The following is a 72,089-nucleotide window of genomic DNA, read 5'->3' as shown; positions in this document are numbered from 1 at the left end:
ATCCCCAATAATAGAACTCGGTAGAAGATCGACTCTTCCCAACTGGAGTTCCAACAAACTCAACAAATCAATCAGAACCTTATAGAAAATGACTAAAAAGATCTAGACATGACTACATTAGAGCAAGAAAATCATCCCTCCAAAAGGCCCTAACAATCTTTTAGCCAAAATAGCAATAGAAAATACCTCGCAAAATGAAGAAGCCCCCACACAAAAACCACCCTACAACCTTCTTCTTTTGACATGGATCTAAATTCCCAAATGCATCATTAACCATGACACGTATGGGATCATGACCTGAAACTTTATGCTCATTTGATTGGAAAATTGAAAGTGTTTCAATCGTATTTTGTACAAAAATTGTCTTGTCATGTAGAGGCCAAAATGTATAACCTTTTGGAAAATGATGAAGAATGAAGTGCTCAAATGTTGCTTCTCGAGTTTGCCATTTTTTGAGATTGAATTTCGGATATGGACAATTTATCTTACCCTCAACGCTCTTATTAGTAAATGCAAGGTCCAAAAATTTATTCAATCCTGATATGTATTTCGAGACATGTTATAATCCAAGACTTATCCATATCTAAATGGAATTGTTTGATAAAAATAAAGCAAACTTATCACGAAAGTTTAAAAAAAAAAACATGTGTCAACAAGAGCATTAGAATGCGTAGAAGAATAAGAGTAGAGAAAGTGTATAAAGAAGTTGTACAAATTTAGTGTATGAAGAAGATATGAAAGTGGTAAAAAAAGTAACCTTCACTATTAGTACGTAGTTGAAGGAGAAATAGTATATGACGGAATATGGTACCAAGAACCTATGAAGTGCCTATCATTAATTAACAACAAAAATTACAACAAAAAATTTACGTACCTGTGACTTTTTTAAGTGACTAGAAATAACTTCAATAACTGCACGCTATTGACGGATGTGGGCATAAAAGATCCACCAGCTGAGGAAGTCTGTAGGAGGTTGGCTGGCGGTGGAACAGAGGAAAGAAAAGGGGAGTAGCTGTTGGTGAACATTCACGGCACGCTATTGGCGGATGTGGGCATAAAAGAAGGTTGGTGCAGGAGCAGGGTCTGGTCAAACTCGTGTGTGCAGTTTGGCATGATCCCGATGATACTGGTGGTTCCTTGGTGACTGTTGCTAGCAGCAGGAACTAAGGTCTTGCGGAAGGTGCTTCTAACGGGCCGGGGTTGCACGACTCTGTATCAGCCCTTTACAGACGCTATGTTACTTTGATCATGGGTGTGTTTATGTTGGAGTTGTGAGGAACCACCTCTTGAAAAGGTCCAATTAATTTGTAATTAGGTCGATGTTTATTCTTGATAAGCTATATACTTCTATGCTTTTGACTCAGGTAGGTTTTGTAGTGGTTAGTTTTACAACCTGGCTAAACTTCTGCTTTGGTGTTGCTCCTTGTTGGGCTTGGGTTGACTGGTGAGGCAGGTTGTTTGGAGTCTTGAGTGATGAAGGTCAAGTGAACTGGCTGGGGTTGTGCATGGAGTGTTGAGTGGAAGGATGTATGGTGTGGTGCTTAAATAGCTGAGTGAGGAGTTCTTTGGAACCTCCGGATGGGGTCTTAAGATTGTAACCATTGTCCTTTTGGAGTTGTTGTCGACAATGAAGAAGTGCTCCTATGGATGGACTGGTATGGATGTTGTTGCACTTATCTAGCTGTAAGTGGTGCCTAGGTTATTACCTCTGCTGTCTGATTGCCTTTAGCAATTGATTGGGGTGATAGGGGCCTCTGGTTCTGGATGACACATTTGATGTGGCTGGGTGTTGGGTTGGGTTGGTGGCCTTTGTAGTTGGTTCTTGGTTTTATGTGTTGTTGGAAGGTATCTGAATGTCACAGAATGTTGTGGTTCGGTTGTTGGTCTCATTATGTGCATTATGACGTGGCTATTGTGAAGTAGTGTGGATGGGACATGATGGCTAGTTGGATTTTTGTGATTTTTTGGTTGGGAGTGATGAAAGGTGGCATGAAGTAGAAGTGGACCACGCTTGGTGTGTGTGCAGGTTTTTGGGCTCGTTAACAACAACAATTTCTCCTTATCCATTTAATTAAGAAGATTCAAATGTGAACATGGAGGTACCTTTGGTCAGAAGGTATTGAGAAGCAATCTGAGGCTGTGTTTTATGGTTGAACATAGCTGCTATGCTGGAGATCTCCCTATCAGTAAACGTTAAGTGGTCATTTTTGTTTTATGCTTTTATGCTAATTCTATGTAATTCATTTGATGTGGGGTAAGGGGTTCTAAATAGCTTAAGTTACTTATTTTATGTTTTTGCTCTGTTTATCTATTTGCTTAAGTTATGTGTGCTCTTGTATACGGATTGGGACACCCCTTAAGTGTCTCTTTTTTATTTTATTTATTCTTTGCTGATAAAAAAAAAACTTCAATAACTGTAAATCTATATTTGTTTTCACCAGCAAACAAAGTATTTGGAAGGTAAAGAAGAATAATGTGTTACTTAAACTCAAACTACTTCTGATAGGAGTAATCTTAGCACAAAAAGTCAAAAGGAATAGACACAATCAAAAAAGTCCAACAAAGAATATATGTATATTCTATCTTGAATTTTGGATAAGATGCATCAACATCTACTTCTAAAAAAACAAAAAGTTATTATCAACAAAGAAACCGCTTAAAAAAAAACAAAAAGTTATTATCAATAAATAAAGTTGCAACTTGCATAAATACTAAATCAAAACATAAATGATAAAAATTGAGAATATGATAAATTTTAAATAAAAGAAATATTACATACTATCTATGCAATCGCAAAATTTATTACATACTATAAATTATATGGCTTAACCAAAAACTGTAAATATAAAACCACATATTACATCTATTACTATTGTAACACAACTACAATGAATCCACGCATATCATCAACATCTAATTATTAACTAATCTATATACTATACCAATTCTCCAATAAGTTATAATAGATGTCAGTATTTAATGGAGGTTATTTAGTGGAGGTTAATATAACTCTAGGAACTGATTTAATTAATGGAGGTTTTTTCTAAAACCTCAAGAAAATAACGGAGGTTTTTTAACCTTAGGTAAATTCCAAAGGTTTATTCTAAAACCTCAGCAAAATAACAGAGGTTTTTTTAACCTTCGTTAATTTTCAAAGGTTTATTCTAAAACCTCAACAAAATAATGGAGATTTTTTTAACCTTCGTTAATTTAAAAAGGTTTATTTTAAAACCTCTGCAAAATAACATAGGTTTTTTAAACCTTCGTTTATTTCCAAAGGTTTATTTTAAAACTTCCGCAAAATAACGGAGGTTTTTTTAACCTTAGTTAATTTCTAAAGGTTTATTTTAAAATCTCTGCCAAATAACGAAGGTTTTTTTTAACCTTCTTTAAATTCAAATGGTTTATTCTAAAACCTCATTAAAATAATGGAGATTTTTTAAATTTTCGTTAAGTTTAAAAGATTTATTGTAAAAATAAATAAAATATTTGAGATTATCTCAAATCTCAATAAATAAATATAATTAAAAAAATGTATAAACAAATAATTAAAAATAATTTTAATTTATTTAATAACTAAATTCTTTAAAGTTTTTGATAATTATAGCATAATTTTCATATAATAACTTTATATTATATTAAAATAAATTTATTTATCAATGCTTAATATAACTTTCAGAATAAATTTAATCAAGGGAAGTTTTTTTAAACTCCATTAAATATCAAAGGTCTATTTAATGAGGTTTATTTGAAAACCTCTGGTAAATGACAGAGGTTTATTTGAAAACCCTAGTAAACTGTTATAATTTTATTTCAAATTCTTTTTGTTTTTGATTTTTTCCTTTCCTCTTCACTTCCGGTAGACCCTAAACCCGCCTTTCATTTCCATCTTCTCTTTTCTTCACTCTCATCACCTCACTCCCATTGCACATCACTGGACCTTTGCTTCTACTGCTCCACAATGAAATGTGCTTCTGCTATTCCAGCATGGAAAATGGTTCTTCTACTCCACCATGGAACTTGCTTCAACCTTCGCTCCACCACGTAACCGCTTGTCTACAAAGCGCAGGTATGTTCCGCGATTGGTGATGTGGTGTTTCTTATTTATTTGACGATCTTGGAACCCTAATTTTTCTGATCAGTTTGTTTTTCGTCGTTAGTGCGTCGTTCTCGTCATTCTTTGTGGCTATGGTTTATGATTGAGGTTGTGGTCCATGTTTCGTGCTTCGTCTTGTACCTTTTTCTCATCGGTTTTTGATTCATTGTTCGTACTCAAGGTCATGGTTCGTTCGTTGTGGCAGTGGTTGGGGTTTGTGTTGATGTTTTCCTCTTGTTTGAAATATTTTGAAGCATTAAATTTGAATTATTTAAACACTTAAATAAATGCCTAAGATGCTAATTCTGAAGCATTTCAGTATTGAATATTTAAAATTAGTGCTTTAAATGTGAATCTGGTGATGTTCTGTCTTTGAATGCAAGTGCATCTTCTGTTTGTCCATGTGATGTTCTAAAAAAGGGAAGGAATGGAAGTGGAAATGAATATAGTTTGGTGCACACAGATGAAATTTCCCTTCCTTGCTGCTGGTTGTATTCGAAAGGGCTTTTCCACAAGGTTACATGTACAAGGCTATAGTATAAGTAGAAATCACAGTTTTAAGCTCTTGTATATCCAAAGCATAGTTTTGTCCAAAATTCTATTTGCATAAGGTCTTAGTTCTTAGTCTCTGAATATGATCATTTAATTGGTTTCTAAACATGGTGTTTGCTTTCTTCCAAATTCCTACTTTATTTTAGGAGAGTTTGATTCATTTTCCTCCAATATATAACATATATAAATATTGGGTCCATTATTTCACTTGCTATAAACAGTTTGGTACAAATGTCATTTGAATGCTAAGCATGCAATTATTCATCCGACTCTTGTTTTAAATCTGGAGCTTGTATTGTTAAGTATCTATGAGTAATTCCTTTCAAGGAGTAGTATATATAATGGAAGTCATTTTCCTTGGATGCACATTACTAACATCTGGATCTCGATCAGGTTTTGTATGATACAAATGGCTTTTTAGAAAAGAACAGAGACACGATGTCTTCTGACTGCATTCAGTTACTGTCATCATGTAATTGTGATCTGCTGCAGCTGTTCTCCAAAATGTTTAACCAGTCTAAAAAGCAGAGTGTTGCAAGAAAGTTCAAGGTAATTTTGTAGCATTTCTTGTGCTTAATAAAGATTCAAAAGAAATGACTAAGGCTTGTTAAAGTAGATTTACACATGGTAATATAAACCTACTCTCCTGAAAATCAAATTATTGAATAACAAAGTACATAGAGTATAAAGAGAAATAGTTAAGGGCAAAAATCTAAATAGTTTCATTCTTTTAGGTTCAATTGTTCAAGTTGATGCATTAGTTGGAGAGCACCATGCCTCACTTTATTCGCTGCATAGCACCAAATATTCACTGCATGAAACAACCGACAATGTTCTTTCTATCGTTTTCATCTTGCGCTAGCTTCTCTTTAGGTTGTTATAATCTTCTTGGGTTGTTATTAATTTTTGGAGTTTTGTGGGAGTGGGAAAGAGTTAAGTGTGTGAAGAAAGTTAAGAAACTAAGATGGGGCACCACTCTTGCTGAACCAACAGAAGGTTAAGAGAGGTCTTTTGATGGAAAATTTCATGAAGGTCTTCTTGAATCATGTAAGAAAATGGTGCGGAAGCTATGGAGATGTGTGTGCAAGATCCTCCTAAGAGTGATGTTGATCTTGAAGGTGCATGATAGGTATGAACATAGGGAGGTTCGGCCAGCCCAAGGAAAGGTGAAGGATGTGAAGTTTAGAGCCTAGAGTTCTAGGGAGAAGCAAAGCTTGGCACAAAATGGCAGCATAACTTTACTCACAATAAACTTGAAAATACAAGGTGTAGGCTCCTCTTTTTATAGGCTAAAGTGGACCATAATGCAACCCTAATGCTAATCAAAATGAAATGCAAATTTACATCACATGGAGCACATGGCCATGTGGAGAATCCTTCTAGAAAGTGACCAAATCTTTAGCAAATCTAGGTCAAGTCTCATGGAATCAAGTTTATGCTATTTACACCACAACTAATACTAAGCTACCCCTAATGGGCCTTCATGTAGCATAAACAAATGTGCATGGATTCGCTTGGCCATGGGCTTAGCAATTTGGTCCTAGACGCTCCTTTCATTGGCCTAGACGCTCTCCACCTTGAGCTAGACGCTCCTCCCCTTTGGCCTAGACGCTCCTCCCTTAGCCCTAGACGCTCTTGGTTTGCCTTTGGATGCTCATGTCTTGGCTTTTGTCTTTCTTGTGAAGTTGTGCTTGGCCCTCTTCCATCATCCCCTCCCTCTTGAAAAGGATTTGTCCTCAAATCCAAAGCTTTTTCTTCAACTAGGGGGATGAGTGTGGCTGGATGGTGTCCATCATCTCCTCCTTCTTGAGAAGATCTATCCTCAGATCTACAGACTTGATCTCGGATAGCAGCCTCTTGCTTCGCCAAAGCTTGTCCTCCTGGATCAAACGTCCACCTATAGAAAGAATCAAACAAGGCATAGGTGTTAGTTTACAAATTAATTTTACTAGGTTGCCATTTTTGTTTTTCTTTTGGTTTTGGCAACCTTGGACAAAGTTTCTCTTTTAATGGTTGTGTGTGTTCTTTAATCATCTTATGCATTTTAAAATTTTCATGTGTGGTTACTTTCTCTTTAGACGTAAATCCTATAGGAGATGGTAACAACTTAAAAGGAGAAAGATGATTTAGCCCATACATAACCTTAAAAGTAGAAATATAAGTAGTTTTGTGAACTACTTTATGGTATGTATGCTCACCTCTAAAGTTGTGTGTGCACTTCATGATTATTCTAGGCATAGTAGAAAGAGCTAGATTTTCAAATGTATTTTGACCATGCGTTTGAGGATGATAAGAATTTAAAGTGTGTAACTTAGTTGCAAGTTTTCCAAAGAAAATCCTCAAATCATGGTTTGCGAAATTTGGAGCTCTATTCAACACTATGCTTGAGGATAAACCATGAAGATGTATCACTTATCTAGAGAAGAGTTTATCCATAACCATGAAGATTGAATCAAAACCTTTTGTTGTCCTAGGGAGTTTTAATATGAAATTTGTATCTTCCCAAGGATCATTTGCAAAAGGTGAAGGAGTATAGAGTTCATGAGACATTGCCTTGGGTGTAGTTTGAAAACAAGAATTGTACCTAAGGTAATGTCTTTGAACTTCTTTTCTCATGGGGGACAAAAGTTTTCCTTTTAAAAGCTCTAGAGTTTTATCAACTCTAATTTGTCCCATGAGTTCTCCTTCATGAAGACTTTCTCTCTTATGTGTAAGGATAGTCTCGTTGTGACTACCATTGTTTATAAGGATTTGTACACTTTGCAATGGTTGTCTCAATAAGACATGACAAGTTTCTTTAGGCCCTACTTCACATAAAAATTTGTTTTTGTAGATGCTTATAAAAAACTTGACATTCACTTGGTGATATCCTAGCACATATGAGAAATAATCTATTTCATTTTTATCTATGCAAGCTTCTTTTAAAGACTCTTCTTTTTCACTTAGGCTTGCAAGTGTTCCTTTACAAAAGGTAAGGCTTTGAGATTGTTCAACAAGACCCATATTTTCAAAGGTATTTTTAAATCTTTGGTCTTGTTGAATGACCTTGTGGGAAGGAACACTCTTCTCCCACGCCTTTTGTTCTTGAAGGGTCTTCTCATGCTTTTCTTTTTCTTTTTTTTCTTTAGCTTCCCTTTCGACTTCCCCTCTTTTCTTTTGTATTTTTCTTTCCTTTCTTTCTTTATGGGAAGCAAACAATTTTCTACCCTCATTTCCCAATCTAGGCAAGCTTCTATATTTTCTTTTCCATGGAAATGGGGTTCGTCTACCCTAACCTCTCTTGTGTTTTCTTGTTCTTTTCTATCTCTTCTAGGGGGTGCTTGATAATAATCATTTACTCTAATGCTTCCCTCCCCAAAAGAATCATGATCTTTAGAGATATATGCATGAGAAGGTAATTTTTTTAGAATGTGAGACTTCTCATCCTTTGCTTTAGTCAAAACATTAAGTTTAGTCTCACTCTCCAATTGTCTATATGCAATTGATTGCACAGTTTGTGAAACTTCTTTCAAAAGAGTTTTTAAAGATTTTAATTCACTTCCAATAGACTTTGTAGAATGAGAAGATGAAGACATGGCTAAAGCTTTGTGTATACAAGTATTTTTCCTTGAGAAAACTTAGGAAAGTCAACGAAGGTAGTTTTCCAGGTAAGGGAGGTGAGTCACAAAGGACTACTTAAATACCAAGCCTTTGCCTTAGCCAAAAACTATCCCTCAATGTCTTCACACAAAACTTCCTCTTAGTAAACTACTTAGAACACAATTAAGTTGAGAAATCAAAACTTTTTTCTTTTTTTTTTCAATGCAAGAAAACAATGTATGCTAACTAATTAACAAAGCTAGACGGTTTTAACAAAGCTTAAAACAACCACACATACAAAGCCTTACTAATTAAGCAATATAGAAACAACTAAAAACAATTAATAATTGCTAATTAAAGAGTTCTATACTAGTCGGCCCTAGGTGAGGCTTCTTGGACACTTTGAGCCCTTGAAGACACACTCACCGTCTAAATCGTAATTAAGAGGTAATTAACACAAATTAAGTTGCAAGGAAATTAAGAAAACTCCCTTTGTTGATCCTCTTTTTGCTAAATGCACTTCCTTGTTGTCTTTGCTTGTTAGCCCTCTAAGTGTTTGTAGTGTTTTTCAAGAAAGCTTGTTTCGGCCTTGGCTTTGTTTCCCCTTAGAATGAAGGTTTTAATTCTCCAATTCTAGCACCTATCAAAAGACTAGACCTTACCCAAGTCAAGTTTCCATTCAATTAAGCACCAAAGGAGAAATAAATTCCAACACCAAATTAGAGGTCAAAGAACAAAAGCAATAAATAATTTAATTGAATAAAACAGTACCACCAAAAGGAGTTAGATTATGAAAACTAGAAAGAGGTCCAAGAAATATTAAGCAAGCAAATAAAAGGTACCAAAATAAAGGTAGGCACACAAAAGAATCCTAAGAATAACACTAGAATTAGATGACCAAATAAAAAAAAACAGCACCACTGGAAAATTTTGTGGGCCAGAAACGTGTTTTTCCCCAATTTATGCTGAGCTGTGTTTTTAAGATATGATTCTGAAATTTGATATGCAAGATATTCAAGATCTTAGCTAAAATCTGGCTTTGGAGTCACTCAAAACTCATGCACCAATTTTTTTTAATAAATTTTGCAATTTTGGTGTTCAGTTACGCCAGCTATAGCGCCTCAGATTTGCACACTGATTTTAAAAGATTTATCATTTTTTTTCTGTTGATTCTTTTGGACTAATTCTTTTTTTGTCCTTTCTATAACACTTCAAACTTGCATATTCCAGAGAATCAACATTTTCCTATGAGTGAAAATATTTTTCTGGAACAAAACAGCCAGCACAGAAAATTTGAAACAGGGGATTCTGGAAACTGGAAACAAAAACAGCAAGATACCAAAATTTAAACACAATAGAATTTGTGAAACAGAATTTGTGTAGGATCTAAACACAAATAGAAACTCAGACTAAAATTAAAAAGGCACCAAAAGATCAAAGAACAGCAGATTCAAAGCAATTAAAGATACCCAAAATCAAGAAACAATCAAGCCAAATAAAGGACTACTAAGAATTGTTGACATTGTGGATGAACATGACTTGACAAAACATATATGGATTCAGAAATTAAAGACTCAAAAGCATAATATGAACCAAATAAGAAGCAATAAAGACTCAAATTCCTAAAAGAAAACAGCAACTCAAGGTGTATGGAATCCTATTACAATTTGCACAAGAAATTGTTCAAGATCAATTGAACAAAAGTGCTTCGGTTGGATCTTCCAAATAGCACACCAAAACAAATTAAAATGTAAAAAACAGCAAGAAAATTATGGAAAATAAGATGAACAACATGAAAGTAAAGAAGAACTAAAATTGAAAAGACCAAAAGCAACTCATCTTGAAGAACCCAAGCTCATGATACCAAATGATGGCAAATTTCATGAAGGTCTTCTTGAATCATGTAAGAAAATGGTGCGGAAACTATGGAGATGTGTGTGCAAGATCCTCCTAAGAGTGATGTTGATCTTGAAGGTGCATGATAGGTATGAACATAGGGAGGTTCGGCCAGCCCAAGGAAAGGTGAAGGATGTGAAGTTTAGAGCCTAGAGTTCTAGGGAGAAGCAAAGCTTGGCACAAAATGGCAGCATAACTTTACTCACAATAAACTTGAAAATACAAGGTGTAGGCTCCTCTTTTTATAGGCTAAAGTGGACCATAATGCAACCCTAATGCTAATCAAAATGAAATGCAAATTTACATCACATGGAGCACATGGCCATGTGGAGAATCCTTCTAGAAAGTGACCAAATCTTTAGCAAATCTAGGTCAAGTCTCATGGAATCAAGTTTATGCTATTTACACCACAACTAATACTAAGCTACCCCTAATGGGCCTTCATGTAGCATAAACAAATGTGCATGGATTCGCTTGGCCATGGGCTTAGCAATTTGTTCCTAGACGCTCCTTTCATTGGCCTAGACGCTCTCCACCTTGAGCTAGACGCTCCTCCCCTTTGACCTAGACGCTCCTCCCTTAGCCCTAGACGCTCTTGGTTTGGCTTTGGATGCTCATGTCTTAGATTTTTTCTTTCTTGTGAAGTTGTGCTTGGCCCTCTTCCATCATCTTTGGTCTCTTGAGGAAGATGAGAAGCTCATCAGATACATTACCACTCACGACTATTAATCATACATAGTATGTTGCTAATTTTCTATAGAACGAGGAAAGTAAGCAATTAGAAATAGATTTGAGACCTGTAGCACTAGTTATGTAACTCATTATAAAAGCAAACCAAAAGATTAATTCCTTTTCTGGTTTAGATAATTACATTTTTTTTAAGTTTTTATACATAAAAACATCATTATAGATTTTACATATAACTTTTTTAGTCTTTACATTATTTAAATTTCTTTTTAAGGTGTATAACTATAATAAAATATATGTAAATATTAAAATCATATGTATTAAAATATTAGCACCAAAAAAGAAAAAAACGTTTTGAAGCTATTAAGATTTGAAAGGAAGTGTATGTTAGCTCATCCTTACATTAGGTATTCGGAGCTCTACACTAGTTATATATAAGTACATGTAGTTACCATATTAGAATCCGTAAATTTTTTTAAAATATGACTTTTTCCTTTGGCAATTGCTAATGTATCTTTCAAATGCTGAAACATATTTTTATTTTTTGTTACTTAATTGATAATTAGTACATTTTTCAGTGAAGGAAAGATTTGTTTTTACTATAATTGACATAATGATTGTATTTATAATATTATATTAATTTAGAGTATTATAAAAAAAAATTTAAATAGCTTGTTTTATTTTTCAAATTACATTTCTAATTGTGATACATGTTTATATTGTAGGTTTTTTTATCAAGGAAGTGTGTCAACAAATTTTGGACATCAAGAGGAGCATATGTGATTGTTGAAGAATTTAGTATATTATGAAATGATTTTTGACTTATTTTATGCTTTGTGAGCAATATGTTATGTTTTCATTTGTAGCACCTATTTGTCTTATATTTCTTCCTTGTAATTTTTTAACTCATATTTTGTGTTTAATTTGAATTTCAATGTGTTTACTTGATATATTTTGGTATATTTTTATAAATATTTGATATATCTTGTCAATTGATGAATGTTATAGCTATTTATTTGTTTTATTTATTGAAAAATTACTTTAACAAACATAGATAAATAAATACAATAAACGTAAATAATTGTGGTTTAAAAAACACATGAATGCCTAATTGATAAATGAATAAAATATATAAGTTTTTATAGTTTTGAAACCTATGGTATTTTTCGAAGGTTTTGAAACCCATGATATTTTACGGAGGTTCTAAGAACTATGGTATTTTACGAAGGTTTTGAAACCCATGGTATTTTACGGGGGTTTTGAAACCCATGGTATTTTACAGGGGTTTTGAAACCCATGGTATTTTACGGAGGTTCTTAAACTCATGGTATTTAACAGGGGTTCTGAAAGACTTTTCCTGAGGTTTAAAAAAACACGTTCCCCAGGGATGGTTTAGCGGGGGAAATTGCAACCCTGGGTAAATGACTTAATGGAGGTTTTAACCCTAGGTAATGTAAAAATAAACTCCCGTTAAAACCATTTTTTCTTGCAGTGTGTGAATAATTGATTTTAATGTAATATGTAAAAGAAAACATTTTCATTTTCCTATTTTTATCATTTTTTTCTCTAAAATTTTAATATATCTATAGCTCTCTTTACACATCTTTTTGTTCTCTAATACTTTTTTTTTCTCACATTCTTCTTTTTTAGTATCTTCTTTCTCTGATATTTTCTTTTCTTTCATTCTTACTATCCTTGTTTTTCCATATAGTCACTAGACATTTTCCATTCTCCCTAGTGATTATATTGCAAACCCTGGGGACCAAGGGTTTAAGGTGTCAGAGGTTTGAAGTGGAAAATTTCGACAATGGGGAAGAAGTCGTGAAGAAAGAAAAGAATCACATTCTACGTTAATTATATTCAATCTAATATTATATTACTTGCTTTAACTATTGATGTTATCACTCTCTACTTTCTATCATTATATATATATATATATTATTTTTTTTTATAATCATTTCCCTCCAATTTAACGATGATGGGTGATATCCAACTGTCTAGTCATGCAGTGTGAGCGACTTCTGACTTGAGTTTTCCGGTGAGGGAGGGGTGCGAAATCTGAATATGGCGAATACTTCTTTTTTCTTTACTAACTTTCCCGAACATTTTCGGGAGAGAGATCTATGGAGGGTTTTTCAAAGGTGGGGAAGAGTCTTGGATGCTTTCGTCTCAAGAAACCTCAACGCAAGGAATCGAAAGTTCGGGTTTGTAAGGTTTCAGGGAGTGAATGACGTTATCTCTCTGGAAAGAGAGTTGGATGCAATTTGGATTGGTACTTGGAAGCTGTAGGTGAACCTTCCAAAGTATCAGAGGAAGGAGGATCCAAGGACATAGAGAAACGAGGGTCTTAGGTTCAGTTGGAATTCTAAGAAGAGTGCGACGCAGCCAAGGGGAGTCTGGAATCCGAAGGGGGACCAGACGGAGCAACTCTCATTTGCTCAAGTGGTTTCGGGTGAAGTAGCCTAGAGCGGGACTGGTGGGAACGTAGGTGGTTCACAGGGGGATGAGGTTACCCAACTTACAGTGGATCCCGAGCAGTTTTCCTGGCTAGAAGGGAGCTATGTTGGTTGCCTTAAGGAGGCTCCAAGCATGCAGTCGATTAAGGAGAGCTTTATTATGGGAGGTTTCAGCCTAGTTAGACTAAGGTACCTTGGGGAAAGGTATGTTTTCCTCTCATGTGATGAAGGAGAAGGGTTGAATAAGATCATCGTCGATAATAAAGCCTGGTTCGACGAAGTGTTCGTGTCGATCATTCCATGGGATGATTCTTTCGCAGTGAAAGAAGACTAGTTTGGATACGTTGTAGAGGCATCCCTCTTCAGTTGTGGTGCAATCAGTGCTTTACCAGAGTTGGGGCTTCGGTGAAGGTGCTGGTGGCGATTGACGAAGCAACAGAGAAGAGAGAAACACTGGAGTTTGCGCATTTTCGGTTTAAATTCCCGGTTACCAGTGTAGTCAGTAGGGTGAAGGATTTTCGTATCAATGGCGTATTGTTTAAGGTGTCTTTTGTAGAAGAGGGGTGCCTCCCGGACATAGCTTTCAAAAATCTGTTTGGCAAGTGGGATGGAGGAGGTTCAGAAGTAGATACTGAAGCAAGTTTAGAGGAAGGAAGCTTAGGAGCAAGTCTCTGTGACTCAGTGGATTCAGAGTTCGAGGTGGCCGGAAGAGGAAGAGTAGGCGTCGTTGGTGGAGGAAGAGCGGACGTCGCAGGAGAAGGAAGAGTGGGGAACGAAGAGTTGGTCCAGGGTAGGCTGGAATCAATTCCCTTCGGTTTGGTTGGGACCAATTCTCAAGAACAATTAAATGGATCATTGAATGTGAACGGCTCTTTAGGCTATTCAAAGGTGGAGAACGTGAAACCAACTTTTAATGCTGAACTGCCTATTCCCAATAAGACTAAGTCAACAAATGAAAGGGCAGGGAGGAGTATCGAAGTAGTGAACGTGTGCATTGATGAACGCGAGATTAGGAGCAAAGATGTTGAATTAAATGGAAGTTTTTCCGAAAGGGCTGGAATGGGGTTCCATGTGGAGGGGGATAACGCTAGGGAACATGCAGGCCATGGGCCCTCTTCTTATTCTAAGGGTATTATGGATTGGTATCCATTTATTGGATGTATGGAAAGAATTGAAGTGAGTGGGAAAGTAGTTGGCGGGGCAGTTAACGAGGTGCAAAGTTCACAACAGAAAGTAATTAAAGAGGTAGATGGGAAGGCATCGGTATTATGCCACCAGAGTGATGCGGTTTACGAGGCTTTTTCAGATGGGTTAATGTTGGACCATGTGGGATGTAAGAGTTGGGTAGGAGATTCTTTAAGGTCTGGACCGTTAATGGAGGAATTGGAACAGGCTGGAGTTAGGAAGGATGAAGAGGGAGCGGTAGCGCATCCAATCTCAGGCACAATATCAGTTATCAATGGATCGGTAGATAGTGGGCCTTCAGATGGTGACAAGTTAGAAGAAGCGGCGGAAGCACAAAGGATTGAGGAGTCACTTATGAGGGTGAGCGGGAGGTCGTCCTCAACACAAGGGGAGATGTCGGGACTGGGGGAGGATTTGGACGGTTGTGAGGAAGTTGGAGGTGAAGGAGGCTCTCTGAAGGGTAGGATGTCGACTTTAGTCGGAGACAATGCTAGAAAGCAACTTACGGTGGACCAACTTTTTTTGGTTCATCAAGCAGGTAGTGAGTCGAATTCATTATTCATTTCTGACAGTGCAATTGAGAACTGTTGTTCCGTCCGGTTGACCGGGACGTCTTCGTGCGCGACCTCAACCGTCAGCTAGGGACTCCTTCCCACTGGTTGCCTTAGGATTCCTGCAAAAAAGAGGACAAAGAGGCGCCCTAACGGCCGTGTGCACTCCGACGCTCAAGTCAGCCAGCAAGAAACACCAAAAACTGTCCACCTGCGTGTCTGAGCACCGCGTATGGCACTCTGAAGGTGGAAATGAACTGTGTATTTGTGTGTGTTGTCTCTTTCAGGCAAAAATATTCCCCAGTCACTTGTACGTAACCTTGAAGCACGAGCAAGCAACTAGAGAGTTCTCTGATAAATTTGCCGAAAGTTCCAACCTTTTTTCCAACATTCCCTGCGCTATATAAACTACCCAAGCATTTAAAGCGCCTTAAAGCGCTTTTAATCACAAACGTAACGCGCTCATTAAAGCGTTTAATTAGAAAACGTAGCGCATTTAAGACGTTGAAACGCTTGAGAGCCATTATAGTACCTGAATGCTCGAAAGGGAAACTGTATTGAATGACTTTTAATTACCTGGCACCTGACTGAAGGGTGTTTCCATTTTGGCATGGCTGTTGTACACGTGGAGGGCCTCACGACGCCGTGACCCCATCTGGGGGCGTTTCTGCCCATCTGGGGACGTTTCTACGTGTGAGTCCTCCTGTTTGGGAGTGCTACTGCGCTAGGGGTGGCTTTTTGGGTGCCAACTCATGCCCCCAAGTATCTAGCCACTTACTTTGAGAGCGTATCTGCCTTCCTCTCGCACCCTGCACCCGGTTACCCTGGGCGTGACCTTCCTCTTGGGTCGTATCTGTCCCGAAGGCGTCTCTGGGGCGGCAAGGGTACTTCACGAGTCAGGCTGCCCTTCACTGGTACTATCACTATGGCCTTGAAGCCACCTTTTCCTTCTCTTTATCACTTTCCCGAGATATCGGGACCTGAGGCTTTCCCACGACGTCGCTCCCTCCATGGTCTTTCCTACCCATGGGTATCGGGGAACCACACCGTGATTGCCTTGTTTTTACACTGTTTGATCTGGCGACGCCCTAGTTGGGCGACGCCTTCACCTGGGCGACGCCTTCACCTGGGCGACGCCTTCACCTAGGCGACGCCTTCACCTAGGCGACGCCTTGCCTTGGCGACGCTTCCTCTTGGCGATGCTGGCATTTGGCGTCTCTCCACCTAGGCGACGCCTTGCGTTGACTTTGACTCTTCAGCCGTTGACTTTGACCTTGATTTAGTCAACGCCCGGATACGGGACGGTACACAAGCCCCCCAGTCTTAAGCCGAAGACTTGTCTTCAGCGCAAAGACTAAAGCCTTGCCCCCGCCATCCACGTGCCCTCCTGATGACGTGGCATTCTCTGCTGACTCAACAATTTTTCGAATTACTGACGTGACACTTTCTGAACCACAGAGGTATTCTTAATGGCTGATTGGACATCCCTGAAATGGGAAAAATAATGTCTTTTGAAGTTGCGCTTAATCGCGTGCCACGTGGTTCATCGTGCGGTCGTCTTCAAGAACCTCTTGCGCTCCCCTTGAGCGCTTAGTTTTGCAACACGTGGCATCATCACACGGTTATCATTTGATGTCCCTCGCGCTTCTCGTAACGTTCAAGTTACCCAAACCCCGCGCTTGCCACTACTGTTACATCCACTTTCTCTGAATCCCTTCTCACTGTTCATCTTCTCTGAATCTCTTCTCTCGCGACCCCTGCTCATTCGTGCTTCCGCTCTCCACACCCTTCAGCCCCAAAGGTATGGTTTTCCCCCTCTTTGATGATTCTCTTCACTGTATGAACTGCCTGGGACTGTCCATATTACTGCATTTCTTTGGATATCGTTTGTGCGCCTCTTCGTTCCCCTCGTTCCCCTTTTCTGTCATGTGGGTAGGGTTTTCCTAGGGTTCCTCCATTTTTCCCTTTTCTTCTCCCCAACCCCTTTTCTCTGAACCCTTTCTTTCTCTTTTGATCTTCAGCATTGGCATTGATGGCGAAAACTAAGACCACCGCGCCTTCCCCGCTCCCTAAGTCTTATTATAAGGGCGAATACGACTGGGCCCCCGACGAACTTCTGGACGAATGTTCCCTCCTGAACTCTGTTGAGGACGTGGAGGCTCACAGGGGGGACCCTGCTCTCTATAACTTCAATGCTTTCCACAAAAATCACGACTCCCAAGTCCTGGTAAGCCGGGTGCGACCTGGGATGCCCGTTTGTGCGGACTCACGGGATACTGGGGGATGCCCTTTCTTCTTCCTCTATCAAATGGTGCTCAAGAGGGTGGGCCTGCGTCTGCCCCTCACTTCTTTCGAAAAAGAGCTACTGACAGAGATAAACACTGCTCCCGCCCAACTCCACCCCAACAGTTGGGCTTTCGTGAGGGGGTTCCAAATTCTCTGCGGCTATCTAGGTGTTCCCTCCTCTGTGGACGTTTTTCTTCACTTCTTCGAGGTAAAGAAGCAGGGGAAGAGCCTTTGGATGAGCTTTTCTGGCATCGCCGGGCGCATCATTCTTACGCTCTTCCAGAATTCGTTCAAAGGATGGAAGGGGAAATTCTTCAAGGTACGCGCGACCAAGCGCGATCCTACCATCCTAAAGGGCTTTCCCCTGTACTGGACAGATAAACCCATAACCATGAAGCCCTTGGCTTTGGACGAGCTTGCCCCGCCTGACCGGGATGTGTGCAAAGCCTTGGCGGGACTGGGGATAGTCTTCGATACCGCCAAACTCATCGCGAACGAATTCAATGCCCATGGGCTTTCTACCTACTTCGGTATCTGCCCTTGATTTTTTATGACGTATTGGTTGTTGTGGTTATCTGCATATGTTTGGTCATAGAATTTTCCCCCTGCTTCCTCTGAACCAAACTTTACCCTACTATTTTTCGCTGTTGCAGGTTCAGTGATGACTTCCTCGAGACGGCTGGCTCTTGCCAAATTTTTAAAAAAGGCAAAATCTACCAAGGAAGGCGGGGACGTCGTAGCCTCCGACGTGCCCACCGTTGCTTCCCTGCCGATTCCTCCACCATCTGCCTCTCCTTCTCCCATTGCAGCGGTTCCGTTAGCCATGGCGTCAACCCCTGCCTCAGCGCGTCCTAACAAAGGAAAACGGGTGTTGATTGTAGACTCCGACAGCGAAGGCTCGGGTTCTGCTCTGGTTCCTCACAAGAGGAGGGCTACGGGTCTCATTGCTTCACCCGCCGCGCCCCCCGGCGATGGGAACCCTCTCAGGGATGATCCTCCCAGTGCCACCTCACCGCCGCCTCCGCCAGCCCACGAAGAGCGAGAGGAAAGGATTGACTTGGTTCTCCCACCTCCGCCGCTGCCGCATCATGACGTAGCTGAAGCGTCGGGCTCCGCCCCTCCTGTATCAGTCCCTGGGTCGACTTCGCACAAGCCCCGGATTCCTCGCTCCATTCATAGGGAGTTGACGCAGGGCTTTACCGAAGGAATGACGCCGACTGATCCTCAAAAAGGGGGAGGTATGCCTTACTATATGGGGGCCTTCCTGGCGGTGGCAATCAAGTGGCGTACTCAGGCTCGAAATGCTATCAAAGGGAGGGAGGTTCTTCGCAAGCTGAGGCAAGAGGTGGTGGCGTTGAAGGAGGAGAAGCAGAACTGGGGACTCAAGGAGGAAGCTTCCCAATCTCTGCTAAGACTAGCCCAGGAGGGCAGGGAGGGAGCTGAGGCGTACGCGCGAGAACTGGAGCAGGCGCATGCCGCTCAACTGGCCCAGCTCACCTCTTATCAAATCCAAAACATTAGCCTGCAGGAGGCGGCTCTCACATCCGAGTTGCAGCGGAAAAAACTTGATGAGTTGGATGCTGCTTGGGGACAGAAGCTGGGTGAAAAAGAAGACGCATTGACTGCTAAGGCTGAAGCTTTGAGCCTTCTACAAGCCGAGGCTAATAGGCTCCGGGTGGAGAAGGAATTCCTGGAGAAACAACTGACATCCAAGGATTCCAGGATCACCGAACTAGAAGGGGAGGTCCAAGAGCTGACTGGGGAGATGGCGGGGGCGTTTGAGGAGGGTTTCCAAGAGGCTCTGGCCCAGGCGTCTTGTGAGAACGCGGGCATCAATATTTCGAACTGCGACCCCACTCACCATGTCGTCGACGGGAAGGTCGTGCCCATGAACTTGGAAGACTGAGTCGCTGTCTCTCACCCACCACCTTCAGCTCCACGCTTAACTGCTTTATACTTTACCCTCGTTTTTTATTTTATCTGTTAAAACTTGTAATTCTTTGAACTATTCTTACTCTTGTTACTGATTTGGGATGTTCGTATGATTGCCTTTATGTCTTTGCCACATACGATTCTGCTTGTGCGTTCTCATTCTCACCTTTTCCCTTCACGCGCTTCGGTTATTTTATCTGTGTTCTGCCCATTTCTTTCACTTCGTTGGGCGGTTTTGTATGATCGGGAAAGGTTGCACGTCAACCCTCACGCCCATGGAGAGGCTCACTTAGTGACGCCGCATCGTCCACGGGATGTCTCTGATACTGAGAGGTCCCTTCTTTGATCCTTAACACTCGGCGCCCACGCCTAAGGAGAGGCCTGCTACAGCAACACCGTGTCGTCCCGGGTGTCTAAAACGCTGAGTGCTATGGGGGGGGGGGTCTGTTCCCTCCATGGTCTTTCCTTCCCATAGGTATCGGGGAACGCCCTGCCAGTGATTCGCTGGCGTTTTGCGGTCTCGTCTCCCTCCGCAGTCTTTCCTACCTGTGGGTATCGGGGAGGCGACGCCTGTGACTAACTTTGCCTTCTTGGATTTCGTCTCCCTCCACAGTCTTTCCTACCTGTGGGTATCGGGGAGGCGATGCCTGTGACTAACTTTGCTTTCTCTGGTCTCGTCTCCCTCCACAGTCTTTCCTACCTGTGGGTATCGGGGAAGCGATGCCTGTGACTAACTTTGCTTTCTCTGGTCTCGTCTCCCTCCACAGTCTTTCCTACCTGTGGGTATCGGGGAAGCGACGCCAGCAATTAACTCTGCTTCCTTCACTTTCGTCTCCCTCCACGGTCTTTCCTACCTGTGGGTATCGGGGAGGCGACGCCCGTGACATCTCACGCTGGCGTCGCCCTTCACATCCTTCCGGGCGACGCCTCGGGCGTTTCCTTTACTTCGACATTGACTTTGATTCTTGCCTTGGTCGATGCCTGATGGCTGCGAAGGACTCAAGGCTTTGTCTGCGCCATCCACGTGGCGCTCCTTGTATAGCCGATGGGACGTTCCGTCATTCGACTTGATCCACGTGGCGCTGCTTCTATGGTTGATGGGGCATCTAGTCATTCCATTAAGTTCTGACTCCTGCTGTACTCCTGGCTCACTTTCGACGGCGCATCGTACCATTGGATATTCTGCTGATACGACGTTTTCTGATTTAAACCAGTGGTGCCAGCGTCATCCTTTCGTCTTCTGCCACGTGTATCAATCGTGCGGTGCATCCATTCGCGTCGTTTGGTGCTCTAACCGCTTTATTTAACTCTTCAAACTCTGGAACTATCTTCATATTTTCTCACTTTTCATAACCTACCTGCGTTCTTTCTTCTTGCACCCTTTCTTCTCTGTCGAAGGGTTGTTCTAACCTTCGCTTCCCTCGCTCAACTCTTGCATTTCTGGCAATCCTGATCTTGTTAAAGAATGTCTTCTCACGATGCTTCCTCCAGGGTCCGTCCCAAAGACTTGTACCCTTGGGCCTCGAGTGAACTTCTTGACGAGTATTCGTGCTTGCTCTCAACCAGGGCCATACGGGAACACAAAGGGGATTCGTGTTCCTATGACTACCGGGCCTTCGCGAGGAGGCATGATGACGACATCGCTGTGCTCCCTTGCACTCTAGGGGAGCCAGTATGTGGATACGATCGGGCCAACGGAGGGGTTCCTTTCTTTTACTTTTACCAGGTGGTGTTCAAGACCATCGGAGTGCGCTTACCCTTCTCCCGGTTCGAGAAGGAACTGCTGACGAAGATCAACGTGGCTCCGGCCCAGTTATACCCCAACAGCTGGGCCTTTGTCAAAGCCTTTGACATCCTCTTCGGGTTTCTGGGTTGTGCACCCTCGGTTGACCTCTTTCTCCACTTCTTTGAGGTGAAGAGGCAGAGACACAACCTCTGGGTAACTCTCAGCAATGTACCCGGAAGAGTTCTCTTCACACCCTTTCAAAGCTCGTTTACGGGGTGGAAAGGCCGGTTCTTCAAGATCTGCCGTACTGATCTTGTTCCCGACGCTCTGGATGGGTTTCCGTTGTACTGGGTGAGAGAGGAAGAGGTCCTCAAAGCCAAACCCCTCAAGAATCTGGCTCCAAGTGATCAAATAGCTTGCCGGATTCTTGCTGAGGCGGGAGGTTTTGACTCTGCTACGGTGATCAGCCTGGAGTTCAACGCTGGGACTCTTGAGAAGTACATATGTAAGAAACACTGCTTTAGGAAACTCGGCCTTCGTTACTTCTAACTGTGCTTGTCTTTCTTCATGGTGTCTCTAACACATCTTTTCCCCTGGTGCAGGTTCGAAAATAAACCAAGAAAAGAGGACACGACTTACTCGAGCGCTGCGGGCTGGAAAAGGGGCTTCGCCTTCCTCCAGTGATGACTCTGATGAGCGCTGAGAAGTGGCTTGTTTGTGTTTTTGCATGATTTGTAGCGTTTACTCCGTTTGTACTGCTCCCAATGTATTGAGCATTGCTTGTAACAACAGCTTTTCAATGTCATATTTGATTTTCGTAACGCTACTTCACTTTGCATATGCTTCATGTACTGCGCGCTTTCCTTTCATCTCGTTCTTCCAACGATGCATGTCTTCACTTGGGCGACGCCTGCTCGGGGCAACGCCCTTATCCAGACGGCGCCTTCTTTCTGGGTGACGCCAGGACCTAGGCGACGCCTTCTTTCTTGGCGACGCCATGGCCTGGGCGGCGCATCACATAATCTTCAAACAAGGAAAGATAAAGGCTGAAAACCAAGGCACTTCTTTTTCTCAAACTGGTTTTTCCTTTTATTAGGGTGACCTCATTAAAAAACCCCCGAAAGGGAAAAAGAGCGTCCCCTCCAACTAAATTGTTACATACTGCTTACATAAGTCAACTGAAATAAAATTTTAAGTTGGCTGCATTCCAACTGCGCGGGATAGGGCCTCCATCTAAAGTCTCCAGGTTGTACGAACCATTGCCCTTAGCCTCAGTAACCCTGAAGGGCCCGGTCCACTTGGGAGACAGCTTATTCTCCAACTCGTATGGGTGGGCTTTCCTCATCACTAGGTCGCCCACCTGAAACTGTCGCGGCTTTACCTTAGAGCTATATTGCCGCTCTACTCTTCTCTTCATCGCTTCAGCTTTTATTCTAGCTTCTTCCCTGGCCTCTTCTAGCAGATCCAGGTTTACCCGCCTCTCCTCATTGGACTCCTCCACCACGAAGTTTTGAAAACGTGGTGAGCTTTCATGTATTTCTACCGGAATCATCGCGTCCGAACCGTACACCAAACTGAAGGGCGTCTCCATAGTAGAGGATTGGGGCGTGGTGTGATATGCCCATACAATCCTTGGCACCTCTTCCGCCCACGCCCCTTTGGCTTTCTCTAACCTTCTTTTTAACCCCCTCAGCAGGACTTTGTTTGCCGACTCTACTTGTCCATTGGTCTGGGGGTGTTCAACCGACGCGAACACTTGTTTGATTCCTACTTCAGCACACAGATTTCTCAACTGCTGACTGGCAAACTGGGTACCATTGTCAGATATCAGGCGCCTAGGTACGCCAAAGCGACACACAATGTTTCTCCACACGAAATGTTGTACCTTATGCACAGTGATTTGTGCCACGGGCTCTGCCTCTATCCACTTAGTGAAGTATTCGATGGCGACGATCAGATACTTCATCTGCCTGATTGCCAGTGGGAAAGGGCCCAGGATGTCAATTCCCCATGTGTGGAAAGGCCACGGGCTGTATATGGACCGCAACTCTTCTGGCGGCGCCTTGTGCCAGTCGGCGTGCTTTTGGCATTGCTTACACCGCTGGGCGTGCCGTGCGCAATCCTCTTTCACTGTTGGCCAAAAGAAACCTGCGCGTATTACCTTGGAGGCTAAGGACCTTCCTCCTACATGGCTTCCGCAGATGCCTTCGTGTAGCTCCGCCATTATCCTGGTGCACTCATCGCCACTGACGCATGTTAGGATAGGGTGAGTGAAGCCGTGCCTGAACAGCACCCCATCCACCAAAGTATATCTCGCGGCATTTCTTTTGACTTTTTTACCCTCTTCAGGGTCCACTGGAAGAGCCCCATCCGCCAGGTATCGTTTATAGGGCGTCATCCAGGTGTCTCCCTTGGACAAAACACAGACCTGCATCTGCTCTTCCTCAGGCACACCCGCGTATATGCTGATGCGGGGCGCCCTCTGCGTATCTTGGGTCAAAGAGGAATGACTCCTCGGCCTTCCCTTTGATGTATAAATCTGGAGGACATCCACCCTGTTGTCTTCCACGAATGGACGCGGAGCTTTGAGAGTCTCCTGGATCACTGTCCTCTGTCTACCCCCCTTGCCTGAGCTGGCCAGCTTTGCGAGCAGGTCAGCTCTGGCATTCTGCTCCCTCGGGACATGTATCAGCTCAAGAGCGTCGAACGCCCCCTTCAACAACTGGACGTATTTCAGATACGCCGCCATCTGTGGGTCCTTCGCCTGGAATTCACCCGACACCTGCCCCGTAATCAACTGAGAGTCGCTCTTCACCAGGAGGTTCTGCGCGCCCATCTCTTTGGCCAAGAGCATTCCTGCTATCAGGGCTTCATATTCTGCCTGATTGTTACTTGCCTTGAAGGCAAAACGCAAGGCCTGCTCGATCAGTATGCCGTCGGGTCCTTCCAACACTATTCCCGCACCGCTCCCTTGTTGGTTTGAAGAGCCATCAACCGAGAGCAGCCACTGCGAACTCGCTTCCACCTCTTGCTCACCTCCGGGCGAAAGTTCTGCTACAAAATCCGCGTACACCTGCCCTTGGATGGATCCTCTAGGCTCGTACTGGATGTCGAATTCTGACAGTTCCACTGCCCAGCGTACCATTCTTCCTGCCACATCGGGTTTCTGCAGCACTTTCTGTATAGGGAGGTTGGTCATCACCACCACCGTAAAACTGTGGAAGTAATGACGGAGCCTCCTAGCAGAGAACACTACCGCCAGCGCCGCCTTCTCTAGTGCTTGGTATCTCGTCTCAGCCCCCTGTAAGGCCTTGCTTACGAAGTAGATGGGCTTCTGACTCTGGTCCTGCTCTTGGACCAACACAGAACTGATGGCCCGCTCCGTTACAGTAAAATACAACCGGAGGGGCACGCCCGTTACCGGCTTGCAGAGGACCGGTGGCGTCGCCAGGTACTCCTTCAGCTTAACGAAAGCCGCTTCGCATTCATCAGTCCATGCAAAGCGACTGTTTCTCTTGAGGCACTGGAAGTACGGGTGCCCCTTTTCTCCTCCGGCGGAAACAAACCTCGAGAGCGCCGCCATCCGCCCTGTCAACTGTTGCACCTCTTTTACCGATGTCGGACTCCGCATGGCGATAATAGCTGCACATTTGTCGGGGTTCGCCTCTATCCCCCTCTCGGTGAGCAAAAAACCCAAGAACTTACCGGCCTCCACCCCGAAAACACACTTCTCGGGGTTCAACTTGAGGCGGTATTTGGATATTGTGTTGAACAACTCCTCCAGGTCTGCCATATGCTGCACCCTGTTCTGCGACGCCACCACCATGTCGTCTACATAAGCGTATACGTTCCTCCCAAGCATTGGCGCCAGGACCTTGTCCATTAGCCTCTGGTACGTGGCGCCCGCATTTTTGAGCCCGAAGGGCATCACCTTATAGCAATAACTGCATGTCTCCGTCATGAATGCAGTCTTGCTCTCGTCTCTTGGGTGCATCTTGATTTGGTTGTACCCTGAAAAGGCGTCTAGGAAACTTAACACCTTGCTGCCAGACGCACTGTCTACCAAGGCGTCGATGCTGGGCAGCGGATACGAGTCCTTTGGGCATGCCTTGTTCAGGTCCGTGAAGTCAACGCACATCCTCCACTTTCCGTTTGCCTTTTTCACCAAGACGACGTTGGCGAGCCACTCAGGGTACTGAATCTCCCTGATGTGGCCAGCGCCCAGCAGCTTCTGCGTGTCGTCTTTCACCACCTGCTGTCGTTCCTCATTGAACTTCCTCCTTCTCTGACGCACGGGGCGGACCGTGGCGTCCATGCTGAGGTGGTGACACAGGAAATCGGGGTCGATGCCTGGCATATCCGAGGCGGACCATGCGAAGGCATCCAGGTGGCGTGAAATCACTTCTACCAATCCTTCCTGTTCTTCTGGGCTTAGTGAACTTCCTAACTTGAAAGTTTTGCCGCCAATCTCCCTTTCTATGGCGTTAGCTGCAGGCTGCTCCCTGTTGTCCTCTTCGACGGGCGCCGCCTCTTCGACGGGCGCCGCCTCTTCGACGGGCGCCGCCTCTTCTACGGGCGCCGCGTCGTCAGGGCCTTCCTCCATTGGCACATCTGCTTCGGGCATCGCCCTCTCCGTTATGGCCTCTTCAGGCGTCAGCCCAGCGGGCGTCGCCTCAATCATCGTCGCGTCCGCGCTCGGCGGACGTTCATACACCATGAATACGCCTCTCTTCGTTTTCAGGCTGTTTTCATAGCATTTCCTCGCCTCCTCCTGATCTGACCTGATGACTATCACCCGGCCACTGAGGTCCGGCAGCTTCATCTTCATGTGACGGGTGGAGGACACCGCGCTCAGACGGTTTAACGCCGGTCTGCCCAGCAAAATATTGTAGGCAGAATTAGCGTTCACGACGAGGTACCGGATGCTCTCGGTACGGGAGGCCTCTCCGTCTGTGAACGTAGTCCTCAACTCCAGGTACCCCCGGACTTCTACCTGGTTATCCCCGAACCCATACAAACATCCCGTATAGGGACTCAGCAGATCGGGGGACAACCGTAACTTATTAAAGGTCGACAGAAACATGACGTCTGCCGAGCTTCCTTGATCAACAAGCACTCTGTGGACCTTCCTTCCAGCTGTGACGACTGAGATGACAACGGGATCGTTGTCGTGGGGCACCACATCTCGGAGGTCTCTTCTTGTGAACACAATATCTGACTCCCAGGGCTCCCCCGAGAGCCTCTCCTCGATTGAATTCACCCCCCTCGCGTATTTCTTCCGCTGGGAGGCGGTGGGTCCTCCGCCGAAAAAACCTCCAGCAATGGTGTGGACCTCGCCAAGCACAGGCATCTCGTGTGCTGGCTTATCTGCCGATGGCGGCAAGGTGGCGGTCGTTGTGGAATCTGCGACATAATCTTTCAAAAACCCAGTCCTCACCAGCTCATCTAGCTGGTAGCCCAATGACAGGCAATTATCAATTTGGTGCCCGAAAGCCTCGTGGAATTCGCACCAAGAGTCTTTACGGGGCCCTAACACCTTGTCGGTCTTCGCCGGTCGCCTCAGCCTCTCAGCTATGTTGGGCACGGCGATCAAATCCTTCAACTCAACCACGAAGTTGTACCTCGCCGGTCTTGCTCTTTCTCTGGCGGGGCGTTCGCCTCCTGCTAGACCCCGGGGCTGAGGCTTTCTGGCCTCGTAGGGGCGTCTCGCCTCTGGCTTCTTTCTCCCCGTCGTGGTCTCATTGACTCTGACGGGTTGAACTCGCGCCGGTCCCCTCGGGCGTGAGGGCACGGCGCTGGTGCGCTTCACACATACCTCCCCTTCCGAAGCAATATGCTCTACTGCCCTGCGCCGTAATTCAGCGAAAGTCCTAGGGCGATTGCGGATAATGGATTCTCCGAAGGGGCCGGGGCATACGCCTTTCACAAATGCGTACACGATCATAGGCTCCTCTGTTGTGCCAACCTTCACGACCTGGGCCCCGAAGCGATTGATATACTCCTTCAGGGTCTCTCCCTGATACTGCTTCACGTCAAACAGGTCGTAGGAGACCGGCGGCGGGGCCTTGTTGGCTAAGTACTGTTCTCGGAACAATCGCGACAACTGGCGGAAAGATGTGATATGACCTTCTGGGAGGCTAATGAATCAGTCCATAGCCATCCCGGTCAGGGTACTCATGAAGAGCTTGCACTTGGCAGCATCGGATCCGCCTATCTGGACCATCTGCGTGTGGAATGCAGCCAGGTGCGTCTCTGGGTCCTCCATCCCGGTGAAGATCACCTTGGGTCCCGCGAACGTGTTCGGGATCGCTGCGTCTAGGATCTCCTGTGAGAAAGGAGTGGAAAACTCCCTTGGTGGGGAATGGTTCTCCATCTCGTCATGCCCAGGCCGCCTCCTATCGTTCCTCAGGCCCTGGCGCAACTCCTCATTCACACGGTGGAGCTCTTCGTTCTGCTCATGCGAGGCGTCAAGGTCTGCCTGCATGCGTTCCTGCTCCATTTTCGAATCCGCCATGTCCTGTTGCAGCCCCCTCATTATTTCCAGGACCTGCTGCATGGATAGGTCTGCTGGGGCTGCGCGTGCTGCTCTTCGTCTGGTGGGGGCCATTGTCACTCCAAACTCCTTCAGCGCTACTGTAACCTGGTAGATTTTTCTCGAACTTGTGAAGGGACTGATGTTTTATATCGGCCCCACGGTGGGCGCCAAATGTTCCGTCCGGTTGACCGGGACGTCTTCGTGCGCGACCTCAACCGTCAGCTAGGGACTCCTTCCCACTGGTTGCCTTAGGATTCCTGCAAAAAAGAGGACAAAGAGGCGCCCTAGCGGCCGTGTGCACTCCGACGCTCAAGTCAGCCAGCAAGAAACACCAAAAACTGTCCACCTGCGTGTCTGAGCAACGCGTATGGCACTCTGAAGGTGGAAATGAACTGTGTATGTGTGTGTTGTCTCTTTCAGGCAAAAATATTCCCCAGTCACTTGTACGTAACCTTGAAGCACCAGCAAGCAACTAGAGAGTTCTCTGATAAATTTGCCGAAAGTTCCAACCCTTTTTCCAACATTCCCTGCGCTATTTAAACTACCCAAGCATTTAAAGCGCCTTAAAGCGCTTTTAATCACAAACGTAACGCGCTCATTAAAGCGTTTAATTAGAAAACGTAGCGCATTTAAGACGTTAAAACGCTTGGGAGCCATTATAGTACCTGAATGCTCGAAAGGGAAACTGTATTGAATGACTTTTAATTACCTGGCACCTGACTGAAGGGTGTTTCCATTTTGGCATGGCTGTTGTACACGTGGAGGGCCTCACGACGCCGTGACCCCATCTGGGGCATTTCTGCCCATCTGGGGACGTTTCTACGTGTGAGTCCTCCTGCTTGGGAGTGCTACTGCGCTAGGGGTGGCTTTTTGGGTGCCAACTCATGCCCCCAAGTATCTAGCCACTTACTTTGAGAGCGTATCTGCCTTCCTCTCGCACCCTGCACCCGGTTACCCTGGGCGTGACCTTCCTCTTGGGTCGTATCTGTCCCGAAGGTGTCTCTGGGGCGGCAGGGGTACTTCACGAGTCAGGCTGCCCTTCACTGGTACTATCACTATGGCCTTCAAGCCACCTTTTCCTTCTCTTTATCACTTTCCCGAGATATCGGGACCTGAGGGTTTCCCACGACGTCGCTCCCTCCATGGTCTTTCCTACCCATGGGTATCGGGGAACCACACCGTGATTGCCTTGTTTTTACACTGTTTGATCTGGCGACGCCTTCACCTGGGCGACGCCTTCTCCTAGGCGACGCCTTCACCTAGGCGACGCCTTGCCTTGGCGACGCTTCCTCTTGGCGATGCTGGCATTTGGCGTCTCTCCACCTAGGCGACGCCTTGCGTTGACTTTGACTCTTCAGCCGTTGACTTTGACCTTGATTTAGTCAACGCCCGGATACGGGACGGTACAACTGTAATAGAATTTTTTGGGTGAGGTCCGATAAGAACATGGCTTCCAGTGTTTGGGGAGTAGGGAAAGAAGCAGGGTTTTCGTTCCCAGGTCAAGAAGAAATAGTTTTAAATAGTATTTGTTCGTTGTCTAATCAAGGTGGAGTAACCACGAGAAAGATGTGGAAGGAAAGGAGAAAGGTTGTCAATGAAGATAGTTAGTCTGAATATCAGGGGTAGGAGGTGTCTTAAAAAGGAATTATGTAAGGGATTTGATCAGCAGAGAACAGGTGGATATGGTGTGTTTACAGGAGACAAAGTGTTCGGATTTTAGTAGGGAGAAGGTGTGTCTACTTTGGGGAACCAACGAAGTAGAATGGGTGGAAAACAAAGCTATAAATAGCGCAGGGGGTGTGCTTACGATGTGGAGTAATAAGTCGTTTCAATTATCCAGATTTGTAAATGGGAGAAACTATATTGTGTTAGAGGAGTTTTGGAAGAGAGGCAATGGAGCACACGTAACTATTGTGAATATCTACTGTTCTGGCTCTCTAAGGGAAAAGAAAGAGATGTGGAACATGGTAGGTGGTTTCAGATAGGGTCAACTCTCAAAGGCTTGGTGTGTTATTGGGAATTTTAATTCCATTAGAAGGAAGGAGGAAAAGAAGAGTGCGATTTCAAATTCTGACTACTTTAGAGAAATAAAGGGTTTCAATGATTTCATCGAAAGATCAGAATTGTTAGACATTCCATTGGTGGGCCAAAAGTTTACATGGTTCAAACCCAACGGTCTAGTTAAAAGCAGAATAGACAGGGTGTTAGTATCTAAGGAATGACTGGATTTCTAGCCTAACAACCAACAGTTCGTTTTAAGTAGGTCAATCTCGGATCATTGTGCAATTATCCTGAAGGAAGTCTCAGTGGATTGGGGTCTGAAACCTTTTAGGTGTTTGGACGTGTGGTAAAAAGATAGCAGGTTTAAAGAGTTCGTGAGGTCGAGTTGGAGTCCTTACAAGGTGGAGGGAAGAGGAATCTTTGTGTTTAAAGAAAAGCTAAAAAAGTTAAAAGCAGACTTAAAGGTATGAACAAGGAAGTCTTCGGTGATGTGAATCAGACTAGCAAGGAAATACAACAGAGGTTAGACGAATTAGACATTCGAGATGACGAAGACGGGTTAGATGAGACAGAAAGGGAAGAGAGAACGTCCCTCTTTGCTAAGCTTTCAGTTTCCAAGTCTAAAGAAGAGGCGATTTAATTTCAGAAAGCAAGACAGAGTTGGATTAAGCAGGGGAACCTCAATACAAAGTTCTTCCACTCTTCGGTAAAATGGAGGAGGGCAAGGAATCAGTTGCACGAGATTTTTGTCAATAGCACATGGTGTGACAATAAGGAGGAGGTAAAGAATAAGGTTTGTGAGTCTTTTGAAGAGAAGTTCGCTAGGAATGACGCTTGCCAGGTCAGACTGGATAAGGTTGAATTCAATTCCATATCAGAAACCGACAATGAGATGCTAACTAGTGATTTTTCAAAAGAAGAGGTGAGAGCATCGATTTGGGGGTGTGATAGTTTAAAGAGTCGCGACCCTGATGGTTTTATAAAATCTTGTTGGGATATCCTAAAGAAGGACGTGCTGGCGACAGTAAAGGATTTCGCAGGTTATGGCAAATGGTCGAGAGGTTCGAATGCGTCGTTTCTTTGTTTGATACCAAAAGTAGAAAATCCTCAACAGCTAGGGGAATTTAGACCTATTTCATTAGTAGGTTGCTTGTACAAGATCATCTCTAAAGCGCTCTCCTTGCAATTGAAAAAGGTGATTGGAAAAATTATAGATGATAGACAGTCGGCTTTTCTATAAGGAAGAGGTTTATTGGATAGTGTGCTAGTTGCGAATGAGGTTCTGGAAGAATACAAGAGAAAGAGGAAGAGTTGCGTGTTCTTCAAAGTCGATTATGAGAAGGCTTATGACTCGGTGAATTGGGATTTCATATTTTATATGCTTAAGAGTTTGGGATTCTGTGACCGCTGGATTCGGTGGATAAAGGGTTGTTTAGAGTCGGCTTCAGTTTCAGTCCTTGTTAATGGGAGTCCAACTGGGGAGTTCTTTCCTTGAAAGGGTCTCCGACAGGGTGACCCACTTGCTCCTTTTCTCTTCCTCATTGTGGCAGAAGGGCTAGCTGGGGTGGCAAGGGTAGCAGAAGAAAAGAAGTCGATTGATAGTTTGGAGGTTGGAAAAGATAAAGTAAAGGTAAATATGTTACAATATGCAAATGATACTTTGTTCTTCTACGAAGCAAATACCAAAAGTGTATTTAACATTAAGGCGATTTTGCAATGTTTTGAGTTCTCTTCCGGGTTAAGGGTTAATTTCGCGAAGAGTAGGATTGGTGGGAGGGGGCTGGACCAGGTAGTGCTTCAGTAGTTCGCAACTATTCTTAACTGTGATACGATGGTTGCTCCTTTTATTTATTTGGGTATGCCAGTAGGTGGGAGTCATAAGCGAGGCGACTTTTGGAAATTGGTGATTGAGAAAGTTCAGGCTAGATTAAGCAGGTGGAAGGGAAGATGTTTGACGATGGCTAGGAGGATATGTTTGATTAAGTCCATGCTCTCTTCTATTCCGCTATTCTTTATGTCATTATTCAAACTGCCTTCGGGGGTGGCAAGAAAGCTGATTAGGATACAAAGAAATTTTCTCTAGGGGTGGGGTGCAGAAGGAAGGAAGATTGTGTGGGCTTCCTGGAGATTGGTTTGTAAGCCTCGCGAGTTTGGGGGGCTTGGGATTATGGATTTAAAGTTGTTCAACCTAGCTTTATTGGGGAAGTGGATTTGGAGGCTGGGATCGGTCGAGGGCGGCCTTTGGAAGAACATTATCTTTTCTAAATACGGAGGGTGGAGAATTTTGGGAGAGGAAGGAAAAGGTAGGAGGTGCTCCCTCTGGTGGAAAGATTTGAAAGAGGTGTGGTCTTCGGAGGGTTGGGTAGAAATTTTGAAGATGGTTTCAAGTGGAAAGTTGGTGACAGGAAGGATATTTATTTCTGGAAGGACAGTTGGCAGAACGGCGAGCCCTTGAAGAATGCCTTCCCAAGATTGTTCTCTATTAGTTCTACCAAAGATGCAAAGCTGACGGACCTTGGTTTTTGGTCGAACGGAGTTTGGGTTTGGCAGCTAGCTTGGAGAAGACCGTTTTTTGAGTGGGAGAAGTCGATGGCGAATCAGTTGAGTCAGCATCTGCTTAAGGCTCGGGTTGCCTCGGGAGAGTTGGATAGTTGGATTTCGAAGGAGGGAGGTTTCCAAACTTTTTCAGTCAATTCTGCCCACAATCTTGTCAGGAAGGATTTTGAGGCGAACTCTTCGCCGATTTTTTGTAAGTTGTGGAGGTGCAAGGCAGTGCCCTCTGCAGTGCTTATAGCCTGGAGGTTGATGGAAAACAAGCTTGCTACTAGGGTAAATCTGAGTAGAAGAGGGGTATTGGTGGATAGCTTGATGTGTAGTTTATGTGGGAAGGAGGAAGAAACTTGCACACATTTGTTCTTCGATTGCAGTTTTGCCCGGCAAGTTTGGTGTTTATGCTATAGATGGCTTGGGGTTCTGGTCGTGCCACACTTTGAGACGAAGAATAACTTTGATCAATTTAGGATGAGCCCTGCTTCAGAGACGGTTAACAGTGTATGGAACACAATTTGGGTCGAGGTGGTTAGCGAAATATGGAATCACAGGAATAACATTATTTCAAAAGAGGAGTGATAGATGTGTCAGAAGTATTTTCTTTGGTGCAAGTAAAGGTTTGGTCTTGGGTCTCTTTAAATTTCAGGTCAGCTTCGTTTTCCTTTTCAGATTGGTATTTAGAACCTATGTTGTGCATGAGGTTAATCACTTGAGTGTGTTAGATGTAGCAAGGACAAGGTAAGTTTTGGAGGTTTTAAGCAGGTATCAGTAGTTGGGTACCGTGTATAAGGGTTGAACCATCCATGAAGTGGTTCTTATTTATTTATTAATTTTTTATTCCCGATAAAAAAAAATCATTATAATTACCCTATATCACGTTTTTCTCTTCCTAATGCTTATTTATGCACCAACCTTAACCGTGCATTGAATGTTTTTATGTGGTTGTTGGTTTTTTATAAGGTTGGAACACCCTCTTAAGTTAATTTTATTCTTTCCTTGTCAAAAAAAAAATCACGTTTTTCTCTTCACTCAACTCTTACGTAGCTATATCAGTTGCAATATGATTGTTTATTTAATTTAAAATTGTCATCATGTTTTTTACATCAAAGATATAAGACTTTAGAATTTAAAATGAATTCTTCAATTATCACACAAAGAATCGTTAAAATCGGTTCTTTATATATATATATATATATATATATATATATATATATATATAAACAATTCTTATATATAATAATGTCATGTAATTGCCATTTTAGGAATCGAAATTTATGATAATTTATAAATGTATTTTTCCATTAATTTATGTGGGCACTGTTTTATTGAGAACAACAATGAATATTAAAATATACAAAACAATGTAATTGAATTTGTTAATCTGCCAACCTACCGTTTCAATATATCAAAATAGTCTCCCATCATGGTGGCGGGTAGCAATCTGTTTGTGAGAGATGGCTCAGAAATAAAAGTTGAATAACAGAGAATGAGAAGGTTGAAGGAAGGTAGGGGATGAAGGTGAAAATGAATTATGTAGGTTAAAAGACCCCACCCCATGCCCTAATTGCTTTCTTGTTTGCTTTTATGCCCTATATTTCCATGTGACTCATTGTTTTGGCCATGCATTGGGCCATCAAATGCTCCTGCTATCAATGCGCCTTCTTTTTAAGATCTCATCATCATTCATAAAAACAACTTCATCTTTGACTACTGCACCTCAACTTTTCTCCTCACCTAACTTTTCTTCCTTTGCCTCCTCAACTTCTTTTCATTTCACACCTAATCACTTTTCTCTTTCTATAACACTCCAAGACATAATCACACTTTTCGTTTGCTTCATTCCTAAAAATAAAACACTAAAACAACTTCTAATTATGTGGTTGAAAGTCATATCGAAAAGATGTATTACTGGGAGTATAATCTCCAAATTCAATAATATTATAGTCTTACAAGAAAAAAATAAAAGGTTCGGAAATACATACCAAATAACAAAGGACAATATCAAACTCCTCACAACTGATGCTGGTCGCATAGCAATGTCAGCAGCTACTGTGAATGATGTTGCAGCATGGATACTACTTGCTCTTGCCATAACTCTCTCTGGCTCTAACTCATCCCCTCTTGTTTCTTATGAGTCATACTTTGTGTTGTTGCTTTTGTCCTCTTAGCTATCTTTTTCATAAAACCTTTACTTGGAATAATGGCCAAGCATTCCCCTGAGAGTGAACCGGTGCAAGAGATTTAGATATGCATCACATTGACACTAGTCTTGGCTTGCAGTTTTATCACTGATACTCGTACTGATGGAGAAACAAAATGTGGTGGAGTGAGAGCTAAGGATTGATGTTACAAACACAAAATAAGCTTCTACTAATACTGGACTCACAACTACCAAACCAATTAGAAGGGTATCTAGGCCCACTTTATTAAATGACTATATCTAGAAGGATCTCTTACTTTTTTGTCTTTTGTGAGAATTGGATTGAACATTTTTTGTTATGCCTTTTCAGTATGTTCTGAATAGCCGTTTATTAGGACAAATGATTTTTCAAGAGATATTATATATCCCACGAGACTGGGAGAGAGTAGTGTGCATATTCTTGGCTCTTGCCTTTTCTTTATTCTTAAAGGTTGTTTTTATTCTATCTGTGGTCACTTTTCCATCTCTTTATTTCCTCATTTTTTTGGTGTTCTTCCTCATCCCTGCTTAATCCTTGTATCAATTTCACTACAAGAAAAACATGATGTTTCGTCGGCCAAAAACGGACGGGAATAGGAAAATATTGACGCCTAAGCGTCGGATTTACGTGGGCCAACAATCCCACGAAAAATCGCAAAAACAAATGAACATTTTCTTCGGCTAGCGGATGCGACGCACATTGCCTGGGCCAAGCCGACAAAAAACGGACAACTTCTGATTGAAACTTTTGTATTCCTCTGAGGATGTCTCTAAGGTATCCTCCAATTTGCTTGTTCTCTCGTGAATTGAAGGATAAAGTGGTTTTTGCTGATAAGGGGCTTGTGTGTTGGATGGACCAACATCTTATTTCTACCCAAAACCTTAGTTATGATTGCTTCTCCAATCTTGAGACATATTATTCTGATAATTGTTGTTGTTGGAGAAACCACATTGCCTTCCTTTATTACTCATATAGTTGACTTTTGCTTCAGATGAATTATTTTGATAAGAACAATGACCATTAGGATGGTCTCCTCCACAAAAATCACACTTCATTACTTGAGTTTGACTTTGAGAAGACAACAACAAATGTAATTGTTGCGACAATTTAGACATTTGTGTAGTTAATGCCTCAATCCGTTGTGTCAAAATTTTATTCTAAGCTAGAATTGCATCTGGAGTAGTAAGCTCAAGGAACCCTTTCTTTTGAACAAATTGTCTATCATATTGAGATTGATAATTGATTGAAACTAATGCATCAATAACTTTTGTTGCTTGTTCAAGATCGACAATCATCATTGTACCATCAGCTGCTGCATCCAAAATCATCTTTGTATCTGGTTTGAACCCATTGTAAAAGATGTCCAACTGTGCAATATCCTCAAATCCATGATTTAGACATCTTCTCAACATCACCTTAAATATCTCCAAAGCTTCGCAAAATGGTTCATCCCGTCCTTGTCTGAACGTAGAAATATCAGACTTGGCTTTGATGTAACAAGAGAGTCGAAAAAATATTTGTAAGAACTTCTTCTCTACATCTTTCTAACTAGTGAGGCTCTGATTTGGATACGACTTAAGTCATTCTTTAGCTTTACTAGCTAACAATAAAGGAAATGAACATATCCAATATCACCTTCTTGGAACCCCATTGTTCCAACCAACTCATAAAAAGTAGACAGATGTGTATTTTGTTCCCTTCTTTCTTTGACATTGTAATTCTGTGTGGTGCAGTTTCAGAGGGTTATTCCGAAAACTGTGTGGTTTGCCAAAGAGTGGTGTGTGTTCTTGAAGGATTCAAGATCATCACTCTTGGTGTGTGTTGTGTAATCTATGTTTGATTACATAGTGAATTCTCAGTGGTTAGCTGGGGAATGGATGTAGCTCTTGGTTAAGAGTGAACCATTATAAACATCTTGTGTAAATCTCTCTATCCTTACTCTCTATCCTTGCTGGTATAAACAACTGATTGTTTCGCAAAAAACAACCGGTTGATTTTCTGGAATCAAACTAAAAATTGTTTTCTTTTTGGCTGAACAATTTTCTAATTGATTGATTCTTCATAGTCCTTCACTCTACCTTCAATCTTCGCAAAAATCTTTTAAAAATAATTCACCCCCCTCTTGTTTAAGGCCTCTAATTCTAACAATTGGGATCATGAGCTGAGTTCTTGAAAGTTACTCAAGTTTCGATCTTAAAAACTTTTTAAAATGGCTGAAAAACTACCCTTTGGGGAGGGTTCTTCAATAAACATATCACCTTTGTTCTGTGGACTTAATTATCAATTATGGAATGTTAGAATGAAAATCTTTGTTGAATGAATTGATAGAGAAAATTGAGATGCTATCGTAAATGACCCTTTTGGGAAGAGGAACTCTCCTCTAAAATGCAAACCTTGCATCATGAGTCTAATGGTGTATATGTTTGGCAACAACAATATCATGGATAGGAAGACACATATTACAAGCTAGAACTAGATTCTTAACTAAGCTGGAAAATTTGTATCTGAAACTAATAGGTATTGTAATTATCAAGACAATGTTAGCAGGGCTAGGGCCTTATGTGATTGAAATGTTTATGGAAGTACTTTGAGAGTCTAATTAACATAGAATATAGATGTGTTTAAATAGGTTGAGCACTCTTAGTGTCTCCTTTAGTTTATATTCTTTTTTAGTTGATAAAGAAATAATATTCTCTTTCTAGTCTAGTTCCTTTGAGAGTTTATTTTCCAACTATATATAATGAAACACTAAAATTTATTTAGAAAATCATACACTGTTTTCTACCTGAATGAAATGATAGTAAAATGGAAATATGAATATGATAAGTATAGAATACAACGGAGAAGACGTAAATTATCCACACTCTATTATAGCATATTAAGTGAAGCATGATATAATGATATGCATGTATTTTGCACTAATATTTGGTGTGTGAGAACTTAAATGCAAATTTCACACTAATCTTGCTTGCTCAAGTGATGATTTCACATCAACCTCATCATACCCATTCACTTCCACGAATTCTTTAAAGGTCATCTCACGATATTGCTTTGGGTGTTTTTCATCAACAAACTTCGTGCTAGGGCTGATTAATCTGTCCAGTGAAGGTCCATGAATGCCAATGAGAGATATCCTTTGCACCTTATTGTTGCCAATAATAACTCGATGGATGTGACTCTTATACATCCCATTGGTTAAGATCTACAATTGATTGATGTTAAAAACTAACAAAATTAAGAGGTGTGCTTCAACCCTTATACAAAAAGAACATGTTACTAATGTCAACCCAATCATCTAGTCCAACAAATAACAAAACAATAGTCCAATAATAACAAGAGTGTTTCTTCTTGCACCCCTACATTCTTCGAAATATCAAAATTACCCTTGACAGTTTTGGGTGATTCTGGAATAGGGTGTTCTGTAAGCAAAAGATGTTTCCATAATAAGAAATCCAAAAGACAAAAAATCATTATGGAATATTCTTTCCATAACATATTTTTAGGATTTCCAGAAAAATAAATCCAAAATTCATAAAATGTGTTCCGGAAAGTATGTGTCAAAAACAATTCGAAACGAACAATCCATAAGTCATTTTTAAAATGGGTAAAACAGTATGTTCAAAAAATAATTGAGTATAAGGAGAAATTTATTAAGATGCCGGAAGAAACACTATAATAAAAAAAGTAATTTGTTACAACCTCAAAAGTCGTCCGAAAGGGAAAGGGAAACTAGTTATACATTGTTCTCACAATAAGAAGATACCTAAAAAATAAAATCAACTATATATAAAACATACAAACTATTTTATGGAGAAAATAATTTGAATAAAAGTACCTCAACTTGATCACAAAGTTGGATGAGAATGACATCACTAGTACAAAAAACTTCATTAACGACTCCAAAGAAAGACGATTTATAAATAACCATCGTTGTAAAAAAAACGGTGGCAATTTTGTAAATAAGTTAGATATATCACGACGGAACCGTCTTTAAAACTTGAAACATGGACATATCACGACGGTTCCTACTGGAACCGTCTTCATAAGTGGGACATATCATGACGGTTCCTAAGGGAACCGTCTTTATAACCTGCTAAAAGACTTATCATGACGGTTCCTTATGGAACCGTCTTTGTTTCTCCTTAGATTTCAAATTTATGCTTCAGCGCATCTTCTCTATTCTTCACTTCTTCTTTTCATTGTTTTTCACTTTTCCAAAGGGTTTTGTGCCATCGTCCTTGAGCTCGCCACACCGGTCGCCACTACTTGCACCTGTCTCCGCTTGGACAACGCCCTCTCTCCGCTTAGTCTGAACCTGTCGTTGCTCGTCACCGTCGTCCTTCCTTGCCTCGCACCGCAGCTGTCGTGCCTCGTCACAACTGGCCAGCCCCACATCGTAGGTTGTCTTCGCGTCGCACCTGCGGAGCTTCTTCACTATGGCTCCGCCCCGCCCGTGGGTCCTCCGCGCGCTGCCATTGTGGATGTTGCGTGGGTCCTTCGCTCGTAACTTTAGCACGCGTGCTCCTCGTGATCGCCGCACGACCTTGTCACCGCACGACTCCGTCGTTGCCTTATAAGCCTTCGCGCCAACATTTCTGCATTCCCGCGGAAAGGCACCAACTTCTCTATTACTCTTGTTTCGCTCCATTTCCAAGTTAGTATTTATTTATTTATTTAATAATATATTAATTTTTATTTAGATATTTATTAATTAATAATTGTTATATATTGTTTTTATATATTGTTTAAATGTATTGAATGTTGTGATTCTGAGTCCGAATGTGTCAGACCTTCGACAATTTTGATTTATATTAGATATTGTTTTTACCTGATGAATGTACTGATTCTGAGTCCGGAGGTGTCCGACTTTCGCCAATTTTGATTTTGATTTTCTTAGCTTACCAATTCTATGGATCGGAGTTGGATTAATACACCAAGGATAAGTGATGCTTACGAAAAAGGGATTGAAGAATTCTTACAATTTGCGCAACATTATTCCATTAGTAATTATAATGGAGTAAAAATAAAGTGTCTTTGTGTCAATTGTTTGAATGGAAGGATATTGAGTGTTTCCGAAATTAGAGAACATCTTTTGTGTGATGGATTTTTGAAAAATTATACAACATGGACTTGGCATGGTGAATTATTTGACTTGCCAACTGTGCGCAGAGCTTTAGAGGAAGTTGATTTCTCAGTGGACGATAGATTAGAAGACATGATTCGTGATGTGGGAGCATAATCTTTTGCTAATGCAGTTTTCGAAAATATGTCTAATGACGCATAAACTCCTTTGTATCTTGGTTCAACTAACTTCACACGATTATCAACAGTGTTAAGGTTACTGACAAAAGCTTTACAGAATTGCTCCAACTGCTTAAGGACATGCTTCCAGAAGGAAATTTACCCAATCGAAATTATGAGGCAAAAAAAATACTTTGTCCAATGGGTATGGAGTATAGAAAAATACATTCATGTCTTAAAGATTGTATTTTGTACAGAAATGAGTACGAAGATTTAAGAAGATGTCCCAGGTGTGGTTTGTCACGTTATAAGGTTAAAGTTGGTCAGAATGATGAAATTGATGAATTCAAAAAGGAAGGTCCTCGTGCTAAGGTTGTTTGGTATCTTCCAATAATTCCAAGGCTTAAGCGTTTGTTTGCAAATACAGATGATGCTAAAAACCTTAGGTGACATGCAAATAATAGAAAATGTGATCGACTACTTTGTCATCCAACTGATTCTTTGCAGTGGAAGAAGATTGATAAAGAATTTCCAGAATTTGGAAAAGAATCAAGAAACTTAAGACTTGGATTGGCAACTGATGGAATGATCCTTTGGAAATTTAAGTAGTAATCATAGTTCATGGCCCATTTTGTTAGTGATTTACAACTTACCTCCTGCTTTGTGTATGAAGCGTAAATACATGATGTTATCTCGTCCAAAACAACCTGTAAATGACATAGATGTTTATCTTAATCCATTGATTGAAGATTTGAAGTTATTGTGGAATGAAGGGGTTGATGTGTTTGATGCGTTTAAGAATGAATCTTTCTGATTGCATGCGATGTTATTTTGTACTATCAATGAATGTTATGATAGGAGGTTCAGAACAAAGTAAAAGCCAGTCAGGCACATAATGATACCCCACATTTATTGTCCTGTGGTGGTTATAAGTTGTTAGAGCAGAAGATGTTTGAAGAAAAGATTAAAGCACGTTCTACTTCCATTGAGGAAATGAATAATATAGATTCTTTTAGGCCTCCATCCCCACCACCCCGACATGAGATGTAGAAGGGTGCTCGTATAAACCCATCAGGGACATGGAGTTCTAAGTCTACAGAACAAACAGTTGAACGAATTGTAAGAAATATGTTTTCTTTGTGTTATTTTAAATTCATTGTGTTGAAGTTTGACAATTTCTTTTCATTTGTTTTAGGATTCTCTTGCTTAGCAATCAACAAAGGAGACTTTTAATCCATGTGGTCGCAATGAAATTCTTAATGTTGCTCTCGTACAACTTGAGCACCCTGGATGTGTTCGTGTAGCTGGATATGGGGTTGGGATTCGGTCATACTTTGGACCTTCATCACATAGCAAGGAACAATCGTCCAATCAACCTAGCCAAGAGTATTTACTACAATTAAGTGAGCAGTTAAAGACCGAGGTAACTCAAGAGCTTAAAGAAAGCTTCATGGAAGAATTTAATGTGCGAATGGAAAGGGAGTTCAAAAAGCAGTGGGAGGGTTTAGGACTCTCTCAGCAACCACCTACTATGGTAGAAGATCAACCACCTCCGCCTCCTATTAAGAAATTCAGCACTAAAGGGAGTTGTTCGATGGTTGATCTATCGTGAGATGACTTTGGCTCAACTAGACAATGGAGTTATATGTTGAGTGTAATTCTTTAACCCTATTCATTGCCTTGGGTAAATGTTATGAAGGGGTCACAATGTTACACAATGTGCCTCTTCCTTCTAATTTCATGAAGGTCACGGTGGAGAAGATCCTTTATGGTGATCTTGCAGTTCTTTTGCTGAGGTCACAATTGTAGCAAAGACATTACATACTTTCGTTGCCTGGCCTAGACATCTCGTCAGACCTATAGACTCTATGGTATATCTTTGCACTAATACTAACAGAATTATATATCAAATATATTACATTCTAACTAATTTAAGTATTTGTTTGTTTGTTAATGAGTAGCAGGAACCTAAGACAAAACTGCCTTTGTGAAAGAAGAAAATATTCTCCAATGATGATCCTGTGGTGGCATTGGTGAAAGTTGCTACAACTTTAGATACACCCGTCTTAGAGGTTCCATGGGATGCCAATGTTTTTGGAAGGGATAGTAATCTATCGTTGTACATTCACATGTCTGATTTGTAGGACCTTGCATCCAGAGATCAAGAGATTAACATAACAGTTATGCAATTATGGATGAAGTAAGTTCAAATATTAAAATCTTTATACTTTTGATTTATTAAATATATTAGTACTAACTTATTGAAATTTAGGTATCTTTTTGGATTATGCATCGATGAGGGGAAACACAATATATATGGGTTTTTAAACCCTCAAGTCATTCAATTAATTGGAAACAAGAAGTCGGAAACAAAAACATACATCATCACTGCCTTAAAGAATGGTGGAAAACAAATTTATTTTGCTCTGAACATCCAAGAGTAAGTCCTTATTTATTAAATAAGTTATAATAAATTATTGAAATAAGAGAAACTAATTAACTGATTTGTTATATAAGCGTCATTGGCAACTATTGATCATATTTGTTCAAGATCATACCGCTCCATGGTTTTACTCCTTGCATAAAAACCCCCTACCTATTTTAAAAACATTATAGATAGGTACGACAGTTTCATTTAATATTTATTATGACTTATACATTATATAATGTTATGTATTCTAACATGAAATCTTATTATTTTAGTGCTTACTCTGGATATAATATGTTGTGTGGGAGGAGAAGTTCAAACGCACAAAAACTCACTTAGATGTACCTTAAGGTGTTTAAAGTACATTTGTTCACTCAATTTAATGTGTTTCACTCATTCATTTAATACATTTATTTTCACATGCAGTCCAACAGGCAATCTGGAAATTATGAATGCGGTTATTATGTTATGCAGTGGATGTTGACTATTTTGCAAGCTGCAATTAATAAAGGTTGGGATCAGGTAATACCTCAATACAATAAACACTTTAAAATTTGAAGTTTATTATTCATGAACTAATTCAAAAAATTTCAAATGTCACAGTTGTTCAACGACCAACACCCGCTAGATTCGGAAGCATTGAAGTATGTGAGAACAACATGGTCAAAGTATTTTGTAACCATGTATAACACCTTAGGATAGATAAATCATTAGAAAGACATACTTTTTCATATATTAGCAAAACTTTTTGTATAATATTATAATTTGTTGTATGTATTTTTCATATTTAAATTATGGTTTTAAATATTTTGATTTTCTGGAATTGGAAATTTTATGCAGGTTTGAGATTTATTAAAAAACAAAAATAATGGGGTGACTTGACATCAATGAGCATGAGAATTTCAGAAAGTCAAGACAGAACTTTCAACCAAAACCTTAAGGCATGGAATATGTGGGTTTTCTTTCTTATGTATTTCTCTTCAAGCACATTCATACTCAATGTGGGACAAACTGACACTCGAAATCCTAACAATCACCCCTTCAAGTGCAAGTTTCTTCCACATTGGTACTTCCGCACAAGCAGAAGTGGTTACCCACTTGTACCATCTTTTTTATTAGAACGGGACACACTTACCTGAAACTCCGTATCAGGAAGACTTTCGATAGAAGGAATCATAACAATACAACCTCTCACATGACCACTTGTACCGCCATTTTTATCACAAAGGGACACGCTTACCTAAAACTCCTTGTCAGGAAAACTTTCGACACAAGGAATCCTTACAATACAGGATTTAACCACTCTTATGTTCGATGCTCACCGCACTATTTTGTTGAATTTTTATTGGAAAATGTGAGGATGATTTGACACCAATGAGCCATGAACATTTCATATAAGAACGTCAAGACACAACTTTCAACCTGAAACCTTAAGTCATTGGGTATGTGGGTCTTCTTTTTTTATATATTGCTCTTCATGCATATTTCTACTCAATGTGGGACAAACTCACACTTGGAATCCTAACACTTTGTTTTTCCCTTCTTTGTCACCACCACTCTTCATCATATTCTTGTCTCCTCATTCTTCGTTGTTGTAAAAGATAATTTTATTCTTAACTTCGCCTATTGCATCACTCATTCACTTTTCTACATTGTCACTCCTTCATTTTCTTTCCACACCTCAATGTTGTTGTTATTGTTGGTTAGTTACACTAGTTCAATCTCTCACTATTGTCTTTAGATCTACTCACACTCCTCACCGTTGTCGTTGTCACCACTTACCCCTACCAACACCACATCAAAATTGTAGTATTGGTGTCGTAATTAAATAATTTGTAAAGTTTGAATTGTGTATATGAGGACGGTTTTGCAAAGAATTATCGTTGTAGGTGATATATTTGACAATGGTTTGAATTGTTATTGAAAATCTCAATTTTCAACAATGACTCGATCAACGACGGTTGTAGAACTATCACTAGAATGTGATTTAAATTGTTAGTGATGTCATTCACATTGCAGGGAAGATCAAGAAAGGGAATCAAGACATCGATGAAGAAAAAGATAGGGCTTATATATGATTCAAGTATATTTATCTCATAATAAGGTGGCAATGGAATGAAGGTGCTTTGGAGAATAGAAGACTGTTGCTGGAAAGCTGTGAAAAAACAAGGGACTGTTGGTTTATTTTTGGAGATTGCAGGGAGAGGAAGAAGTTTGTCAGAGATGGGTGCCAATGGACTCTGAAGGAGAGGAAACACAATTTCTTCTGCTGCAACTATTGGAAAAGTTGACAACAACAGTTTTACTACTGCTATTGCGGTTTTCCACCATCTCAAGGCGCAAAAGAGATGTGGAATGAAGTAGGGATTTTGGAATCCCATGCATGGCCAACAATGATGAAAAATATTTGACAGTTCTGGTTATGTTTAAATGAATTGCTTTGTCTTTTAGGAAGCTTTTAAATATTGATTTTGAAGTCCCTCATGTATTACTAATGATGGAATGCAGTAGGGAGGGATTATGATAGGTTTGTTTTGGAATTGCATAAGGGTTGGAGCACCCCTAAAGTGCACCCTATATAATTTGATTGATTCTTTTCTGATTAAAAAAAAAAACACAACCAAGCTAAGATAAGTTTCGGAAGAGGAACTCTCCTCTAAAATGCACACCTTGCATCATGACTCTAATGGTGTATATGTTTGGCAACAATATCATGGATAGGAAGACACATATTACAAGCTAGAACTACATTGTTAACGAAGCTGCAAAATTTGTATTTGGAACTAATAAGCATTGTAATTATCAAGACAATGCTAGCGAGGCTAGGGCATTATGTGATTGAAATGTTTATGGAAGTACTTTGAGAGTCTAATTAATATACTATGTAAATAGAATATAGATGTGTTTAAATAGGTTGAGCACCCCTAGTGTCTCCTTTAGTTTATATTCTTTTTTAGTTGATAAAGAAATAATATTGTCTTTCTAGTCTAGTTCTTTGAGAGTTTATTTTCCAACTATATATAATGAAGAGCTTAAATTTATTTAGAAAATCATACACTACTTTATACCCGGATGAAATGATAGTACAATAGAAATATGAATATGATAAGTATAGAATAGAAGGGAGAAGACTTAAATTATCCACACCTTATTATAACATATTAAGTGAAGCATAATATAATGATGTGCATGTATTTTACACTAATCTTTGGTGTGTGAGAACATAAATGCAAATTTCACTATAATCTTGCTTGCTCAAGTGATGATTGCACATCAACCTCATCATCCCCGTTCACTTTCAAGAATTCTTTAAAAGTCATCTCACGATATTTCTTTGAATGTTTTTCATTAACAAACTTTGTGTTAGGGTTGATCAATGTGTCCAGTGAAGGTCCATGAAGGCCAACCACAGATATCCTTTGCACCTTATTGTTGTTAACAATAACTCGATGAATGTGACTCTTATACATCCCATTGGTTAAAATCTACAATTGATTGATGTTAAAAACATAAGCCAAATGGTGAGAAGGAGGAAAAATGTTTATTAATAATAAGGCATTAAAAGAAAGATGATGGAGGAAAAAAATTTGTTTCACAAAGAATGAAATAAATTAACTAACACATTAGAGGTGTGCTTTAACCTTTATAAAAAAAAATCATGCTATATAATCTACAACCAAATCACGTAGTCCAACAAATAACAAAACAGTAGTCCAATAATAATAATATGGCAAGCCAACAGCTCCCTTGGATTTGGCATTGGGGGGATAAAGGTTCATGGCCAGTACCTCAAACCCTGACTTCAATTCCAATGCCTTCTCTACAAAGTGTTCTTCAAACCCTAAGCTTTTAGACACTGTCCTCGCCAATCCAATTACTACCCTTCTCATTTCTTTGCCATATTCTTCTAAAATTTTGCTGATGCACCAAATAACCCAAAACAACTTCATGGGAATTTTTAAGGAAATTAATGTTAAGGAATGTCCATAGAACCTTTAACCATTACATCAGTCAAGTTTTGTTGTCATATTATGATTATTATTATACTTATGAGTATAATTATCAATATTAATATAATTAATAAAATAAAAATTAATAACATTATTCATATATTTAATATTATTATTATTAATATTGTTAAATATTTTTAATATTATTAAATATTCTTAAATATTCTTAATATTATTATAACTTCTTAATATTATTAAATATTCTTAATATTAATAAATATTCTTAAAATTATTATATTTTCTTAGTATTATTAACTATTATTAAATATTAAATATTATTAAATATTAAATATTATTAATATTATAAAATATTATTAATATTATTAAATACTATTAAATACTATTCATATTATTATATATTATTAAAATATTAAATATTATTAATATACCTACGGATTCAGAATCTGTGGGTAATGTCCGTAGGTAATGTTGTTTGTAGGTAATATCCGTAGATAATACTAAATTTACCTACGGACTCAGATACGTGGGTAAAAATCCATAGATAATACGGATTTTTTTGTAGTGTATGGAAGAGGGAATGCCATAGTAGTTAAACCAAGATAGCTACCTTTCTCATTAAATTTATATATGCTGGAGAGTAATTTACAAATTGTATTATTTTATTTTGCGGAATTAAGAACATTTTTTTTAAAGAACACTTAAAGAAGGTTTAAAATCTTCTTAAAGTTTTTTACAAGAAACCTTGATAAAGATAGCCGTGACATTAAGTATACGCAAGACAAACATTATTAAAAAATTATTAAATAAAAATTAATTGAAAGATAAAAAATAAATAATTTTATATTAATTAAATTATATACTATTTTAAAGATTAAAAAAATTATTGATATCTAAATTAGTTTCTATTATTAATAAATAATTTTTAAATTTGTATCTAATTAGTACCTAGGATTTAGCTATCAATTATTTAAATCTTGGTAGATAATATTATATACCAATTTAAAAATTATTTAATAATAATAGAAACTAATTTAGATACATTAATTTTTTTTAATCTATAAAATAATATTTAATTTAATCAATGTATCTTTATCTCTAAAATTAATTTATATTGAATTATTTTCTTGTAGTCACTTCAACCATCAACATTGTAAAAATAAACTTGATTAATGTTGGTCTAAATAATTGTAATTCACTTCAACTAAAAATAATATATATAATCTATTTTAGTGAATGAAGATAAAGTTATCAGAATTAAGGTGTAATATTTTTCTTTATTGAACCAATGAATTATATTTTGAAGTAAACATAAAATTATAGATAATTATATAATTTTGTAAATAAAATAATAACAATTAATTTGAAAATGTTAACATAACTATAGATAACTAGATTTTAGAAAGGTTATAAAAGTGTAATAAAAGAATAAATGAGATAACTAGATTTTAGAAAGGCTAAAATGGTGCAGTAAGACTGATAGGGTGTGTTTGAGTGGGTGCAAGGTTTGGTGGAGAAAGGTAGACTATGAAGTTAAGTAAGAACAGTATATGGTTGAGGCCCAAAGTCACAGGTACATGAAGAATCCTGCTGAAGAGATACATGTGTATTCTACTACAGCTTTAGCTTTAGTTATTTAGAAATATTGAATTTAAATACTTTTGGAGTGTTGGGGTGTTGAGGAGTTGGCCAATTCAGAAACAGTAAGGTGAGGTTCTCTACCAGATTCTAATGGCAGGATGTTTGCGGGTGTAGTTTTGTATGCCTTTAAGCAGCAAACGGTTATTTTTTATTCTTCCTGGCTCGTTTTGTACATCAGAAACTCTTTTTTGAAGGTATCGAATTATGTATAAGGGTGGAGATATCTTAAATATCCCTCTTAATTTTATTTAATTATTTGATAATAAAAAAAATATGAAACACCTTAGAACATGAAGGGAGATAGAGAAATAGGTTTTGTGTAGTTATTATGTACCTGAAACCAGATGGGTTGGAAGGAAAATGAGATTGAGGATGCGCAACAACCTTCAGATATTCCCTGTTTTCCCCAGTGGAGGAGTTTAGTTCCCATCTGATTCTATCCGATGGACTTCTTTTGCTGTAGATCCTTCTCTCATTCAATGTTGTTTTTTTTTTTATCAGCAAAGAATGAAATAGAATTAAGGGGATACAAAGGGGTATCCCAACCCTTTATACACTTACCAGAACAGAACAAAAGAAGACCCAAACAGGGACAGTTGTAAGATGTATACTACCAAGAGCTATGGAACCTTATACCAGTAAACCTCTAAACACTGATAGCTGGTGGGAAGGGCTTACTACGCCCTCAAAAGAACCCTACCTAACACCCCGAAGATAAAAGGAACCTACAAAACCAAAAACTTTCACTGCATCTACAAAAGGTACACAATGGACATTAGTATCACCCTCTATGAAAAACCAAAAAAACTACATTCACCACTAATGTCCATAAAACCAGGGGAAAAGCAAACTAAACACTCTACACAACATAGACCAAGATTACACACAGTAGCCCACAAACAACCACCGACACCCTGTTCCTGTTGTTCATTGAGAGCAGAGCCGAAGCCTAAGAATATGGATCACCAGCAGCAAGCGTAAAACACTGGTGTAGAGGACATACTTCAACTCTGAAAAAGGGCACCTTTTTACCTGCAAAACTACAAACGACGTTAGCTAAAAAATCTGTTATCTGGTACGTGAGGCCTTTGATGCAAGTTGATATCCTTGTTGGATCAGTATAAGCTGTAGCACAGGCCATCCCCAAAGGAAGATACAGGATATGCCCCTCAGCACCTGATGGCAAACTATTAACCATGCTCCAACATCCTAACCCTTATAGCCTTAGGACTCTGCTGTCCTCACTACACAATCCCCTCCACCAAACTGGCAGAGACAATTCACCTCTCACTTCTTAAACAACAGCAGGCAACAGTGTTATAACCCAAAAAAGCAAAGATTACCTAACCCGAGCTTCCCAGAACCAAAGCAAACAGATCACAATATGGTTGTTGATCCCGAAAGGAGGCATTTACAAAAGAAGGGTTTAAGCAAAATCAACCCTTGGAGCCCCCTTGGCACTCCTCGAATTACCTAAACGCCGTTCTCCTAGGAACTTCCTGACAGCATCTACAACTCATCTTTGGAACACCTTCGGACGCCACAAGCAGCGCCAGCAACATGTAGAAAATCCTACACCTAAAGTACCTGGTTTATGAGGTGTTTGAAGACAAAGACCCCAACCCGAGAGCGCCACTCACATCCTCCTACGTGTGTACTAGTTCGCCTACAGAAAAACTAGCTGTTTTGTTGATATAGACAGATCACAAACCACTGTACTATTAATATGAATAATAACCATTGCACAACAAGGCAGCCTGAGATAACCCGCCACCTCCTACCATCAACATTCCACACTGGTCTACAAAGAACAAAAACTACACAAACCCATCCCCTTCAAGAAACTGGAAGATTTACAAAGGCAACCAGATGACCCACTTACAGAACAGCAAGGAGGCATTGGTACGGATACAAAATCCAATCCGAGAACGCATATGAGAAGCCAGCTACTTTATGTTTCAACCACAGCCAGGATTGTAATTGAGCACTTTGAAGAATTTCATCAGCATCGGGGATCCCTTCCTTAAACACCACCAAATTTCGCTGATTCCAAATACAAGTGACAATTGTCGCCCATACACCTAACCAAACCCGGTTCTGTTTATTAGTGAGGTGAATAAGGTTGAAATTCTCCATATGGTTCTGAATGCCTCTGTTTTGGGCCCCCAATATGCCTATCCAACGGAAACACCTTGACCAGACACCTTGGGCAATAATACAGTCCAAGAAGAGGTGTTGAGAAGACTCTTCTACCATATTACAAAGCGCACATAGGGTTGAATTTACCAGCACCCCCCTCCTGTTCAAATTAATTCTAGTTGGAATTCTATCCAAAAGAATTCTCCAAGCTGTGACAAGCACTTTTGGCATGGCTTTTGCTTGCCAGAGATTGCAGAATATCCCTTCCTTTATACGGGGGTGTTGATGGTTAGCCAAGATTGAATAAGCTGACTTAACCGAAAAGACACCATTCAGATCCCCACTCCAGATGAGATGATCCTCTTCTTCCTCACACACAGTCCCCATATTCAACATAGAGAAAAAATTTGATTCCATACTAGATTCCCACTCGAACCTATCCCTTCTCCAGGACAGTTCCCACCGCCACCTGTCCTCTTCCCAACTCCCGACCTCCCTCACTGACTTGCCTTGATCACAGGACAGGGAGTAGAGTCTGGGATACAGAGTTTTCAAACTAGTAGAGCATAACCACGCATCCTCCCAGAATCTCACTGAAGCACCATTGCCTAACTTCCACATAGTAGCCTTTTTAAACCATCCTTCTTCCACCCCATCACCCCCTATCTTGGCCAAGTCCCTCCACCACCAAGATTGGTACTTTAGACTAGTCTGGTTTACATCTGATTCAGAGCCGTATTTAGAGTTAAGGATTACTTTCCATTTACCACTCTCGCCATGCATAAGTCGCCATTTCCACTTTGACAATAGGGCAGAGTTAAAGTTCCTTATCTCCTTCACACCTAGGCCTCCTTCCTCTAAGGGCTTGCAAACATTGTCCCAACTAACCCAGGAAATCGACTTGTTCTGTCTTCCCCAATCCCAGAGAAATTTCTTTTGGATGCTGCTGATTTTATTACACACTGCTACCGGGGCTCTGAAAACGAATAGATAGAATAAAGGAATGGCTGTGAATACAGATTTCAGTAGACAGATACGACCCGCCATAGATAATAATCTACCTTTCCATGAGCTAAGTCTGGTTTCCAATTTCCTTACTACTGGTTCCCAAAACGATTTCTTCCTTGGGTTTCCTCCTATTTCAACTCCCAGATATTGAAAGGGAATCCTCATAGTATTACAATTCAGGGTCTTAGCATAAGTGTTCAGGACAAAACTATCTACTCCAATACCAGCCAACTTTGACTTGTGAAAGTTGACTTTTAAACCTGAGGCCAATTCGTAGCATCGGAGAATGGCTTTTATGGCGAAAATATTATCAAAGGAATCCTCACACATGAAAAGAGTGTCATCTACGAACTGTAGCAGGCAACATTCAATACTATTCCTTCCCACCTTAACTCCCCTAAGCAGATCCATTCTCAGTGCTTGTCTCACCAACCATGTTAACCCTTCAGCTACCACTAGAAACAGAAAAGGAGCCAGAGGATCACCCTGCCTCAAACCCCTAGATGGTTTGAACTCCTCCGAGGGGCTTCCATTAACTAGTACAGATACAGAGGAGGAAGTCAGACACCCTTTGACCCATGAAAGCCATCTATCATGGAAACCCATCCTCCGCAGCATATCTAGCAGGAAGCTCCACCTTACAGAATCATACGCCTTCTCAAAATCCACCTTTAGGAAAACCCCACTCTTCTTCTTTCTCTTAATGTCCTCAAGAACTTCGTTAGCCATAACAACACTGTCCAAGAGCCCTCTATCACTTAGAAAAGCTAACTGACACTCGTCAATGATCATTGGCATAATTTTCTTCATACGACTTGAGAGGATTTTAGTAACAATCTTGTAGATAACTCCAACAAGAGAGATGGGTCTGAACTGGTCTAACGAGGAAGGGTCCCTTACCTTGGGTACAAGAGCAATGAATGACGCATTACACCCTTTTGGAAAAGACCCAGTAGCATGGAAAAATTGCATAGCAGCCATAATGTCTGGTTTAACCACATCCCAACAATGCTGAATGAAATTAAAGTTGAAGCCATCCGGGCCTGGGCTTTTTGATCCTCCACACTGCCAAACAACCTCCTTTACTTCTTCCTCAGAGAAGCTAGTAATCATATTTGTACTCACCTCTACAGGCAAAAATTTGAACACCACTGACCCCAGATTAACACCCACTTCCTGTGTGGCCGTGAACCTCTTTTCGAACAACATCTTTGCTTCCCTACGCACAATCTGCGGATCCTCACACCATTGTGAATCCACTTCCACCCCTTTGACCTCATTCTTAATTCTTCTCCATCTGATGGTACTATGGAAAAATTTCGAGTTCATGTCACCATGCTTGGTCCAGTTCGCTCTTGCTTTTTGCCTATATATGGTGTCAAGTTTTTTGTCAACCAATCCCAGTTGACTAAGTAACTCCATCCTTCTCATCCTCCCAGCTTTCTCTAGACCCTCAACATCGTCTTTACCATCCAACTCCTCAATTTCAGATATGATACGACGTTTGTTTGTTTCCACACAGCCAAAAACATCTCTGTTCCACGCTTTAAGCTCTGCCTTCAATAATTTAAGCTTATCTTTGAGGATAGACATACTATTACCTTGCACCTCAAAGGATTCCCATTTGTCCTTCACCATATCCTTAAACCCAGGTTCCTTAAGCCATACATCAAGGGACCTAAACGGTTTTGTGCCCCAGTCTCTACTACAAGATTTCAAGACTAGGGCACAGTGGTCCGATACTGTTCTAGGTTGTGAATATTGCTTGGACGCTGGCCAAGTCTGGAGCCACTCTTCAGAGACAAGAAACCTATCTAATCTGCTTTTTGCTGTGCCATTAGCCTTATACCAAGTGTACTTCTAAGGCATTGTTATCAATGAAACTGTTGAACCCTTCCATCTCCTTCTTTTGGCTAGAACAACCTCTAATCCCTTTCCTTTCTTCCTCCCTTCGGACAGCATTAAAGTCACCACACACGACCCAAGCTACATTAACATGAGATTGCTTGAGTAACGTCAAAGCTTCCCACTCCTCTACCTTATCTTTAAGATTGCCACCTGCATAGACATTTACTAATACACACTGGCACTTTGCTTTAACGTGATACCCGACAATAGCGATAAAGCCAGTACCTATAATATGGCTGCCATACGAGAAAGCTTCTTTGTGCCACATTGTTACTAAGCTCCCTGCCCCATTAACTCCTGCATTGAACACCCAGCCAATGTTGCAATTCCCCCATAACGAGAAACATCTGGCCTCTGTAAAAGAGGAAGATTTTGTCTCCTGCAAGCAGAGAAATTCAGCGCCCTCCTTTGACACAATGTGATTCAGATACCTTGCTTTGACCCCCCCTCCCAAACCTCTGATGTTGAGGTTGACTATTATCATACTAAGTCCATTGGCCCTCCCACCCGAGACCCCTCTTTAGTCTCATTTTCCCTTGCCTCCATACAATCCAGTTCCCCTACAACATTCCTTACATTCCCTGAGCATTGCATTCCTAGAGTTTGCCCAAAGTCCCAAATTCTAACAGATTCTGCAGCCTTCACTTCATTCTTAATCCGATTGTTACGCAAGTTAATGTCAGTGGACGATTCTGCAAAAGAACAATGACTTAACCTGGAAGAGGAGTTTGCACCTTGATGAGAGGAACCTACACCACCATTTGTTCTCCACTTCGGTTGGGCAACTGACTGACCATTGTCCCGCAGTCTACGTAGAACCGGAGAAGATTTACTAGCCATATCCATCCGATCAGATTCCTTTGAACTCCCAAAAGATCCTTCTATGTTCGCCTCCTAACTCTGCCTGGATTTACCGCTTGATTGTGGGTCTGAGCTACCCGAAGAGGAGCCCACTCCCTCGCTACATTCATGGACCGCATGACATGGATGCACACCCGAGACAGAAACCACTGGTGACGTCGCTCCTCGGTGTATGCCATGACCAGACTCCAACACACATAAATTGAAAGGAGGAGGAGATGACCTGGCAACGACCTTGTCCGATTTACAAGGTTGTGTGGCTGTTATCCCATTACTAACCATGTTTGGGCCCTCCTCACTTGCCTTTTTACTATACACACTTCTGTTTTCCCCTTGGGGTACCCCTTGCTTAGGCCCAACTGAACAAGAATTACACACCTGGACCCCATCTAAAAGGTTATCCAAGGATTGTTGGATTACCTTACATGCAGCTTTGACTTGGTTTGCCGCAGATAAGGCTGCACCTCCTTTAGAAATGCCTTGCACACGCTTTACCTCATTTGTGAAAGGAAAGTCACTTTTGACCTGACACCCCTTATCACTATGAGCCTTTTCCTCCAAAAGCTTCCGCTTTGTTTCCACTTGAAGATGGTCCTGTTCTTCCGCCACGGCCACCGCCTTCCACCTAACACCACTGTGATTGGATACATCGTCTCCCTGTATGGACCGTCCAGAAAAAAACGTTTCCTCCACCAAGGTATCCGTAGAGGAGACAGTATCGAACGAGGTTAAGTGATCATGGGAGCACCAACATTCCCCTCTCTCTTGAGTAACAACCTCTTCAACAATGGTCACATTATACATTTTGCCATTTATCCTGAGGCTCTTCATCATTTCTGCTTTACCAGATTTTAGCAGTCGCACTTGCAACCGAGCGTACTCCAGATTCTCCCACAACAGAGTAGATTCGTCGACTTCTACCAAGGAGGCTACTTCACTTACTACTTTCGAAAAACAGTCTTTGTTCCATAATGATAGAGGGATACCATAGCACCTTACCCAGACTATTTTATGACTTGCAACATATGACTCAGACCATGGTTCCACAGAGACAAACAGGGAGTCGAACCAGTCCTTGTTTAGATAGATAATTTCTTCTAACCTCTCACTGTTGTTCGGTGTTAAAAGAACCAAGTTATCTCCCACAAATCTCAATCTGACTCTGCTCATACCACCTTTGACGAACTCTTCCTTCAGATTTTCAAAAGAGACATCTGGGACATCCTTCCGACTGCACTGGTAATCAGCCAAGGCGGGGTATTGGATGTTGTTTCAAAAACTGGCCCTTTCCAACTCCCCTGTGCTGGATTGCGGACCACTTCAGCATAAAAGAGTGTAGGCTTTAGGTGATCACCCCGATAGAGGGCTCTATTAGAGTTGTCACGTCGTAACCCCCTGACGATCTGTTCCCTCTTATCCCTTGGTCTGCTCGTATTGTTGTACTCCTTACTAGCGTAACTAGACTTCACATACTTATGCTCCTTCTCAGCTCTACCATACCTTGGAAGGTTAACATGTAGTTTAAAGCTTCCAATGAAAATCCCATCTAACTTTTTCTCCAGACTAGCTTCATTTGGGACCGGAAAGAATCTCACGAAGCCAAACCTCCTTCCCCACCTGTTTAGACGTCTTGAGATAAAAACCTCTTTCACTCTGGCCCATTTACGAAAAACTCTGAACATGTCGTACTCCCCATGATTGTCTGGGAAGTTTGAGAAGAAGAACGTGGATGAGTGCTCTACCCAGGACTTCTTTGTCGGGAGATTTGCCTTAGGTCCTTCAAAATTACTTCGATGTACCCTTTCCCTATTCCTTCTCCAACGCTCTTGCTCCCTTTCCCTCTCCCTTTTCCTTTCCCTTTCCCTCATGCTTATACCCTGATATAGATGTAACAGTGATTGTATTCTTCCAACTCTTATTTTCAACAGTGCAGTGTGGAGTAAGTAGAAATTTGGTTGTAGCAAAAAAAAACAGGAAAAAAAAAACTCTCATTCAATGTTGTTTGATCAAAGAAATCAGAAACTCCATTTAATATATTGTCAAATACTCCATCTTGGATGCTATGGTTTACCAACTGCATACATATCAAACAATGAGAAACTGTATATATATATATATATATATATATGTTGTAATATGCAGCTTGCTTTACTTGGTATGGAGTTGCACGGATTTTTGATGGACCAAGTTGTTGTAATGAGTGAGTGTATAACAAGGTTTTTGGGAGGAAGATTTTTTGTTAAAATTAATTAACTATTAAAGTTAGTTACAAGTTATTTAAATTCTAAAATTGATAAATACTTGATATATAGTTAATTAGATATTAAAATTATTTATTATAAAAAAAAAATTAGAGAAAAGAAAGAGCAAAGACAGTTTACATAGAAGAAGCCATATTCTAGGCAAGCATGACGGAGGCATTGAAGGGCATGCAGTTGCTGATTAGGGCTATCAGAGAAGAGAAGAGAGTAATCAATAGTGGGTATTTCATCATCACAGGCTGAGTAAAGATCAGCATGAAGAAGATGTTCTATCACTGCAAGCTCTGAGAAATTAGCATTGGAGAAAATAGGTTTAGAAGACTGAATTTGGGATGCAAAGGAACTTATTTCAGCCATTATAATCAAAGATTGAGAGTGAAAGAGAAGCTATTCTTTGGTAGTAACTTATATCATATCTGAGATGCATAAGCACTGCAACTATATATTTCCTCTACCGACACAGACTACGACGATTGTCCAACTTAGCATTTAATATCAACTTCTCAACTACCATTAAATGTGTTACATGTTTTTTAGTTTTTCTTAAGGTTAAGAAAGCAATTTGCTCCAAAAGTTATGTATATCATTGTTCTAATAAATTTTAATAGAGTAAAATTCAATTTAGATTTATGTTCTAAATAAAGTATTGAAAACTCAGAAAGGCTAAAAATTTCAATGTATATCATAGTATCAATCTATAATATAAATAGAAGGCACTTTCACGGTAAGTTCTAAAAAAAAATTCAACTAGAAAAAATTTGAAATTTTAACTAAAAATAGCAATCTGAAACTCATTCTGGGAGTGACAAGTGGCACGCTGTAGAACTTACAAGTAGCACGCCGTAGAACTTACACGTTTCACAAAATTCTCATTTTATTATCACCCACATCTCCCTCTCTCCTCTCATTTACGCCTTTCTCTTTCTTTTATTTTGGTTTCTCTCATTTACTCTCTCACTTCTATTCCGCCTTTATTTCGTTGCCTTTTCGTTTCTCTCAAGCATTTTCATTTCTTGGGTTTCTTCTTCTCTAGACACATTTCACCCTTTCTTGGATTTCTTCTTCTCTGGGTATGCTCTATGTTTTTTCTCACATTTCGCCTTTTTCTTTAGTCTGTGCAGCAATCTGTAGTGGAATGAATTTTCCTTCATATCCATCGTATGTTCAAGTACCAAGGTGAACTATTTTCCTTCCTCTGTCTTCATGGTTGTTTTCATTGATGATTTTTCTGTTGATTTAATCGTTAATGGAGATTTTTTTTTGGCTACTTAATTAGGGTTTGGACTTCCTCTCAACGATATCTCCTTTTTGTTGTTAAACTTTATTTTTAAACTATTTTACACCTTTTTCCCATCTATATTTTAGTTTGTGCAACAACCGGTAGTGAAATGGATTTTCGTTCATATCCATCGTATGTTCAAGCACCAAGGTGAAATCTTTTCCTTCTTTTGTCTTCATGGTTGTTTTCATTGTTCATTTTTTTGCTGATTTAATCGTTAATGGAGATTTTTTTTTTGGCTACTTAGAGTTTGGACTTCCTCTCAAAGATATCTCCTTTTTGTTGTTAAACTTTCTTTTTAAACCTTTTTACACCTTTTTTCCATCTATATTTCAGTTTTTGCAGCAACCGGTAGTGGAATGAATTTTCCTTCATATCCATCGTATGTTCAAGCACCAAGGTGAAATCTTTTCCTTCCTCTGTCCCCATGATTGTTTTCATTATTGATTTTTTTGTTGATTTAATCGTTAATGGAGTTTTTTTTGGCTACTTAGGGTTTGGACTTCCTCTCAAAGATATCTACTTTTTGTTGTTAAACTTTCTTTTTAAACTCTTTTACACTTTTTTTCCATCTATATTTCAGTATGTGCAACAACCGGTAGTGGAATGGATTTTCTTTCATATCCATTGTATGTTCAAGCACCAAGGTGAAATATTTTCCTTCCTCTATCCTCATGGTTGTTTTCATTGTTGTTTTTTTTTTGCTGATTTAATCGTTAATGAAGATTTTTTTTTGGCTACTTAGGGTTTGAACTTCCTCTCAAAGATATCTTTTTTTTGTTGTTCAACTTTTTTTTAAACTTTTTTATACCTTTTTTCCATATATATTTCAGTATGTGCAGCAACCGGTAATGGAATGGCTACTTATTATGTCCCTTATTTTGATTATGTTGGAAATAACTCTTTTAAGTTTACTTTGTTTAAGGAAGAATCGACTTCTTTTCTTACTTCACATTACTTCATTATTGTGTTTATTTGCTTTTAGGATCTTCATTTTGCTTTTGCCAATTACATTCAGGAAAACTGGTTAAAGTATGTTGTCCTTCATTGACATAATAGTGAAGTAAATTGCAAAATTCCGATAAGGCCACCTCTAAAAGCTTCTGTTAAATTTGGTTGTGGATGGAGGGAATTTTTTCAGATCCATGCACTTTGTGAAGGAGACAAATTGATCTTTGATAGTGGAGTAACCCCAATACATATGATGGTGTTGTTAGTGTTGTGAATATTCAAGATTATCTTCTTCTGAATATAATTTGTCAAGAACAATGTTCTCATTATAGAGATTCAAATTCTATTATAGAGTTATGTAATTTGCAAATTGTTGTAATGTCAACTAGGAAAAATTAATTATGTTTACTTTGTTTTAGTTATCAAGTTTTGTTTACATACATGGTCAAAGTATGTAATTTCATATTAAATATTATTATGGAATGTTATTTTGTTTTTTTTTTCATTATGCTACTTTATAATTTACTTTGAAAAAAGACATGAAATGTGTGTTATTTTTTTTTATAATAATGTGTTGGCATAAACAAGTTAAATTTCATAAAAAGTTATTCGCATTAATGTATTTTCCATAAAAGCTTTAACGTTAATATTATTCGCATTATATTATATTTTAAATTTCAAATTCAATTTTGTCTTTAATATTTGTGAATGGTTATTATGATTCTATATTATTAATATTAATATTTCATAATGTATCCATATTAATATTAATATTCAAAATTTACAATTTAAAGATCATTAATTACCTTTCTGATTCATATAAAATGTACATTATTATTATTATTTAACATTTGATTCAAGTTTGATTAACTTTCATTTTATTATTATTATTATTTAATGTTAAATATTATTATGAATTATTAATATTTATTTTTTCATATTTTCAAAATTTACAATTCCAAGATCATTAATTACTTTTCTGATTCGTATATTTTTTTTGTCTGACTTCTGTTGCACACTTATTTCCAATTCCATATTATTATTATTATTATATATTATTATTATTATTATTAAAACTCTTCAAATATTTAATTTTTCAGATTTTTAAAATTTAAAATTTCAACATCATTAATTACCTTTCTCATTTGTAGAAAATGTCCATTATTACTATTATTTAGCATTTGATTCAAGTTTGATTTAAAATCCTAAATAAATACAGAATTTAAATCATTTAATGTTTTACACAAATAAAAGTTATTTTAATTTATAAAAGTTAATCGAAAAATTATAAATATCAAATACCATTAAAGAAATGTAATTTTTCAGTCATTTTGGTTTTTCATTTCATCCAATAGTTTTCTCATTGTGGTTTCCCGCAATACTTCAATTATTGTGCTTTTTTCAGCTTCATGTCAAGTTTATTCATTTTCTACTTTTTGTTGTTAAACTTTCTTTTTAAACTCTTTTACATCTTTTTTCCATCTATATTTCAGTATGTGCAGCAACCGGTAGTGGAATGGATTTTCCATCATATCCATCGTATGTTCAAGCACCAAGGAGAAATATTTTCCTTCCTCTGTCCTCATGGTTGTTTTCATTGTTGTTTCACTACAAAAAAACGTGTATGTGGTGGCGGTTATAATATGACGGTTATTAAAAATCGCCACAATTAGCTGTATAATACGACAGTTTCGTAGACACCATAATGTTCCTTCGAAATGTGGCATTTAGAACCGCCATAATTAGCTTCCGAAATAAAATATTCTCCCCCTTTTCGTTCCCTCCGTATAATTCCCAAATAATTCCCAAATTTATTCCCTAAAACCTTTGAACTCCCTCTTCTTTTCGAAACCCTCTCTTCTTGTCTTTGCTACTCACTGTCTTCTCCCTACTGCTCTCTGCCTCCTCTCTTCCTCTTTGCCTTCTCTCTTCTCTCTACCACATCCACCATCTTCTCTCCACAGTTCACCGTCTTCTCTCCACCACTCACCATTTATCTCTGCCATATCCACCGTTGACTTCGTTCGAGGTGGAGTTTTTCGAAACAAACCCTTTTTCATGCTCTTGTTTCACTCTCCACTCTCCATCATCTCTGCAAGTCACTCGTTCGCTTCCTACATTTCCCACACTTCCTCAAATATTTGATTTCCCAAAACCCTATTCTCATCTTCATCCCCTGATTCTCCCAAATTTGAAAATCCTTTAAAAACATATTCCCAAAATCCTTTGTTTCTTTCTCTTTTCCAATCTCCAAATTTTATTTTTGTTTAACCTAGCCATCACCTGCATCTTCACAGAGTAAACCCTAATGATGCTTCTCCAAATTCGCTTTTGGGTCTCTAAGGTCGCCGCCACTAAGCCTTCAACCTTTGATGGGCTCACAGTCCAAAAAGTTCTGGCCAGTAATTGGAACATTCTGGACGAAAACGATGATGATTGGAAGAGTCATTTCCCCGTTGTAGCCCAATCTATTAATTTGATTAAACACAGCTTACAGGTAAATACCCTGTTTTCTCTTGAATTAAACATGTTTTTGTTATCATTGCTTACTAACTTATTAAGTAGTTAGTTACTTAATTGGTCTTCCTTCGTCACCACCGCATGTGGATCCAAGCCTCTTCTATTTTCTCTTTCGCAACTACGTTGTTTTGATTTTCGCTATTTTTTTTTCTTCTTCGTCTAATTGAAGTTTTGTTTGTGGATCTGTTTTACAGCGAGTGCTTTTCTAAATCGAAAGGATTTGATTGTTAGGGTATGGTATGGGGAGAGGAAAGATCGTGATAAGGAGGATCAAGTTCTCGAAGCCGGAGTTATGATTTTCTCCAGCACCAGAAAACTCTACGATTTCGCCAGGTCCAAGTACACGATTCGTTAATCGACCTATTTTTCTTTCTCTTTTTTTGTAGATGTTGAATGCTACGCTCTACAATTTTACTGTCAAGTTTATTGCATCGATGTTGAATGTTGTTTTTGCTGAAGATTATAATTAATATTATTATAGTAATGAAAGCGCTTACATAGCTGTGTGTAGTTAAGTAGAGTGGTGTTTTCTTCAAAGATGTAGTGGGTTTGAAGATTAGAATAGTTGAGCTGGGTGAAAAAATAGGGGTGCCGAGTAATCTTATCAAGTACTGCAAAAGGGGTCCTCTGGAAACCTAATTTGTGCTACAAGAAGACTGTAAGTTGTTTATCAGTGAGATAAAGAAACCACTTGGATCGTATTAGGAGTTGAATGAGCTCGTGTGTTTTGTAGATTTGAGGTTAGAGTCGTTTTGTGTTGTTGAACTTGAGGTAAATGGTGTGATTCTTTCCTCAGAAATTGTCATTCTTATTTTAATCTCTAATGCGTTATTTGGTAAGAGTGATTTATTATTTGTGTGAATTTCTGGGATTGATTTAAGAGAATTTGGGATGATTGTCTGTTAAAAAAAAAGTAGTTAGTTACTAATTAGTATTGATTGTTCTTTGCTTTAGTGGCTTTAGTGTAATTGTTTCGATTTCCAAATTTTTATCTTGTGTTTGTTAGAGCATGATCATGTGTGTTGTGGTGGCAGTGTGAAAAATTGAAGGTGAGGTTGGATATGTATCATTCCAGCTTAAGGATGACCTTTGGGATGATTCGGTGCGTGCAGGTAAAATATAGTATGTAGATTGTAATTTTAGGTATGCATCATTTTTTTGTTTTTTTCCTCAACATGGAGTTTGATTTTCATAAACAAATATCTTAGAATAATACTCTGTTTTGTTTGAGTATTTTTTTTTCTAAAAAATTAGGCAGATTTTTACTTGATTTATATATATGTGTCTAATCTGTTTTATTTTAAAAATAAATAGTTTCATTTTCCTTTTGAACCACTCTATACATACGAAGTTTCTTAGAGTCCAACAAACTGCATTTTGTTTAATATGGCTTGCTTATTATATGCCATAAATCTATATTTAAATAAAAAAAGATTACTCTAGAAAAGTTGTCTTTATCCTTTAGATTATTCCAACTTGTTAATGTCGACGTGGAAAAAATTGATAAAAAATAAGCATTATTTTAGAACAGAGCATATGTTTATTGTTTTTCAGATATCCTTAAAAATGAGACACTATTTAAAAGTTTAATGTGTGCTATGTTTTAGAGTATGCGAAGTTTTTCTCTTGCGTCAATTCTTTGGAAGGTAATTCTTTTATTTACCATTTCATTGTTCAATATCCAGATTATAATTCAAACACTAGTGCAGAAATGTAAAACAAATGCGGCTATTTTAAATTTACAAATGCGGTCATAGAACCGCATTTGATCAGCACGCATTCGTAAATCTGGCATTTACAAATGCGGTCATAGGACCGCATTCATAAATCACATTTACAAATGCGGTTACTTAAAATAACCGCATTTGTATATTATTCTGAATGAGGGATGAGGGTTAGGGGTTTAGGATTTATGAATGTGGTCTTGGTAAAAACCGCATTCATAAATCACATTTACAAATGCGGTCATTTACCAAGACCGGATTTGTAAATAGTGTTTTTTTTTTAAAGTGCAGTTTGTATTGTGCAGAAACCATATAATTTAATAACCTGCATAATGATCAAACCCAGCAGACAAATACAAAAATATAGTAATCAATTGAAATCATCAAAATGTACATTTACAAGTGATCAGATTACATATAATAAAACCACTATTGTTTACCTAAGCTAGAGTTATAAAAATTAATGAAATATGTGGACCAAGAATCTCTAACATATGAAATGCCTTCCTCATTCATTGGTGTTTCTTCTGTGAATAACTGCATTGCAAAGTTGACATAAATTAATTTTTAGATATATATATGTTCAAGAATTATAAAAATGATTTAACATATATAGTACCTCTTTCCAACTAGTTTTAACACCTAGTCTTATAATGGTAATCATCCATTGCATAACGTAATAGCCACACTCATAGCTTCCTGGTTGTTTATTACACTATAATTCAATAAAAAGTAATATGTTAGTATATTGATAAACAATCATAATAGAGAAAGAAAAAAATTACAAACCTTTATTCTTATGTAGTTCAAATTATTTGAACTGGTAATCATCCATTGCATAATGTAATAGCCACACTCATAGCTTCCTGGTTGTTTATTACACTATAATTCAATAAAAAATAATATGTTAGTATATTGATAAACAATGATAATAGAGAAAGAAAAAAATTACAAACCTTTATTCTTATGTAGTTCAAATTATTTGAACTGGATCGACCTTTTAGCATGTTATATCCACGCCATGAACTGGTTAATACAAAAAACCTCGTTAGTAGATGGTTAATTAGTAACATAAAAAGTTAAGTTTATACTATACTTACGTATCAATGACATCCTTAAATTTTGTGGGAATCTTCTTGTGTAGGGAACAGAACCACACAACAGTCTTATCAACCATTGATAAAACAAGTAACTGCCAATGATGCCTATATCATCAATGAAAAGAGTTAGTAAATATTTAAAACATGAAATAATAATAATTGATGACATATAATTAAACTTACTCATTAATATAAGGGCATAAATAAATTTGTTTTCCCTCTTTTTCCAGGGTGTTAGTGATGTATGCTTGAGTCTCAGTTGAGTTTGGTCCAACGGGATTAGTATATGCAGGATCTAAGAATCCATACATATTTTCCTTCCCCTCAGTGATACAGACTCCATGCAAAAACCTACAATTTTTTAGTTAAATCATAATCAATAATAATTTAACATAAAGTAAATTGAATAATAGGTAAAGATACTTACATCATAAAAAAATGAATTATACTTATATTGAGCTCCTGTTTCCCAGATATAAATTCTGATAAATCTGTGTTGTAAATCATCAGTGGCAGTTCAGTGTTTATTTGAAAAAATGTATTATCCCACTGAACTGGAAAAGGATCATTGCCAATCTGACTAGCAATGAGACGTAGGGAAGCTATAGGATCGTCAACTGGAACCTCACGCTTCTTTTCCGGACTTGGTGGCTGAAAAGGTTTCTACAAGATAAACAACATTTGCATTAAATTATATGTAATATATAAATATAAATAAAAAATAATATAATGAAACGAAATTATTACATGAGGTTCGGGCATAGATCGAATGAGCTCTCTAGGCCAGGCAACGAATGTCTGAAATGCATCGGCCATAGTGGTTACCTCATCTGAAGGTAGTGGAACACGAGCATCAGGAAATCGTACTTTTTCAACTGTTACCTTCGCCACATCAGGGGAGAGAGGAACGTTATGTAAGGTGGTGGCGTTTTTATAGACTTTTCCAAGTGTTACCACTCGAGGAAGTTTGCCGCCCACTACCAGTAGCTCACAATCCTCCATCTGCCCATTGATATCATCCCCTGATGTTGGAGGAGCCGCACAACTCCCCTTTGTGCACTTGGGAGTGGGACTAACAAGGGGTTCAATCGGCTCAGCACAAACTTGTTGCGATAGAAACTCTTGTCGCATTCGATCATTCTCCTTTTTCATCTCCAGCCACATCTAATCAGTCTCCTTTCTCATCTCCTCCATTATTTCTTCACGTAACTTAGTCTTCAGTTGAGTTTCGTTCTTGGAGGAGGAGGATGGCTGTCGTTCTGAAACTCCAAAATATAGTTTAATTCCGACCCCTTGTCTAGCTGCACGAACACGACCAGAGTGTTCAGGTCGTCCAATTGCTTCAACCAGGATATCGTGACGACCTTCAACAACAAATTTACCGTCGGATTCCAAGGAATCCTGCAAGAGTACACAAAAATCATATTTTCAATCATTAATATAATTAATGCTTTAAAAAAAATGAAAATAACAAAAATAACTTACAATTTTTTCGATTATAACCCCGGATTGCTCAGAACTTGGTGCACCCGACTTTTTAATTCGGGCCGTCTTCCATTTTACATGGCGAAAAGGTGGTGATGGAGGAGAAGTGACCCCTGTTTCCACATTCTCAGACAACGTCCCCTGTTGAGATTTCTCCTTTTCCACCATTAGTGTTTGCTCAAGTTTTCGATACCCTGAACGAGACATAACGTGCGGGGTAAGATTCTTCAAAGCTATCTCTTGAGCTTTCTTCCGACGATCCTGTCATAATTGAAATAAACAAACTGAAGTAAATAAGATAAACTTATTAATGTTATATAAACAAAAAAGTTACTTCACTTACCATCCAAGTCTTATTTTCACGGCTTTCTCTAAAAAGACGCCATGTCTCTTCATCAATATGTTGGTACTTTAAACATGGATTTTTGTCTTTAAGGTCGTCAAAAATGTATCTCGAAGTCAGTCTTGACTTAAAGGTACGAAATTTGAGTCCGATATTGGATATAATCTTTGATCGAAGCGGTTCCACATCAGGAATTTCATAGTTTGCCTGCAAAATAACATCAGCAAATTAAAATTAATCAATGAATATTAAAAAGCATTATATCAAAATGTAAAGCTTACCAGAACATCCTCCCAGATCATGTTCCGGTCGACCTCTGACACCTCATCCCATGAATTAATCAGAATGGAGAGCCTCTCACGAGAAACAACTCCAAGATAGCTCATAAACTCATCTGCCTTAGGACCAAAAGCCACTCCAGTGTTGACGTCAATGTCAACACGTGTCTTCTCACCAGCAGCACGTCTCAATGCGAGACGCTTCAATCTAGTAGGTCCTCTGCTGCCTTGTCCGGATCGAGGTTTGATTGGGGTCTGATCGTCATCCATGTCTGTTAAAAAAATTAGGTAACAAACATTAGTTAATCTGCATCGAATTAAAATCTTATAAAAATAATACATAAAAATGTAAATAAAAAATGCTTATTTACAGGTTGCATGGAGGTTGAAAGTTCATATGTAAATTCCTTCACTGTGGTCTTTACGGGTTGCATGTACATCATCAACTACATCGTCATCTTTATTAATTATCTTTCGTGTGAATGAACAGAGGTCACCATTTTCAATATCATCTATGGTCTCCCCTTGTTTTTTGTCGTGTAAAACGACATACCAATGTTCTGACGTAGGATCTTTCACGTAGAAAACTTGAGATGCTTGTTGAACCATTATAAATGGCTCATCTCGATACCCTATCTTTTGAAAGTCCACTAGTGTGAATCCCGAATCATCAATTTTAACCCCACTTTTATTGTCAACCCATTTACACTTGAAAACTAGAACGAAAAACTTAGTGTAGTCAATCTCCCATATCTCTTCTATAAACCCATAGTATGCCATTGATCCAAGTACTGGATTTGTATCTTTCGAAGTCAAAAACTGCATTGACTCGGCTTCAAGAGTAAAACTAGAATTTTGAACTGTACTCTTTTCATCCGTGGACTTCGTGTAAAATATACAATTATTCACTTCGTACGCTGTACATGAGAGGACATCAAACTTCAATCCAGCAGCCAACCAGGTCAAGGTCTCTGATGCCGTTGAATCCTTGAACACCTCGTCTTTAAACCAAGGCATGAAAGTTCTATTATGTTCCATCAAGACCCATTTCTCTGCTTGTCTTGGGTTATTTGCCTTCACAATGGCTTTATGAGTTTCTATGTATGTTACAACTTCATCTGTGTTATTCAATATGTACAAATGTGCTTGCAAGACTTCTGATCGAGATTTGCTTACAATATTCACACCACGTAAACATTTACTGGTAGAACGCCTGTGGTGCCATGAATTAGCTGGAACACCTATTGGATTTGCTTTTGTCATGTACTCTGAACAAAATTCAATACTTTCTTCAGCTATGTACCTTTCAATCATTGAAGCCTCTGGACGATAATGATTTTTCACATAACCTTTTAAAATTTTCATATACCGCTCAACAGGATACATCCATCTTAAGTACACTGGTCCACACAATCTAACCTCTCTTACCAGATGCATAACTAGATGAACCATGATGTCAAAAAAAGACAGAGGAAAAAACATCTCTAATTCACACAAGATAACAATAATTTCATTTTGAAGTTCATCTAGTTTTGAGGGATCAATGACTTTAACAGATGGAAGAGAAGAATGAGCACAAACGGGTTATGGTATGTCTAACAATTTTTGGTAAGATCCCACGGATAGCTACCGGCAACAACTGTTGCATCAAGATGTGACAATCATGAGACTTCAACCCAATTAACTTCAAATCTTGCATTGACACTAGGCTCTTCACATTTGAGGAATGTCCTTGTGGCACTTTCACACCTTTTAGACATTGACAAAAACTAATTTTTTCATCTTTTGACATTGTGTAACAGGATGGGGGCAAATATGTACGCTTACCCATTTCTATGGGTGCCAACTCGTCGCGTATGTTCATCTCAATCAAATCTAAACGAGCATTTAGACCATCCTTCGTCTTCCCATTAATGTTAAGAAGTTTACCAATTAAGTTATCACACACATTCTTCTCAACATGCATTACATCTATACAATGTCTGACTTCTAACCTCGACCAGTACGGAAGATCAAAGAAGATTGATTTCTTCTTCCAAATATTTGTCACAGATGGCTTTTTTTTTTGACTTACCGAAGGTGTGGTCTATGTTATTTACCTTTTCGTAAACCTCAACACCGGTTAATGGAGTTGGTGGACCACTACCCTCTTGGTGTCCATTAAAGGCTCTTTTCAACCTCCGGTAAGGATGATGACTTCTAAGAAACCTCCGATGCCGAAGATATATTGTTTTTCTTCCATGTTTCAATTGTTGAGAAGCATTGTCTTGTTCGCATATTGGACACGCTTTGTGACCCTTAACACTATAACCTGATAAGTTACCATATGCCGGAAAGTCATTGATGGTGCAAAATAACATGGCATGAAGCTTGAAAGTTTCATTAGCAAATCCGTCAAATACTTCGACACCCTGGTCCCACATTAACTTCAAATCTTCAATTAGGGGACTTAGATAAACATCAATATCATTCCCTGGTTGTTTCGGACCGGATATCATCATAGACAACATCATGTATTTTCGCTTCATGCACAATCCAGGAGGTAAGTTGTAAATAACTAGTAATACAGGCCATGAACTGTGATTTGTACTCATATTACCAAACGGATTCATTCCGTCTGTAGCTAAACCAAGTAGGATATTTCTTGATTCTTTACCAAATTCTGGAAAGTCATCATCAAATTTCTTCCATTGAATAGAATCAGCTGGATGTCGGTACATGCCATCACATTTCCTCTCATCTGCATGCCATCTAAGATTCTTAGCATCGTCTGGGTTTGCAAACAAACGCTTCATCCTTGGAATGATGGGAAGATACCACATAACCTTCATTGGGGGTCCATGCTTTTCCATGTCATCAATAGAATCATCATCTTTTTGTTTCAACTTATAACGTGATAACCCACACCTCGGACAACTTTTCAACAATTCAAAATCTTTCCGGTATAATATACAATCATTAGGACATGCATGTATCTTTTTGTACTCCATACCCATTGGACAAAGAATCTTTTTGGCCTCGTAATTACGATTAGGTAGACTATTTCCCTGTGGAAGCATATCCTTCAACAGCTGGAGCAATTCTGTGAAGCTTTTATCAGTCCATCCGTTTATTGCCTTCAAATTCATCAATCTTAACACCGCCGACAACCGTGTGAAGTTAGTTGATCCAGGATACAAAGGAGTCTCTGCATCTTTTGACATACTTTCATATCCATGCGCTTTTGCAAAACACTCAGCTCCCACATCACGAATCATGTCCTCCAATCGATCATCATCTCCATCATCGTGTACTGCTTCATCCATGTTAGAACCCACATATTCTTCAGTTACGGAAACACGTGGTAAATTTAATAATTCACCATGCCATGTCCAAGTTGTATAAGATCGAAGAAACCCATCACATAGCAGGTGTTCCCTCATGATATTCACATCCAGTATCCTTCCATTCAAATAGTTAACGCACGGACACCTGATCTTTGTTCCATCATGACCACTAATAATCGCGTTACGCTGCGCAAATTATATAAATTCCTCTACTCCCCTTTCGTATTCATCACTTATACGAACAACATTAATCCAACCTCGATCCATTATATATTCTGGAATAGTTAGGATTTTCTAATAATTAGTATTCTATTCTATCTCACACATTTGTCGAGGGTCGAACACCCCCGGACTCAATCCAAACACGATAATTCTATTCTAAAAGTAACAATAACTAACATAACATAAAACTTTTATTAAAATGTAATTAACAACTAACTAAATATATATAATATAAATTTAAGAAAATACAAATTATATAATACAAATTTATATATAATAATATATACATTAATTGTTTCCGTAACTAATTTATTAAATTATATATTGTACCGCCCAGGTAGTCGGAATTGATGACGTGGCCGCAAGCAATAGTATAGGCGTGTTGAACGGGATGCCTGGCTGGCAGAAGGGTAGGACGTCGGGGGGTTCGTGTGATCGCTAGTCGTTAAGTTGGCGTGCCCCGATTTCTAGCATACCTAAACCGGCGATCACGAAGTTTGTGTTGTAGTCGCCGGGTGTGAACTCAGGTGACAAGGCGATCGGAGATCGCCGAGAGGAGGACATCGCCAAAGGATCAGGAAAGCTTGTTCCAGGCTTTCGGAGCAAAGGATGAAGTCGTCAGATAGTTGTTTCTCAGCTGGCCAGAGGTTGAGGTCGGGGAACAGCTTACCCGAGCATGCATAGTGAAGTAAGTAAAGTAGAGTATAATGGCGGCCAGCGAGACCACAGGGAAGGTGTGTATGAAGACACCCGTACTCGCCACGAAGAAGACATCGCGCTCCAAGGAAGCTACACGCTGAGTTGCTTCCTGAATAAGTAACTTAGTCGAACAACCTGAAGAGTAAGAGGTGACGTTCAAGTCAAGGATGCTCCAGATGGTGACACGTGTACAACTGGATGCGAGCCACGTGTCTAGATGTGTAACTGTCAGGAGAGAGAAAGCGCACAGGTATATAAGGGATCCTAACAAACTTCTGAGGTACGCGCGTTTTAGAATACTTCTTTCACGCTTGCGAGAACTTGAGTACGCTGAGAGAGAATATTGCACGGTTCCTGAAGTTCTTAGTTTTCTCTTAGTATTTTGGTGGTTCAGTCACTGACTTGGGCGTTGGAGCGTGATCGGCCGCAGCGGCGCCGTTCTGTCTTTTGCAGGTTCTTGAGGTGAATCAAGGCGAAGGACGGAAGCTAGCACGGTGCAAAGTCGATCCAGATTTGACGAGGCAAGGCTCTTGCGTTCTGGTCAACAGGCAGGATCATCAGGCGCCCACCGTGGGGCCGTGTAAAACGTGTCCCCATCCACAGCGTGAGTTCTTGATGTTTCAGTAGTTTCTGTGTGGTTGTGTGCTGGTGCAACCATTTTCCGCCGTTCGTTCAAGCTGTTGTTCGGTAAACTCGTGTTTTTCACCGTTCATTTTAGTCTTGTTCGGTGAATTCGAGGTTTCTACCGTTGTTCGAGTTTTAATCGGTGGAGTGAGGTTTTCCACCGTTCATTCAAGCTTTCGATCGTTTTTCTTGGAGTTTCTTGCCGTTCGCGCGGTGTTCAATCGGCCGTTCGGAGTGTTTATGTTTGATTGCGTTTCTGGTTAGGGAATCGGGGGCTTGTTGAAGAAGTGGAGGATCTAAGGTGAAGTTGCAAGTTTCTGTGAAGGTTTCGATGTCCGAATCTATAAGCGTGCTGTTGTAGTTGTGTTTGCGAAGGCCTTAGGGAGTTTGAGGGCTTCTAGCCGGTTGTTCGTTGGATCGATCGTTGCTAAAGGAGATTTTGTTCGTCGAACTTTGGTTTGCTGAGTTTTCATGAGAAAGATGAGAAGCAACCGTTCAAGTCCAGTTGTGTCAAATGCTGCTGAAGGAGCCATGACCATGGCGCAGATGATGGAGATCATGCGTGCACTACAGGCGAATGTGGAGGCCTCGCGCATAGAGCAGGCAAAGATGCATGAGGACCTAGTCGCTTCTCAGGCCAGGAATGAAGAGCTCAGCAAAGTGACTGAGGAGTTGCGCCAAGCTCTTCAGGAGCAGAGAGGCCGCCCAGTCGCTGAAGAGGTCGCACCGTCGTCGCCACCTCGCGTTTTCCCTATGCCATTTGCTCAGGCGATTACAAACACGCCTATCCCTGCAAGCGTGGTACCCGTGAAGGCTGCTTTCACCGGTGTGGAGGATCCTGAGGCTCATCTCACCACGTTCCACACGCAGATGATGCTGTCAGGAGGCTCGGATGCTCTGTATTGCAAAATGTTTGTGAGCACGCACCAAGGAACAGCGCTGGAATGGTTTGTGAGCCTGCCTACAGGTCACATAACCAATTTCCAGCAGTTTTCGAAGATTTTCGTCGAGCAGTACATTGTGAACAAGGCGCCACCTAGGGTGTCTTACGACCTGTTCGACATAAGGCAATACCAGGGAGAGTCCCTGAGGGACTATCTGCATCGTTTTGGAGCACAGATGGTCCGCTCGCCTGCGAAAGACGAGGAGATGCTGGTATACGCCTTCAAAAAGGGCGTGCTGCCGGGACCTTTCTGTAAGGCACTGATCAGGGCTCACCCCGCCACGTTTGCTGAGGTTAGGTGACTTGCGGTGGCCCACATCGCCGACGAAAGTGAGGTCGCCGAGAAAAGAGGAAGCGTGGCCCCTGCTAGGCCACGCGCCCAGACCAGGATTCATCCACAGAGGGTGCTGGAGACAGCGGCGGCCAAGAGGGATCAAAGGACTCGCCATCCTTATGATCCAAAGAAAAACAAGGGCAGGGGCCCAGGGCGCCCCAGGGAGTACAATCACCCGCCAAAGCATAAGTTTGTCATGGGGTTGGCGGACCTGATCGCCATCCCCAATATAGCAGCCAGGCTCAAGGCACCTGAGAAAGTGGGCGACAAGGTGTTAGGACCAAAACCAGACGCCTGGTGCGAATTCCACCAGGGTTTTGGTCACACCGTCGATTCATGTTTGGCACTGGGATACCAGCTCGACGACCTGGTCAAGAGCGGTTTCCGGAATGATTACCTGCTGGACAGGAGGACGGGGGGCGCGTCGAGCTCCCAGCCAGCGGGTGGTGAGGCTCAGCAGCACGAGATGCCCACTCATGGAGGTTTCTCGGGTGGTGGATGCACCGCATCACAGAGGAAGAAGTATGTAAGGTCTGTGATGACGGTGGACATGTTCGAGGACCACTCGCCAGATGTGGACATCACGTTCACAAG

The 72,089-nt window shown here is 40.0% G+C and overlaps 2 protein-coding genes across 2 annotated transcripts; one reads left to right on the top strand and one right to left on the bottom strand.

The window, feature by feature from the left end:
- The first annotated feature begins 32,071 nt into the window (after window positions 1-32,071).
- Window positions 32,072-32,611, top strand: LOC137815870 (uncharacterized). Its single transcript, XM_068618983.1, has one exon. It carries the CDS (start codon window positions 32,072-32,074, stop codon window positions 32,609-32,611), a length of 540 nt encoding a protein of 179 aa, XP_068475084.1.
- A 4,554-nt stretch (window positions 32,612-37,165) lies between these two features.
- On the bottom strand, window positions 37,166-56,038 carry LOC137815864 (2-oxoglutarate-dependent dioxygenase 19-like). The gene is made up of 8 exons (XM_068618977.1): window positions 55,788-56,038; window positions 55,404-55,480; window positions 47,825-47,971; window positions 45,559-45,799; window positions 44,549-44,564; window positions 43,657-43,665; window positions 38,048-38,097; window positions 37,166-37,414 (listed from the first exon to the last, which is right to left on the bottom strand). The coding sequence occupies exons 1-8, from the start codon at window positions 56,022-56,024 to the stop codon at window positions 37,166-37,168; spliced, it is 1,026 nt and encodes a 341-aa protein (XP_068475078.1). The 5' UTR covers window positions 56,025-56,038.
- Between the last annotated feature and the right edge of the window lie 16,051 nt (window positions 56,039-72,089).

This window comes from Phaseolus vulgaris, chromosome 10 (genome assembly GCF_000499845.2).
Source record: "Phaseolus vulgaris cultivar G19833 chromosome 10, P. vulgaris v2.0, whole genome shotgun sequence".
Taxonomy (NCBI): Eukaryota; Viridiplantae; Streptophyta; class Magnoliopsida; order Fabales; family Fabaceae; genus Phaseolus; species Phaseolus vulgaris.
Note: the sequence above shows the minus strand (reverse complement) of the source record. Positions and strands in the feature narration are given on the sequence as shown.

Coding starts and splice junctions, on each gene's coding strand:
- LOC137815870 (XM_068618983.1), top strand. CDS start 32,072: ATGGCGAATCAGTTGAGTCAGCATCTGCTTAAGGCTCGGGTTGCCTCG.
- LOC137815864 (XM_068618977.1), bottom strand. CDS start 56,024: ATGGCTGAAATAAGTTCCTTTGCATCCCAAATTCAGTCTTCTAAACCT. Junction 45,800..47,824: donor TCCAACCCATCTGGTTTCAG/GTACATAATAAC, acceptor TTGGTGCATCAG/CAAAATTTTAGAAGAATATG. Junction 37,415..38,047: donor AACTTTGTGATCAAGTTGAG/GTACTTTTATTC, acceptor AATCAATTGTAG/ATCTTAACCAATGGGATGTA.